The sequence below is a fragment of the Microtus pennsylvanicus genome, chromosome 13 (assembly GCF_037038515.1).
Source record: "Microtus pennsylvanicus isolate mMicPen1 chromosome 13, mMicPen1.hap1, whole genome shotgun sequence".
Taxonomy (NCBI): domain Eukaryota; kingdom Metazoa; phylum Chordata; class Mammalia; order Rodentia; family Cricetidae; genus Microtus; species Microtus pennsylvanicus.
In genome coordinates this window covers 60,671,757-60,742,159 of record NC_134591.1, presented here as the reverse complement: position 1 = coordinate 60,742,159, position 70,403 = coordinate 60,671,757, and the positions used below count along the sequence as shown (strand labels likewise).

General features: G+C 48.9%; 2 protein-coding genes across 7 annotated transcripts in view; one reads left to right on the top strand and one right to left on the bottom strand.

Annotated features, from left to right (window-relative positions):
- Nucleotides 1-720, bottom strand: part of Ak2 (adenylate kinase 2) — a 20,521-nt gene extending 19,801 nt beyond the window's left edge. The window contains exon 1 of one of the 2 annotated variants that reach the window (XM_075944949.1): nucleotides 547-720. In XM_075944949.1, coding sequence (XP_075801064.1) covers nucleotides 547-639 — 93 coding nt within the window. In that variant the 5' untranslated portion in view covers nucleotides 640-720. The remainder of the gene's footprint in view (nucleotides 1-546) is intronic. The other variant, XM_075944950.1, reaches the window with a different exon arrangement.
- Nucleotides 721-28,726: 28,006 nt separating this feature from the next.
- Azin2 (antizyme inhibitor 2) lies at nucleotides 28,727-54,605 on the top strand. Of its 5 annotated transcripts, XM_075945585.1 has the most exons (11): nucleotides 28,727-28,867; nucleotides 28,963-29,083; nucleotides 29,584-29,780; nucleotides 31,127-31,300; nucleotides 39,823-39,995; nucleotides 40,918-41,052; nucleotides 41,704-41,869; nucleotides 43,297-43,459; nucleotides 44,791-44,903; nucleotides 51,154-51,368; nucleotides 54,135-54,605. In XM_075945585.1, the coding sequence occupies exons 3-11, from the start codon at nucleotides 29,676-29,678 to the stop codon at nucleotides 54,268-54,270; spliced, it is 1,380 nt and encodes a 459-aa protein (XP_075801700.1). In that variant the 5' UTR covers nucleotides 28,727-28,867; nucleotides 28,963-29,083; nucleotides 29,584-29,675; the 3' UTR covers nucleotides 54,271-54,605. The 5 variants fall into 5 exon arrangements, with proteins under 5 accessions (XP_075801700.1, XP_075801701.1, XP_075801702.1 ...); XM_075945586.1 differs by lacking the exons at nucleotides 31,127-31,300; nucleotides 39,823-39,995 and having other exon boundaries at nucleotides 54,135-54,578; XM_075945587.1 differs by lacking the exons at nucleotides 29,584-29,780; nucleotides 31,127-31,300; nucleotides 39,823-39,995 and having other exon boundaries at nucleotides 54,135-54,578.
- The last annotated feature ends 15,798 nt before the right edge of the window (nucleotides 54,606-70,403 follow it).

Below are 70,403 nucleotides of genomic sequence, written 5' to 3'. Positions count from 1 at the left end.
GCCTCAATCATGACCCTGCCTCACTCTTGGCTGTACGCCTCGATCAGCACACGCCAGCTCTCACTGTGCTCCACGTGCTGCAGAGACTTTCTTACCCCTAGTTATTAATCATTAAAAAAAAAAGTTCTATCCCCTTGTGTATGGAAGTTATCCCTGACTCAGGATAATCCACTCCCAACTTGGAGGGCGTCTTGGCCACAAAGCTTTCTTCCACTTGGGCCTGGGATCCGGAGCTTCAGTCTGGGGGGGGGGGGGGTCGCCCTACCATTCACGATTTTCAGCTAACAGCTCCTGGATCCCCTAACACGACCCCTTATAGCCTGGGTTCCCCCCAAGAGCCCCAAGCCCACTTCAGCTTCCTCCGACCTCCGACTGAGTCCCTCCCCTAAACACCGCTCCACAGTCTGGGACCCCCGCGAGGGTCTCTGCAGGCCAGAGCTCACCGCCCCGCTCCGGAGCGGGAAACGAGCTTCCGGCTCTCCGACCGCCCTGACCTTGCAGCTCCGCGGGATCCACCGCCGAGCGTGCAGAGGAGCGGACACTCACCTGGGTCCCCTTGCCAGCCCCGGGAGGCCCCAGCAACACGGCCCGGATGCCCTTCCGACTCTCCGGCTCGGGAGCCAGCGCGCTGGGAGCCATGTCTGCCAAAGCCTCACTCCGCCAGCCGCCAGCACACCTCACCGGCGGGGCTAGCGCTTCCAGGCCAGCGCACAGACTACTCCGGACTCGCACTGGCTGCTCGCCACGTCCGTCAGCCCTCTGCGCCCGCCCGCGAGCCTGACGGATGCTTGTGTCTCCCAATCGTACGACTAGTCTGAGAGACTCTGTTTCTGATTGGACAGAGAGTTGAGGAAGAGGCGGACCAGCTTGGGAAGAGTGGGGCTGAGAGCGCGTGCGGCTTTCGGCTGGTGTGTGTAGTGGGCGGGAAATCGAGATGGAAGCCGGTGCTGGAGGGAAGTTCTAGTTTGGCGTTTGACAGTTAATCTCCGGAGGCTCCGTTTGAGCCCTGTGAAATTGCCCGTGGGAGTGTAAGTGAGTAAAAATCACTCCGTGAAAACAAATTGGCAATAACGTATCTCATACCCTTTGCGCCAGTAATTCCACTTTCAGGAATTCAAAGGACCTAACCAAGGAGTATGTAATGATTCTTTAACAAAGACGTTGATCGCCTTATTAAAACATTCCCAAGGCGCAACACACTGAAATAGCTCAAATGCCCAATAATAAGACTGGTTAAATAAATTCCAACAAATTTGTATTTTGGACCCCCCCCCCCCGTTTAATCACAAGGGCAAATGCTCCCCCCGCCCCCCAGAAACTCGCAGCAGTTACAAGAAAGCCCAGTTTTGTTTGACCCTTTCAAGTGCAGACCTCTGGAGTGTGGTTAGGGAAACGTCTCCCTTAAAAGCCCCTGTAAAAAGTTGTACAATGAATCCTACAATAACTTGGAGTGTAGACTTTAGCTAGCTGGGAGGACCACACTGAAAGCTTGCCTAGGTGACTGAATTCAAGTCTAGCCTGGGGAATTTAATGAGACCTGACTCAAACAGAAGAAGGCTGGGGCTATAGTGCAAAGAGGGGTTTCTGGGCTTAATCCCCAGGACTGCAAACAAAATAACACCCACATACCCACACACATACCTACACAATCTCCCTGACTCTTAAGTCAGGAAAAGGAGTTTTTATCCAGAGAGATAAGCCTGTTTTGGACAAGGAAATGATGTCTCCAGCGTTTTGGTGTGTCAAAGTTTTATCCCGGCACAAAGAAGCCTTTCTCAACCTTTAGTGAAAACGCGATTGGGAAACTATTGCTTCCCCCACAGGCACATAGCAACCGTTTTCCACATCCTAGTGGTGAATCTGCTGCCTCTTCAGCCACTTTAACTCATGGATGGCAACAGGCTGGCTAGGTCAGCTGGTAAAGACATTGGCCACCAAAGCCTAAGTATTAGCATTTGAATCCAAAGACCCAAAAAGGGAGCTGGAGAGATGGCTCAGTGGTTAAGAGCTCTGCCTGCTCTTCCAGAGGTCCTGAGTTCAATTCCCAGCAACCACATGGTGGCTCACAACCATCTGTAATGAGGTCTGGTGCCCTCTTCAGGCATGCATGCAGACAGAACATTGTATACATAATAAATAAATTAAAAAAAAACAAAGACCCCCAAAAAATGGAAAGAAAGGACCAGCTCCCATAGGTTGTTCTCTGACCTCCACACATGTGCTGTGGTACACATAAGTTTTCATGTGCACACATACACACAAAAAATAGTAAATTAATAAGTCTAAAGGAAAAAGAGACACTGGGCGGTAGTGATGCATGCCTTTAATCCCAGCACTTGGGAGGCAGAGGCAGGTTTTCTCTGAAAATCTAAGGCCAGCCTGGTCTACCAAGCCAGTTCCAGGACAGCCAGGGCTGTTGCATAGAGAACGGTCTCAAAAAACAAACAGGCAAACAAAACCAAAAAGGAAAAAAAGAGAAGCTACCGTCTATTTCTCTTGCTCACCCTGGTCTTCCATGGGAGCCTGCTCGATCTTGTTAGTTTCTCTTAGTGGCCTTGAGGGAAGCACCAGTTATTGAGTCATTTTTAAGAAAGGAAACTGAGGGACTGGAGAGATGGCTCAGCGATTGAGAGCACTGACCTGGGTTAATTTCCAGCACCCACATGGCGACTCACAACTGTCTGTAACTCCAGTTCTAGGGGAACCAACACCCTCACATAGACATATATGCAGGCAAAAACCAAAAAAGGCACATAAAAATTTTAAAAATATTTTTAAAAAAGAAAGGAAGCTGAATTTTAGAGACATGTAATGTTGACTCAAAGTTACATACTCACAGGACTATAAGTAAGACTGTAAGATGGGGGATAGGGCAATAGCTCAGTCAATGGCGTCTACCACTCAACACGAGGACCCGAGTTCAGATCTCCAGCACTTGTCTGTAATTCCAGCACTGAGAAGGTAGAAATAGGCAGACTCTCGGAGCTCATGGATCAGAAAGTCTAGTCTAATCAGTGAGCTCCAGATCCAGTGGCAGACCTTGTCTCGGAAGATAAGGTGGAGGGGGGCTGGAGAGATGACTCAGGGGTTACCCACAATGGTAACTCACAACTATCTGTACCTCCAGTTCCAAGGATCTGATATGCTTTTCTGACTTCCAAAGTTACCAGGCACACACATAGTGCACACACATACGTACATGCAGGTGAAACACATAGTGCACATACATATGTCCATGTAGACAAACACATAGTTCGCACACATACATGCAGAAAAAACACATATGTACACGCAGACAAAATGCTCACATGTATAGAGTAAAATAAATAAATCTAAAACCAAAAGGTGGAAAGAAATAGAGGAAGAGAGCTGATGCCAATCTCTGGTCTCCCCACCAATGTACATACACATGCATAGCTACACTCATGGGCAGACACACCCACACACACATAGTCAGGTGGCAGGAGACTGGAAGCCAGGTTAGTAGAGATGCAGACCTGTGGTTCTAGTGTTTGGGAAGTGGAGGCAGAAATTCAAGGCCATGTTGAGCAACAACAAAACAAGCAAGCAAACAAACAAAAGACTGGGGGTAACCAGACGGCAACCCAGGAGGCACAGAGCTTGTGGGAGCAAGCACATTTTCTCTGGGAGAAGCCTCTGTGTAGCCGACATTCCTTTCCACCATTCCCTTTCACTGGTGATGACGAATCCCTGTTATAATTCTGACGAGGCATGGACTCCTCTAACCCCAGCAGGGAAAGCAACTAAGACTACATATAAATAAGACAAAATGTAAGGTTTGTTTGTTTAGGCTTTTTGAGGCAGGGTTTTTCTGTTTAGCCCTGGCTTTCCTGGAATTTGTTTTATAGACCAGACTGATCTTGAAGTCATAGATCTGCCTCCCTCTGACTCCTAAGTGCTAGAATTAAGGAATGTGCCACCATGCCTGGCTTTGTTTGTTTATTTAGAGACAGGGTCTCCTGTATCCCAGGCTGGCTTTTGACTGGTTATGTAGCTGAGGTTGACCTTGCACCCCTGATTCTCCCACCTTTACCTCTAGAATGCTGGGGTTACTGCCTTGTACTGATATGTCTAGTTTTATGCAGCTCTGGGGGTTGAACCCAGGGTTTCAGGCAAGCTAACAAAGAAACATTCTACCAATTGAATAACATCTCCAGTTCTATTATAAAATATTCTAGGCTTTGAGGCATAATAAGAACCATAATAAAAAGCACAAGAGAAGAAAAAAGTGTCTTATTCCTGTAGTTACCTGTTAATTTTTAACAATAATTGCTATTACTATGAGCCAATCAGTAGGGTAGGCTATTTTCGCGTATTTGCTCATTCAGTTCTCGCCGTCACCTGTGCAGGCAGTAGTTGCTCTATTATCAGCATGTTTTAGATGGAGCAAACTAAGGCACAGAGAAGTTAAGTACTGTACCTCGCCCGAGGTCACATGACTAACCTGTGGCTGAGCAGAGAGTTGAGCTAAGGTCTGTCTGTTTGGTGCCAGGTAACAGACGTGGCGCTCACAGTCCAGCCGGTTCCAGCTGGAGTGATAATGGAGGTCTCTTGTGAAACAGAAGGACCTTGAAGAATGGAGAAGATTTGGCTTTGGGACAGGAGACGTTTCAGACTGCAAGAAGACTGGGAGGAAAGCCCCAGAAGCAGGAGAGAGAGACTTTTATTCAGTGAGCTTTGGAGAATTGGGCTTTTGAAGGGCAGTAATGATCAGGTTCCCGTTAAAGATCGCTTAGAGGACAGGCTAGAGTGGAGAGAGCGTAGGCAGGAGCAATAGCCTTAATGCTCGTTAGCTTTTGTCAATGTGATACAAACTAGAGTTATCTTGCAGCAGGGCCCAGACCTTAGTACAACTGACTCCATGATGGAAATACCACACAGGTCATAAAACTCAGCACATAGCATCACCAGTCAAAATGAAAACAAAGACCTAATCCATCAAAGTCCATAGTTCTGGGAAAGTCTAGAAATACACTAACCTTGCTTTTTTTGGCCTCTGTAGTCTGTCTATGGCTAACTGTTCTTGTGAACTGAAGTATGTCAACCCAGGACATGGTTTTTGTGCTTAAAAGCTCACCCTGAGAAAGGCTTGGGGTACACTGGGATCTTGAGCACTCAGTGTAATCACCAGCCAGCTAATAAAGACTTCCTATGGGCTTAAACCCATGTCTGAGCAGTCCTCTCTGGTGGGATACCCCCCACAACATTTCAGGAAGAGAAACCCTCAGGTGAGGAATTTCTTTCCCCTTATTGGCTTGTGGCCATGTCTATGGGGGTATTTCCTTGATTGCTAATTGCTATAGAAAGACCCAATCCACTGTGGGCAGTACTACCTTGAGCAGATGGGCCTGGGATGTATAAGAAAGGTAGCTGATTAAACCCAGAGGAACAAGCCAGGAAGCAATCCCCAGGCCTCTGAGGTCTCTAATTCAGTTCTTGCCTCTAGGTTCCTGTCTTGAGCTCTTACCCTGCCTTTCCTCTGGCACTGCAAGCTGTGCCATGAAGCAAACCCTTTCTCCTCAGCTTGCTTTTGGTCAGTATTTCTATCACAGCATCAAAGAGGCAAAGCAGAGCAGCTTCTCAAAGCAGGCCACACGCCAATACCCAGCACCCTGGGTCAGGCTTGACTTTTGCTTTGTAATACCCTTTGGATTTCAGACCTTCAAAACTGTAACACAAGGGGCTGGGCTGTACCCCCAGCACCACATAAACAGTCTAGTGAGGCATGTCTCGATCCCAGAACTGGGGAGGTAAAGAAAAGAAAAATAAACCAAAACTAAAGGAACACACACACACACACTGAGAGAAAGAGAGTGCCTATAACATAATAAATCTGTGTTATTCTACAAGCCACTCTATTTATGACAATTGTTACAGCAACAATAGGAAGTGCACACAGCTTTTGTGGGTGTGAGCCGTAGAAACAGATTCTGGGGACACTGTGCCCAAAAGGAATTCATTGGGAAGATACAATCATACAACCACAGGGCCCCGGAACAACTAGAGTAACCCAGATAGGAGGAATGAGTGAACAAAGCTGAGGGGAACTTTTGTTCGCTGCCCCAGCTTTTTCCACAGGGAGGGACCTCCTTTAGAGTGACACTCTTCCATCTTCCTTCCATCTTTCTGTTCCTCCTGGAGGAGGAGGAATGACATACAATGTCTGACTAGTGTATTTACAGAGAATCAGCTGAACCCCGGGATAACAGGTGTGTGCCCACCCACCAAGCCTAAAACCTTTTTCTTGGTAAGAGGTGAGGTCTTGTTATGTTGCCCAGGCTGGCCTTGAATGTGAGGCTCAAGTGATCCTCCTGCTTCCACCTTCTCAGTAGCTGGTTGGGACATAGAGCCTGGCTAAAAGTATTATCTAGCATTATCTGGGTCTGAGCGGAGAAGTACAATTTTGGTACCGAGTGTTAGTCACTCCGCTTGTCTACCAGGAAAGATGCATCTCAAACAGCTTTTTGGGGTATAAAAACACTATTCTGAACTCCTTTTCCTCAATTCTATGGCTGTCCATCCCTTATAAGCTTGGATGAGGACACTCCAAATCCAACAATTTTTTATAGCTCATTCCACGTTTTCTGTCATTGCAAATTTCTGTCTTGTCTTGGACCTCATTTTTGTCTCTTGGTGAAAATAGAAAAGGTTTTGATTGACAGTTTCCTCAAGACTGCAGGGGATAGAAAGAGTGGGAGCTCAGCCGGGCGATGGTGGTGCACGCCTTTAATCCCAGCACTCGGGAGGCAGAGGCAGACGGATCTCTGTGAGTTCAAGACCAGCCTGGTCTACAGAGCTAGGTTCCAGGACAGGCTCCAAAGCCACAGAGAAACCCTATCTCGAAAAAAACAAAAAAAGAAAAAAGAAAGAGTGGGAGCTCAAAAGTTCATGTGGTAGTTTCCCAAATAAGAGGGAAGAGTTATCAGGCAGACACACAGAGCAGATGTCCAGGAGAAAGATAATGAGGGGCCTACTCTAGGGAGGTAGGATTAATGAGATTTGACTCCAGACCAGAGGAGGGTAAGTCTTTAACAGCCCTGGCTGTCCTGGAACTCTTTGTAGATTAGGCTGGCCTGGGACTCACAGAGATCCACCTGCCTCTGCTTCCCTAGTGCTGGGATTAAAGGTGTGCGCCACCATGCCTGGCTTAGAGTAAGTCTAAATATAGGAGTATAGTGACATGGGTAGTACCATTAATATTCATTTTAATGTTGCTGGTATATAGGTCAATTGTAGATAATTCATATAGTGTGTGTAAGGTCCTTGATTGAATATCCGGTGTGGAAAATAATCATTATCGCTGTCCATTGATTGATTCATTTTATAAGATATTTTCAAACCAATTAGTTGAAAATATTATATTAGATTTCTTTATTTATTTTGTGTGTATGAGTGCTTTGCCTGGTGCCCACAGAGATCCCCTGAAATTGGAGTTGTAGAAGGTTCTGAATGGTGTGGGTGCTGGAAACTGAACCTGGCTCTCCCACCAAAACAACAAGTATTCTTTTGGTTTTGTTTTGTTTTTCAAGACAGGGTTTCTCTGTGTAACAGTCCTGGCTGTCCTGGAACTCTCTTTGTAGATCAGGCTGGCATTGAACTCACAGAGATTCGCCTGCCTCTGTCTCCCAACTGCTGGGATGAAAGGTGTATGCTACCACTGCCTAGCACAGCAAGCACTCCTAACTACTGAGGTAGATATCTCTCTGGCCACCACTGAATCATTTAAAAATATTTAAAATACATTTAACAGTGGGCTGTCAATATGGCTCAGTTGGTATAATGCTTGCCTAATACACAGAAGGCACTGGATTTGGTCCCTAGCGCCACAGAAACTGGCTCATGCCTATAATCTCAGCACTGGGGAGGAGGGCAGGCAAGAATATCTATCAGAAGTTCAAAGTTATTCTAAGCTAGCTAGAGCATTATGTACCAGCGCTGGGACTTGGAACCAGAGCTCCCTGCATGCTAATAGGCCTCATCTTCAGTTCTGTCTTGTTTTTTGTTTGTCTGTTTGTTTGTGTTTTGATTTTGGGTGTTTTTTTGACATTTTTAAACAATACACTGTCATGATTATTAAGGTTACAGCAAACAAGCAAACAATACAGGCAACCACGATTCTAACACTGTTACGGATAGGACTGGGGAGGTGGCTCAGAAAGTAAAAGTGCTTGCTCTGAGTTAGATCCCTGGAACCTACAAAGGCATGACGGTCACACACACACACACACACACACACAGAGAGAGAGAGAGAGAGAGAGAGAGAGAGAGAGAGAGAGAGAGAGAATAAAAATCTATTTATTTATTTATTTATTTATTTGTACATTGCTGTTTTGCCTGCGTATGTGCCTGATCCCTGACACTGGAGTTACTCTACGTGTAAGCTGCCACGTAGGTGTTGGGAACTGAACCTAGGTCCTCTGGAAGAGCAGCCCGAGCTCTTGGCTACCTCTTTAGCCTAAAATAAAAAAAAAATTAAAATAAAAGGAGGCCAAACAGTGGTGGTGCAACCTTTAGTTCCAGCACTCAGGAGGCAGAGGCAGGAAGATCTCTGATTTCTAGGCCAGTCTGGACTACAGAGTGAGTTCCAGGACAGCCAGGGCTACACAGAGAAACCCTGTCTTGAAAACCAAATTAATTAACTAATAAAAAATAAAAATTAGCTAGGCATGATGGTCCCTAGCTTTGGTGCCAGCTCTTGAGGGGGGGCGCAGAGGCGGTACAGCTCTGTGAGTTCACTTCTAGGCCAACCAGGCTACACAGTGAGACCCTATCTCAAAAACTAAAAGTAAAGTTATGGAAGTACAGATGACTGTATGGAAATGTGTGCAATTTTATCTTTTAAAAAGAAGCTTTATATTAGTGACTAAAAGATGTAAAAAGCCAGACAGTTTAGTGCATGCCCCTAATCTTAGGACATCAGAAGCAGACACAGGCCTAGCAGGAGTTCATGGTCATCCCTAGCTGCATAAGGAGTTAAAATCCAGCCGGGCATCCTAGGTTCTGACTCAAAACCAAACAACAAAGACGACAAGGAATGAAGCTATGCTGGGCGAAGTGCAGGCTTGTTAGAGAATACAGCACAGGGACCGCTAGCCCAGATCTCAGGTGAGGTTTCATCTACGTGCCAGGAAGCTAAGGAAGATTTGCACAGCGAAAGAAGCTTATTCCAAAGGAAACAGTGTTCAGAATTCTAAAGGCACGAGAGATGCTGGCGAGAAAATGCCCCCCACAGGCCTGACCATCCAAGTTCTAGGAGCCCGTAGAAAGGTGGCAGGAGAGAACCAACTACACACAAGCACCGTGGCCGGTGCCCCACAAAAATAATAAACAACAGGGCCAGCGAGATTGTTCAATGGATAAATGTGCACATTTGTGCAAACCTGGCGATTGTGTTCGCTTCCCAGAGCCCACTTGAAGGTGGAAGGAGAGAACCAGTTCCACCAAGTTGTCCTTTGGCCTCCACACATGCATATGGGTGCTCATATTATACACTATAAATAAAATAATAATAATAAGATAATAATAAAAGACAAAAGAGACTGTGGAAAGTTAAGAGGAAACCTGGTCCCCAGGAGAGGTGCCTCTTCCTGTTGTGGGACTCCTCCATCACTAGATACTCGGTAGAAAACAAAGTGACTTTCCCTCTGCTGATGTGGTAAGGGCAGTAGTTATGTGTGGTGGAGCGCACTTGTAATCCTAGCACTTCCAGGGGCACGGCTGAGGCTGGAGGATGGCAGCGAGTCTGAGGTCAGTCAGGGCTCCATGCAAAACAAAACAAAACAAACAAAAACAAGTGGATAAGAAAGAATTTTGCAAGAGGAGAGTGAGCACAGGCCCTGGTCGCCACCAGGATGTTTCTGCCCATGACTTTGACCCTTGAAAGAGAGCCATACAGGGGTTGTGCCTACGTGGAGGAGGTGAAAGTTCAGTAATAGCCAGTAGCCAGTGGCCTATGTAAGCACTTTGACTACATTTTTGCTTTCAGTTCCTACTTGGGCTTGTAGTTCATGAGAACCCCACATCGTTGAGAATTCTCTACTGTTTAGGTTCGTCACCAAGCTCCCTGACTGGTGCAAAGCCAAGAAATCAGTCTGACTAGAGTTACATCCTGAGAGGATAAGGAAAGAAAAACATGATTGGCTGGGTCCTTGGGGAATTTCTTCCAAGGGATAATGGGGAAAGGCTTTGCTTTACAGTAAGAGAGAGAGAGAGAGAGAGAGAGAGGTGCTGGTGCATGTGTTTAATCCCAGAACTCAGGTGGATCTCTGAGTTCGAGGCCAGCCTGCTCTACAGAGCATGTTCCAGGACAGCCAAGGCTACAATGACAAACCCTTTCTTGGGGTGGGGGTGGGGAGAGAGAGAGAGAGAGAGAGAGAGAGAGATTCTGAGAGAGAGAGGTGCTGAGGAGAAAATGTCTGTCTTTGGATGGGGTGTGTGTGTGTGTGTGTGTGTGTGTGCGTGCGCGCACACACGCGCGCGCATGCAACAGCAGTCTTGTGACCACAAGGGAGAGTCAAAAGACTCAAAGAGAAGCCCTGTGCAAGGTCTGATAAATTAGATAGTCCAGTATCCCCTTCATCTGGACTTCTTGTTATGGAAAATAAACCCTAACACTCAAGCAACCTTTACTTTTGAATTCAGGCACCTGTGGCTAGAAGCACACTGGGCAACTGTCTCAGGTAGGGTCACTACTGCTGTGATGAAACACCATGACCAAAAGCAAGTTGGGGAGGAAAGGGTTTATTTGGCTTACACTTCCACATCACAGTTCATCATCAAAGAACACCAGGGTAGGAACTTGGAGGTAGGAACTGATGCATAGGCCATGGAGGGGTGCTGCTTACTGGCTTGCTCCCCGTGGCTTGCTCCCCACGGCTTGCTCAGTCTGTTTTCGTATAGGACCCAGGACTACCAGCCCAGGGATGGGACTACCAGCCCAGGGATGGGACCACCAGCCCAGGGATGGAACCACCAGCCCAGGGATGGCACCACCCACAATGGACTGAGCCCTCCCCCATCAATCACTAATTAAGAAAATGCATTGCAGGCCTGCCTACAGCCTGATCTTTTGGAGGCACTTTCTTAATTGAGGTTCCCTCTTCTCAGATGACTTTAGCTTGTGTCAAGTTGAGATAAAACTAGCCAGCACAGAAGTTCTGTAAGGCATCTCATCTTTCTGGACCTGTTTCTTTTTGCAGAGTGGAGTTGATGTAGGGACTGCTGAATTTAAAAAAAATACATGTACAAAGAGTAGGTACCCTGCTTATGCTTAGAGTGCAGTAAATATGCCACCTTTACCAAAGCTGGCACGTGGAAGGCTGAGACCAGAGAGTCTTGAATTCCAGGCCAGCTACATAGTACTACATAGTATATTGCTGGCCAGTCTGAGTTACATAGTAAAGTCTTATATCAAAGCAACAGCAAATGAACAAACACAAAAGGTTATTTATTTATTTACTTATTTTTGAGACAGAGTTTCTCTGTGTAGCTCTGGCTGTCCTGGAACTCCCCCACCTCAGGTAGACCAGACTGGCCTTGAACTCACAGAGATCCGCCTGCCTCTGCCTCCTGGGTGCTGGGATTAAAGGCGTGCTCCACTATGCCCAGCTCAACATTTTTTTAAAAGTAAAAGAGGACTGAGGACATAGCTCAGTGGTAGAGGGATTGTCCTGCATGTGTGAGGTCCTGGGTTCAATTTCTGCCAACTAACTAACTAACTAACTAACTAACTAACAGGACAAATAAAGCTAGGTATGGTAACACATGCCTGTAATTCCAGTACTAGGGAGGCTGCGGCAGAAGAATTGTCATGAATTCAAGGCCAACCTGGACTAGAGTGAGGGTCTATCTTAAAAGAACAAAACAAAACAACGAACCAAGGTGGATGGGCGAATACAATAAAAACACATTATATATTTGTATGAAAAGTCATGATTTCTTTATAATGTCTGTATATATGATTCTGTGACTTTAAATTGGATTGCTCAAAGGATGTAGCTTATAATAAAGTTTAGAGATTAAGCAAAATTTAAAAATTAAGGAAAATTGGGGCCCGAAAGATGTCTCCGCGGTTAAGAGCGCTTGATGTTCTTGTAGACCCATGTGGCAACTCATTCCCACTTGTAACTCCGGTCCCTGGGGAGCAGACACCCTCTTCTTGACTTCCTGTCAAAAAGAGATGTCTGAGCATAGGGTTCCAGGGATGATCACAGAGGAAAGCCTGACTTTTTACTCCATCCACTGTTCCCTTTTCCGTCTAGAAAATTCCTATTCATCCTTTAAAGCTTGCTTGACTCCTTGATTGATTACTTTTTAAAATTTTTCTGTGTGTGTGTGTGTGTTTATGCCATGGCATGCCCGTGGAGCTCAGGGGACACCCTGTGGGTTGGTCCTTACTAACAGGTCTCTTGTTTCTTTCAGTTCCCAACACCAACCTGGGTGACCCTGTAAGCTTCCAAGAATTCCCATCTTCCATAGGGACTGCTGGGAATTACAGGTGTAAATACTGTGTCTGGCTTTCCATGGGTTTTGCAGGTTCAAACTCAGGTGCTCACCCTTGTGTGGCAAGCGTTTTTACCCACAGAGCTATCTCCCCCGATGCACATAGAGACATTGTTTATCACGTGTTTCGTTTTCATTTTTAGATAGGGCCTCACTGGAACTCCTTGTAGACCAGACAAATCTCAAACTCGCAGCAGTCCCCCTGCCTCTGCTTCCTGAGTGCTGGGATTATAGGCAGGCACCACTCTGTTCAATATGAAGTCTGACTTTGGCTTTTCTCTGAGGCTTTCCAGGCTCTTGACGCACAGCCTTGTGTTCCGAGTTAGTTGTCCTGATGCTCCGACTCCCAGAGCTCACCCTTTCTTCCTTTGCACTCACCGTGGCTTATTATGCCCTTCTGCTCATAGGTGTTTGCTACCTCAGATTATGAATAACCTCCCGAAAGCACAGCTGTCTCGACCGGATCTTCTGCCTCTAATTTATTAGTTCATTCTGATCAAGATCAATAGACTATTGCTTGATGCCAAGCAAGCCAGATAGATATTCATCTATCTAGATCGCAACGATGAAGGAGTGTTACCAAAGCCGGAAAAAGAGAGACAGCTAAAGCAGTGGTCCACAGGGTACCTTTGTCAACTGCAGGGACAGCCCCTGAAGATCAGAGAGGGTTAAGTGTACACTGTGATTAGTTATGGTTCCATCGTGTGTCAGGAATTCAGACTGAGGGAACAGCTTCTGGAACGGTGCTGATGGGGGGGGGGGGGGTCCACTCCTGAAGAAGCTGGCTCTCATTCCTGATCGGTCCCTGACTGAAGGGATCACTCACCCTCACTCCTGGTCACTGCTCCATACGTTTCTTCTCAGTGCCCTGCTGCTGATGTTTTATTGGCGGCTTAAATGAGCCATGCCGAGAGCATCTGCGCTCTGGACTTTGGCAGATCTTCCACTTCCCGCACCGCACTGGAAAAGGACAAAGCTGAGGTTTTATGCCGGCCCACAGAGCTCTGGCTGGAAGTGGCACGGGTCACATGCTGTCACGGTTGACTAGTCAAAGCAGGGCTTGCTGCCGAGCTGCTGTCAGCGGAGCCGCCGAGGTGGCGTTTCTTCCCACTGAGGGGGACTTCATGGGAGCAGCAGCGAGTACTCAGGCTACCGTGCGTCTTCCCAGCGGTCAGAGGTCGCTATGAGAGCCCCCTTGGAATGAGAAGCCGGTGACCTTTAACAATGGACCCCTGTCAGCTTAAGAAGTTGTCAGGGCTTTCGTATGGCAAAGTTCAGCAGAGTTTAATTTTCTAAAGTTATTCTTTTACTGGGTGTTTGTAGCGACCTCGGCCCACCGCACCTGGTGTCACTGAGTCACCTGTGGTTTCAGCACTAGTGTCCTAGTTCCAGGCCCTGTTGCTGCGCGAAAATACCCTGACAAAGCAAAGGAGGAGGGAACCGGTTTGTCCTGGCTGGCTCACACTTCTGGGTTCCAGTCCATTCCAGCAGGAAAGTTAAGGCAACAGGAACTCAAAGCACCCAGATGTGTCACAGTCAAGAGCAGAGAGAACAGGACTGCAGTTATGCCTACTGCTCAGCTCACTCACTCCTTCCACCCTTTCTCAGTTCAGGACCCAACATTGGGGAGATGGCGCCACCCACAGGGGTCTGGGTCCTCCCATACCAATGAGTGCAATCAAGACAGGCCCCATTGAGAGCCCTCGTTGAGAGTCTCTTCCTAGGTGGTTGTAGATTGTGTCCCATTTGACTAGGAGACCTAACCTTCACAACTAGTTACCTTTTATGCACTGGGACACTGAGGCTCAGCGTGGACAAGTGGCTTGTTTAAAAGTTACATAGCAAGTGAAACCTGCAGTCACGTGTTTGTTTTTTTGGGGTAGCCAGTTCCATTTTTCACAAATATTTGCTGTCTGTCATGATGGGACAATCGTGTGTTCCCTTCCTGCTGAACTTTGGTGAGGGTCTACAGCTTCCTTCGGCCAATGCAACAGGAGCAGAGGCTTAGTGTGACTTCAGATTAGAATCCCAGGGGAGGATTCCTGTGTCTTCTTTACCCTCCCCCAGCAGTCACAGAAGCCCCGTGAACTGAAGTCCCTGCGAGACCTTGGTGAGCAGAGGCTCTTTGTCAAAGAACACGGCCATAAAGCACAGCAGGGATTTTAGTTTGTTGGTGTTGTTGACACAGGATCCTGTGTAGCCCAATGTGGCCCAGAACTTGCTGGCTAAGAATGACCTTGAACTCCTGACCTTCTTCTCTCCACCTCTCCAAAGCTGGGACCTCTGGTGTGCACCGTCACACCCAGTTCTGTCCATTACTATAGCGAAATTCAGTCTTCTGTCCTAACGGATCTCTCTCTGATTGAGGTTGGAACAAACAAGCTGTCAGGATGCTCTTGCCCAGTGGCCAAGATCTACTTATCTTGGTCACTGGAGTGTAGACATGGGATCCTAGAGATTTGTAGACTTTGGGCTCCAGCTGCCACCACAGGCCAACTTGTTCTCACATGGCAGGGAGTATGCCTCCTTTTGTGCCCACCTGACCTGGTGGGTCTTTCCAATTTGTGGAGTATACTTCCTGTCCTGTTGTCACCCAAACCGCAGCAATGAGATGTGGTTTTCTCAAGAACTGACTAAGCTTAGGCATCTTGAACAATTGAAGCCATTCACTACCGTTTTGAGGTCACTGTGGCCAAACTTGGAGTTCTATAAAAGCTGTCAGCCCCACCCACTCCTACCAGCATGCACACATGTGCAATCAAAATAAAACTAAAGCACCCTCATAGCATGGGCAGCAACTGTTAAACAAAGGCTTATTCAATAGCATTTGGCAAAGCCAACTTTGTCCGGGACCTCTGTGATAGGTAAAGGGACCATCGTGGTGGAATGCTGCAAGTGGGGAGGTGGGGGGTGGGGTGGGGTGGTGTATGGAGCAGAGATCAGGCTCAATTCCCAACAGAGCAGAGAAGCGAATGCACTTCTACCAGGAGCAAGGTGGGGCTGGTAGATGGAAAATTACCAAGAGGAAACCTCAGAGGAAAGAGGGACTCCTTCACAACTGACCTAACAGGATTCTTGCTGAGACACACAGCTGCAGGATCAGACAGCAGGGTGCTGGAGGAAGAGGAACTGATCAAGGACACGCAGATCTTGGCGATGAGGAAGTTCTTAGTGACTTAGGGTTCTTTCCTGAAACTGGGTTTTCCAGGGAAGTTCACATTTGAGACTAGTAGAAGTTATAGGAACTTGACTGCAGCTGAGCTAAGCAACGGGTCCTGTCAGAACAGGAGTCTGTACCCTGCAGGGGGACAGTCCACTCGTGGAACCCAGCTGTGAGGAAACCCCTGTGGAATGCACCCAAAGTTCTCCTCAAAGAGGACAAGACAGCTTGGGACAGTGGACGGGAGGAGCTCTGACTGGGAGGTCACAATGCTGTGGTTCCTGAGGCAGGGGATTTGTTTGAAGGTGAAGGCGAGCCACTGAGCAGAGGGCCCTTAGACCTTGTGGTTAACAAAGTTTCAGTTCATTCCTTTCATTTATTCAATTGCTTGATGGCTGCTTATTTTATTGCTACAGGGTCTCATTATGTAACTCAGGTTGGCCTAGAACTCACTAAGCAAATCTCAGACTTGCAGCGTTCCTGAGTTCTGGGATTACAGAAGTGCACCATCTCTTCCAGGGTTCCTCTGTATAACAGCCCTAGCTGTCCTGGAACTAGTAGCTCTGTAGACCAGGTTGGCCTTGAACTCACAGAGATCCTCCTGCCTCTGCCTCCTGAGTGCTGGGATTAAAGGCGAGCTCCACCACCACCCAGCTTCTCAAACAGGTTCTTTCACTTTCTTTCTTAAAAAATTTTTTTTAAAGGTTTATTTTTATTTATATGTATGCATGCAATTGTATGCCACTTGAATGCAAGCACCCTCAGAGGCCAGAAGAGGGCGCTGAAACCTTCAGGGCAGGAGTTACAGGTGGTTGTGGGTCACCCTATATCTGTTGGTGCTGGGAACCAAACCAGGTGCTCTAGAAGAGCAACAAGGGCACTTAACTGCTGAGCCGGCTCTCCACCTCCTTTCTATTATGTTACTACTTTTAAATCTTCATTTGTATGTATTTATTTGTGTGTGTGTGCAGTTTTGGGTGTACAAGCATGTACCTGGTGTGCAGGCGGAGGACAGCTTGCAGGAGCTGGTTCTATCTTTCAACCGTATGGGCTCTGGGCTCGAACTCAGGCTATCAAACTTTGAGGAAAGTGCCTCCTTTGCCATCTCAACCATCTCCCTGGCTCTCAAATAGTTATTTTCTTTAAAATATTTTCACAATAATCTGTCATCTCTCCTTTGTTGATGGGCATTTGGCCCCCTCAAGACTTCCAGACGGTTCTAAACTTCTCAGTGGCTTCTAGTGGCATAGCCTGTGCAATGTCTTGTTGAATGGATCAACGTGGGCTTTACATTTTCAAAGGTCAGTCTCTAGTTGGATTCAAAGTCCAGGAGGCCGAAGGGGAAGTGGGTGTGGTCCGCTCTGTCAATGACCCCTGCCCTCTGGCAAGTAAGACCAAAAGAAAGGATAGGTTTCCCTGGGTTCCCTTCTCCCCATCTTGTCCTTCTCCCTTCGCAGCTTGCTAGGTGACTCTGTTGCTGTCTTCTTTTTTCTTTTGCTTGTTTTGTTTTTGAGACAGGTCACCCAGGCTGGCCTCAAACTATGTAGACAAGAATAACCTTAAACTTCGGATCCTCCTGCCTCCACTTCCTTCTAGGGCTCAAACCTAGGGATCTGTGCATGCCAGGTAAGCAGTCCACCAACTGAGTCATATCCCTACCCTTGTGTTGTTGAGAGTGTTTGTGTGTGTGGTGTATGTGTGCACGTATGTATGAGTGTGTGAATGTGTATGAGTATATGTATGTGTGTATATGTGTGTGTGCGTGTATGTATGTGTGTGGATATGTGCGTTAGTGTGTATATGTGTGAATGTATGTGTGTGTGGTGTGTGTGTATGTGCATGTATGTATTGTATGTGTCTGAGTACAAGTATGTGAATGTGTATGTGTGCATGTGTGTGTGTGAATGTGTGTGTGTGAATGTGTGTGTATGTGTGTGAATGTGTGTGTATGTGTGTGTGTATGTGTGCGTATGTGTGCATGTATGTGTGTGAATGTGTGTATGTGTGTGAATGTGTGTGTGTATGTGTGTGAATGTGTGTGTGTGAATATGTGTGTGTATGTGTGTGAATGTGTGTATGTGTGTGAATGTGTGTGTGTAGTGTGTGAATGTGTGCATGTATGTGTGTGAACGTGTGTGTGTGTATGTGTGTGAATGTGTGTGAATGTGTGTGTGTGTGTGTGAATGTGTGTGTATGTGTGTGTGTGTGTATGTGTGTGAATGTGTGTGTGTATGTGTGTGTGTGTGTATGTGTGTGAATGTGTGTGTGTGTGTGAATGTGTGTGGAGATGGGAGTAGGACCATCTCAAAGGCCAAGCTGATCAGGGTTGGGTACTAAACACCCTCCCTTTGCTCATGGCCTCTCTCTGGTTCTCACCTTACTTCCCTCCCGGTGGTCCAGCTGCTTCCATCACATCTCCTCTGTAGCCCCCAACTCAGGGCAAAATCCAGCTTTCTGCCTTCCCTTGCCCACTTGCCGGCTTGTCACAGGCCTGACCTTCCTGTCTCATGCCTTTCCTCTGTCCTAGTAGCACCAGGGCTGTGGTCAAGTGAAGCTTGTCACTCAACAGACATCATCAAGGTGACATGAGATGCCCTCTGGTGACAGGCACCTCAAACCGGATGGATAACACAATTGGCTTCCTTCCAGCAATCTAGACCCCTGGAAACTTTGTCCCACAATACCACCCTATTTTATCATGCTGGTGGGGTTCACCGAGGGAAGCAGAGGAGAGATTCCTGGTCTCTGCTTGCAGGCCTTCAAGACAGCACCCAGTGACTTCTGCCTCCTGACATCCTCTCCCTTGGGAAGTTACATCCTGCACTGTATCGGCTGATGTGGCCGGTGGAATATGAGAGAAGCAATAGGTTGTGCTGTGGTTTGGGTGTGGCTTCAGTGTGCCTGCCCTCCAGAGGCTTGAGTACTGGAAGCTTGGTCCCCACTGTGGATGTTGAGGAGGTGGAAACTTTAAGTGGTGAGGTCCAGAGAAAGCAACTATGACATAGGGCCTCCCCCCTCAGAAGGGACTCTGGCTGCTCTTGTGGAAAGGGTTCTCCCAAGAAGAAACTAGAAGGAGAACAGACCCAGCCCTGAATCCCTCCAGCTTCCTGACTTGCCATGTGATCCCTTCTGCCAGCGTTCTGATATTGCCATGCCCTTGGCCATGAGCTCCTTGACAAGGCCAAGTACAGGGACTGCCTGATCTAGACTCTCAGTTTCAAAACTGGGACCTGAACATCAATACTTCCTTCTTTCTTTCCTTCCTCACTTCTTCCTTCATCTCTCCTTTTCTCTTTTCTTTCCTCCTTCCCTCCCTTCCTTTTCTTCCTTCTTCTTTCTCTTTCCCCCTTTGTCTTGGTTACAATGTCCAGTTGTTAAAGCTGATCAAACAAACCATAACCCGTCGTCTGTGAATTTCACCATATGTAAATGGTTCCCATGGTGAATAGCATTCAGAATGGCCCCTGATGACTTTTGCCTCCCAGTGTGAGTGCCCCTGTGCAATTCCCACACACACTTTATCAGGTTTGCCTTTCAGGCCCATAAAATACAGGAGAAGTGATTATGTAATAAAGGTCTCTCTCTTTCTTTCTTTCTCTCCCTCCCTCCCTCCCTCCCTCCCTTATTCTGGAGGAAGCTGTATGTTGGAATATGGACAGATGTGAGCCTAGCTAGATGTGGATCCTTCAGTTCCATTCCAGGCCCCGACTGATGTAATAAATAATAGTGTAATAATTTCAATAGATCACATATATAGGGGAAAATATTTGAAGAACTCCTGGCCCAGAGAGTGAGCCCAGGGACTCTAGAGTACTTTCTGTGACTCAGACTTCTGGGATCAGCCTCTGAGATGGAGGGAGGGATAGGCTACTGGGATTTCTGTCTGGACACTAATAGCCAGTGTTTCCAAAGTATCCCCAGACCATACCTACTGAACACAAGAGCTGCACCCAGACTCAAACGAGCATCTGTTGGGCACAGAGAACTCCAGACCGGATCCAGCCCATAATGCAGCAGAAATCCACCCAGGGCTCAAAGTTAGCAACATCTGATACGATTGGAACATGTTTTATGTAGTGAGCAATAGTCAAAGTTTTATGTAGTGAGCAATATCCATCTTCTTACTTACTCTCTGCATGTATTCAGCTGGACATGACTCTTAAATCATATCCACCATGATTACCCTAGGGTAGCCCTAGCTGGTTTTACCTGCAAAGTTGTCCAATAAATGATAAATAGGCAAAACCATTAAAGTGGTATGTGGTACTTTACAAACAAACCCTGGCTCCAGGCATGTATCTGACTCGGATGCTAGCTTGAGCTAATCCGAGGACATTCCAGTCAGCAAGAAGTTACTTCCATCCTAACCCATAAATATGCCTCTCTTTTTGACCCAAATTGTGAGACTCCAACTTAGTCTTGTTGCTTTGCAGGGCCACGTCTCGGTGAGCCTCCACCAAATTGTACTCTGTGCACTCCGCCATCTGTCTGCCTCTTTTCCTTTGGCCTTGCAGCACCTGGGGCTAGTCCTCAGGTGACAGCACTTGGTTGTTCTAGAGCATTCTTCTCAACACCCCTCTGAAGACCTATTTTATAGTGGAGAAAGCAGCAACTCGGAAAGCTGAGGCTTCAGGTTATATAGTTTCCAGGGTGTGGAATTCACCTGGTTCCCGAACCGAGAAGTAGAGAAGCAACAACTGCAGGCCTGATAACACCCTCCTCATCCGAAGTCTGTGATTCCTTTCACAGTGCGACATCAGGGATACTGGGCTGTCCCAGAAAAGCTACAGTCTCACTCCAGAGCCCCCAAGGCAGCGGTTCTCAACCTCCCTAAGGCTGCGACCCTCTAACACAGCTCCTCATATTGTGGTGACTCTAACCATAAAATTATTTTTGTTGCTACTTCATAAATGTAATTCTGCTACTGTTATGAATTATAATGCAAAAATCTGATGTGCAGAATGCATTTTCACTCTCACCAACTGGCCTGTAGGGGTCACAATCCACAGGTTGAGGACCACTGCCCTAAGGTGATGTGGAGAGAGACTAGCGGAGAGTACCAGAGCTCTGAGAGTTTCCAAGATGACCAGCGTCAGAGAGAAGGGGACGGAGTGTCGTGGAATATTCCTTTACACTGTGTGAGAATGTGTCACTATGACCAGCTTCATAAAGAGCTGAATGGCTCTTAGCCAGGCAGGAAGAGGTTAGGTGGCATTTATACGGACAGGGAGCTCTGGGAAGAAGAAAGGCGAGTCTCCAGCCAGACGCTGAGGAAGCAGAAAGGGCAAACAGAGAGTAAAGGTAGCCACGCCAAGTAAAAGAAAGTAGATGAAAAGATATGGGTTAATTAATTTATATTATAAGAGTTAATGGGACAAGCCTAAGATAAGGCCAAGCTTTTATAATTAATAATAAGTCTCCACATCCCCCCCCCCCAAACTGGCAGCCCAAAGAAAAATCCGTTTACAATGCAACTGTGGAAAGGGAAGTGATTTTTCAAGGACTCCCTGTCTAGTGCTCAGGTCAACAAGGACAGATCATAAGGAACAAAAACCCACTCAAGCCAGTGCAAATAGACGGCAGTAATGGCAACTCTGGGAGTAAAGCCCGCCCAACATCTTGATCATTTTACACAGCATCTTACTCAGTTTGGATTGCCATAACGAGTACTCCAGTCTAGATCATCTATAACAAGCTTATTGTTCATGGCTCGAGGGGCTTGGATGTTCACGATCAAGGTAGCAGTAGACTTCATGTCTGGTGGAGGCTACTTTTGCTTTAGAGATGGTGCCTTTGGCCATTCTTATACTGGCTGCTGTCTGGAAGGCAGTGGCACATGAAATCCCTTATCTTGAGTGCCCAGAGCACCAAGGAAGGTCAGATGGCATTTCTTTGAAACCATCAATTCCTCAAGATTCCAAATCATGACCTCATGTTTTGAGACAGTTGCTCTTCTAGCTCTGGGTGATGCTTGTCCCTAAAGCAATAGAAGCTGAGATGCAATCAGGTCCCCTGCCCCCATATGAGGTTTTTGACATTACACACAATGGTGCCTGCTGGATATGGTGAAACTTAGTTGTAGATTAAGCAGCTTCCAAGCCCCTCAAGCACAGAGCTATCTAGCTACTGCTGTGGGCTTAGGTACTCTCCCAGGGCTGGCATGCGCTCTTCTCAAACGCATCGCATCTGTTAGATCAATAAACTTCCTAAGTCCGTTTCACTCTGAGGTTTCCTGAGTTCTTTCTTATAGTGGACATCAAGAACCAGGTGTCCCCAGAGCCTGGGCCTTGCGAGAGGGGTGGTCTCAGCCTGCATAGCCAGCAAGGTTGGATTTCTGGCTGCTGGCAACAGCCTTACATTCTGAGTCATTTCTCACTTAGTAGTAACAAACTTGGTGTAGGATGTACTTCTGTTTTTGTGTTGCTTTCATTGGTTAATAAAGAAACTGCTTTGGGCCTGGTGATAGTGCAAAACTTAGGCAGGGAGATAGAACTGAATTCTGGGAGAAAGAAAGCAGAATCAGAGGGAGAGCCGCCATGGAGCTGCCAGGTCAGACATGCTGAATCTTTCCCGGTAAGCCACGACCTCATGGTGACATACAGATTATTAAAAATGGGTTGAATCAAGATGTGAGAGTTAGCCAATAAGAGGCTAGAACTAAACGGGCCAGGCAGTGTTTAAATAAATACAGTTTCGGGGCTGAAGAGATGGCTCAGTGGTTAAGAGCATTGCTTGTTATTCCAAAGGTCCTGAGTTCAATTCCCAGAAACCACATGGTGGCTCACAACCGTCTGTAATGAGGTCTGGTGCCTCTGCCTCCTGTGCAGTGTTCTTCAGCTCAGGTCTCCACACCCCCTTGCACAGGGCTCTCAGCCGAGCACAGGGGTCACTATCTCCATAAGAGCATCTGTGAGTGCTGGTGTAATTCTTCCCTACGTGTGCATGGCCTCATGGTCTCAGGAGGTGTTAAAGTCTATGGCGTGTGGAAGACAGGCCGAAGTGGGAAATTCCATCTATGTGGCTATGGGGAAGTCGTATCTATATGCTGGGGCAAGTCTTTTAGGGGGTGTGGCTGCTTTTGGGTCACTGCCATCCAAAAGTAACCCCCACACACATGCTCTGTAAGTAAGCAAGCCCTGTAAGCTCATTGGTTCTCCAAATTGGACTTTGGTGGAATGATATTTTGGTTTGTTGGTTAGTTGCTAGAAGTGGGGTTTTGTGGTAGTTTGAAAGAAAATGGCTGGGCTGGAGAGAGGGCTCAGAGGTTAAGAGCACTGACTGCTCTTCCAGGAGTCCTGGGTTCAATTCTCAGCAACCACATAGTGGCTCACAGCCATCTGTAATGAGATCTGGTGCCCTCTTCTGGCCTGCAAGCATACAGACAGATAGAGCACTGTATACATAATAAATAAATAAATCTTAAAAAAAATTGGTCCCCAAAGGGAGTAGCATTATTAGGAGGTGTGACCTTGATGGAGCAGCTCTGACCTTCTTGGAGGAAGTATGTCACTCTGGAGGTGGGCTTTGAGGTCTCCTATGCTCAAGCTATGTCCAGTGTCTCAGTTCACTTCCTGTTGTCTGTGGATCAAGATGTAGAACCCTCAGCATGTTTCTGTCTGCATGTTCTGTCTGCTTGCCATTGTGTCTTGCCATGATGATAATGGACTAAACCTCTGAAATTGTGAGCCATCCAAATTAAATGTTTTCTTTTATAAGAGTTGCTGTGGTCATGGTGTCTTTTGACAGCAATAGAAACCCTAAGACAAATGCCAGGAGAAGAAACAGGTGAATCTCTGCGAGTTCAAGGCCAGCCTGGTCTACAGAGCTCGTCTCAGGACAGCCAGGGCTGTTACACAGAGAAGCCCTGTCTCTAAAAACCAATAAATAAATAAAATTTAAAAAAGAAACCCTAATCCTAAGAAGACAGGTTAGACATTAGTTTATAGCTCCTCTGGGAGAGAGTTTCCACACCACCTCCCTGTGGGAATGCTTCTCTCATGACCCCAGCTATGTCCCTTTGACAAGGCTCTGGATTTTTCTCTTCTGACTCTTGCACCCTGGCTCAGGGAATGAGTAGTAATGGCTTTGGCATGGGATGCATTTGCTAATGCCTGTGTTAGACAGTGGGCAAGAGGTTTCTATATGCTAAGAGGCCCCTTAAACCAATTCTAGCAAGTAAGCACTCTTGATTGGCCTATTTTACAGATGTCCAAAGTGAAGTTGTCAGAAGGTGAGTCACTTTGCCAAGGTTTGCAGGCAGTGAGGGTTGCTCTAGGAGATGGATTCGTGTGTGTGTGTGTGTGTGTGTGTGTGTGTGTGTGTGTGTGTGTGTCTTACTGTCTAGAGACAATGTAGCCATCCAGTTCAGTCTAGTGTTTGCCCTGGCTGCCAGAGAGGGGTTCGGAGGCCAGAGCCTGGTGCCTTCATTAAAAGGTCTGTCTCCCAGGAGTCCTTCAGGTCCCTTTGAGCCTGGGCTTCCAGCCTTAACGCACCAACCAAACCTGGGAACTGCCTAGAGATGTACACGCAGGCCCCCACGAACATTGAGCTGGAATCTCTGGTGTGAGTCCCAGAACTCTGTAGCTTCACAAGTTTCAGATGCCTGCCTAAGATGGAGAACCGCTGGAGAAGACAGAGGAGAGCCTTGGCCCTGACAGGAAGGGAGCTTTTGGCTGAGTGGGCTTTTTGTACGTGGTGGCGTCTGTTTTCTCATCACATTGGTCTGGCGTGAGGGAAAGCGTGTAAATTCATTAATCATCACACTCTATTATTTTTTTTTCACATTTTAGTGTAGCCTAACAGAACAAAAATAAATACAGTGAGATCCAAAAGCATGTGTGTTGGTACCCGGGCATCTCATCTAGCGGAGGGCTAAGGATGTAATCCCCTGTTCAGCCCATGCACTTCAACCTGGCCTTCTTGGTGCTGGCAAAGATGGACCCTCTGTGCACCTGTCTGTGTATTGGGGCACACAGACACCCCACTAATGACTGCAATCCAGAGCTCTCCATGCTGGGGCTCTGGCTCTGCTTCAATACATTTCTCGAAGTAGTACTTCATTAGTACACACCCTGATTTAAGTCTAGGCTCTGTCATGTACCTGCTGTGTGATCTCGGGTTTGTTACTTGGCATCTCTGGACTCCAGCCTCTACTGCTGTAGGTGAGAGCAGCAATTCTTATCTTGTGGGCTGGTATGAAGGGGGAGGGAAATGTCTGTTGTACAGACATTGACCTTGAGTGAGTTAACCTCTCTGGGCTTCCTTCCTACCTTGTAACCAGGAGTTGCTGATAGTGTAGGTAGCTTTTAAGTCTGTGGCAAGGTTAAAGGATTTAAGATTTTTATGCATCACTGTTAAATTTGCATGTAAGTCTATTATTGCACAAGAGCCTGCATTTCAGGAATGTCAGCTATTATGAAGCACATGGCACAGAGCCTGGGAGATATATATATATATATATATATATATCAGTAAACAGTGGCTCTTGCTATTTTGGGTTTCCATCCTTAACTTATAAGCTCTGACCTCAAAACGTCCTCAGGCTGCCCTTCCATTGCTGACTCTGACTTCAGGACCACTCACCGGAGTCCTTGAAGAGCACGTAACTTTTCTGCCAGGTCCGATCTCCTGCTGTTTGTCCTTGGTCCGGTGTGGATACTCTCTGTTCTGGCCTTACACCTCATCCTGGCTTATCTTTGTTATCAATTTGCCTGGAAGTGGAGTCACCTGGGAGACACACCCCTGGGCCCAGCTTCCAGACTTTTCCAGAGAGGTTAGGTCTAACAGAGGAAGAAGACCCACCCTGAATGTTCGTGACACTCTCCCAAGCACTGAGCCCCGGCACTGAGTATGAGGAGAAAAAGAAGCCAGACAAAGGTTGACTTCTCCTTTCTCTACTTTCTGGTCCATGGAGGTGTGAGGAGCACCAGTCAAACCCCACCATTTTGTCTGCCAGGCCTTCCCTGCCACGCTCACCTCTACCCTCTCAAACCTCGAGCCACAATGGAGTCTTCCTCCCTTATTCCACGCCTTCTTCCCAGGGCACCTCTCACTGGCATTAAACCAGACAGTTCAGGGTTAATTTCCTGCGAGGCAGCCGTAGAGAAGATCGACTCTGAATTCCCCATCTGTAAAATGGGGCTAATGACATACTTTTCCTGTAGTGCTGTCTCCAGACGAAGTGCTTCTGTGGGCTTGCAAGCATTTTCCGCACTGCTCAGTGTGTTTATCTGCTCGTGTGTTTACCTCTCCCCCAGGAGTGACTCACTGTGAACAGAACACGCTGATATTTAAATGGCAGAAACAGAGTTGGCAAGATGGCTCAGCAAGCGGAAGACCCTTTTTGCCAAGCCCAACCTCCTGAGTTTGATCCCTAGAAGCCACAGGGGAGAAGGAGAGAATTGACTCCTGCAAATCGACCTTTGACCTCCATATGAGCTGGGGCATGCACGTGCACACACATGCATAAATAAATAAACATAAAAAGATAAATGGGACAAATAATCTGCCCTGCCAGTTGCCAAGCGTTGGACAATCTCCCTTGCTCTCTTGGATTTTAGCATTTTGGGGGATGGAAGGAATGTACCCAACTAAACACTTTTCTCACCCAAAGGGGTGCACCACACACCTGAGCATCCTGGGCAGTGGCGTGAGGTATGTAAGGCCAGCGTGGGTTGGACCGTGGTCCCCACCCCCAAGATACGTTAGCCTCTTGGGCTGGGGAGATGGCTCAGCTTACAAAGTGTTAGCACCCACATAAAAGCTGGGAGTGGACCCCAGTGCTGGCAAAACAGAGACAGGAGGGTCCCTGGGGCTTTCCCGTCAGCCAGCCTAATCCAGTTGGGTAAGATTAGATTTAGGGAGAGTTCCTATCTTAAGAAATAAGATGAAACGTGGCAAAGGAAGACACCGTGCCTTGACTTCTGGCTTCCACATGTGCATGAACATGTGTACACATACAAAAGTATGTTAAAGTTCTGTCAGTACTGTGTTCTTGCTGGGAGAAAAGCACTTGGCAGAGGTCAACAGTTAAATGGAACTCATTACGGCAAGACCTAATCCAAAGTAAGCAAGGGACGATTCTCTCTCTTCTACAGAGCTGTCAGAGAGAGCCCAGCCCGCCAACTCCTCCAGAAACAGGAGTGGTCCATTTCTGTTGTTCCAGAGTACCAGCGCTGGGGCTTTGTTCCCACAGCCCTAGGAAATGAATGCAGCCACAATTTTCCAAGTTCAAACAGATAAACATTTTGCCAGCTCTCTAGCTCTCAGCCGTCAGAATGGCCTGACAATTCAGGAAGGAGAGCCAGGCAGAGAGGAGCCCTCAGGCTTGGTGCGAGCAGGAGGACCTGTCCAGAATTCACAGTCATCGCAAATCATTCAAACAGAAAAGTTAAAAGTTGAGGGCGAGAGGCTGTGCAGAAGTTTCAGTGGATAAAGTGCTGACTTTGCAACACGGGGACCCAGACTAGAACCCCAGAACCCATGTAGAGAGCCAGGCATAGCATGTGCTTCTAATGCCAGCGCTGGGGAGGAGGAGGCAGGTAGATGTTTGGTATTTGCTGGACAGCCAGACTAGCCATCTTGGTGAGGTATAGACCAGGGAACTGAACCTGGGTCCTTTACAAACCAACATGTGCTCTTCACCTCTTGAGTTATCTCTCCCACCCTACCAAATTTCTTAAAATTTGTAAATTCTTTGTTATTGTTTGCTTCTCAAAACAGAGTTTCTCTGTGTAACAGTGTGGCTATCTTGGAACTTTCTCAGTAGACCAGGCTGGTCTCGAACTCAGAGATTCCCCTGCGATTGAGGGCATGTGCCATCACACCTGGTTTAACCCTTGTAAATTCGAGACAGGGTTTCTCCAAGCTTTGGAGCCTGTCCTGGAACTAGCTCTTATAGACCAGGCTAGCCTCGAACTCACAGAGATCCGCCTACCTCTGCCTCCCAAGTGCTGGGATTAAAGGCGTGCACCACCACCGCCCGGCTAACACTTGTAAATTCTTAATGTAATGTACATAAAGTACATACAGGTCACTAATCTTATGTGGATAACTCAGAGGAACACACACACACACACACACACACACACACACACACACACACACACTGTAACCATCCCCCAAGCACCCTGAAAAGTTCCGTTATGTTCCTTCCCAATCACAGAGTTCTGACTACTCTCTAGTGAACTCTTGAACTAACTTCTGAGCAGCACCTTGTGCATGCTAAGCACTCCGAGGAGCTCTGCTCTCAGTCCCCGGTCCTCGGCTGAGAAGTTTCACCAGACAAAGAAGTGGCAAGTGGGGGCAGGAATCTCCGCAACCGGTACTAAGGGTCAAAGGAGGGAGGAGTCAGAGATAAAAACTGTCTTTGGGGTCAGGGAAACCTCGGCAGAGAAAGACATTACACTGGATTTCTGAAGGATGAACAGGAATTTATCTATAGAAGAGGAAATGCGCTTTGAGTGGAAGCCCCATTTCACGGGAGTCTGACTGATTCCGGAGTACAGGGAGGCATCGTTCTGTCTGTACTCCCGAAGCCACAAAAAAAAAAAAAAAGCCTCTCTGAACACATCTGAGCTGGCTTTTGAGTCGGGAGCCTAAGAAACCTGGAAAAGGTGATTAGGTAAAAAGTGTCGTATTACGAAATAGGACAGGGAGAGGATATTTGACTTGGGCTTCAAGGGAGGAGCCAGAACTTCACCAGGCGAGGAGCCGGGAGCCAACGACTTCAGGCGGGGGCAGAAAAGTTTCCCAGAGCCACTCTTTGAGACCCAGGACGCAGGACCTGCAGTTCCGACCGCGTGGAAGCCTGGGATTCGAAGGATTTCCACGCGTTGACCTGCGCTGACACCGGTCAGGTAGCCGCCTAGCTGCGCAGCTCTGCGGAGTAGCCCCGCAAAGCTGAAGGCTTTATGTCCGAATCGACCAATGAGCTGGCGGCACCCAGTTGCCGGGCTACGGGATGGTCAGGGGCGGGGCAGGGGCACTTGACGGGGGCGGGGCTCGGACGGGGCTTATATAAGCGAGCGGCGGGCGCAAGGCGGGGCGTGGGGTCGGTGGCTGCTGGGCGCGCGGGGCGCAGGCCGCGGGGCCGGAGCCGGGGGGAGCGAGCGAGCGGAGGCACCGAGGATCCGATTCACTCGCTAGGGAGACCTATGGGCCGAAGCCGTGTAAATGCGTTTTAAGGCGAGTGCAGGGAACGGCTGGGGGGAGCCTTGGGGAGCGGGTGCCCTCGGCTTTGGGCGCTGACCTGCTCCCCGGATCCCCTTGCCTCTTCTCAGCAGGGGCCTCGGCTCCGCAACTGCCACTCCTCCTCGGGGTGTTGCACAAGTTTCGAGGTCACCGGCGACCCCCCCTAGCAGCGCGCCTGGCTCTGGCCCCCGCGAAGGAGGACGGGGCTTGGTAAGGAGGTCTGGGGCTGGGGTGCGGGTTCCTCGCCCTGCACTCGTGAGAGGGTTCCCGCGGACAGAACCCGCCAGTGGCACTTACAGCATTCGTAGCGTGTCAGAACCAACCACTTATAAATGAGGGAAACGGACCCAAGGTCATGCAGCAGAGAACAGAGTCGAACTCTTTAGGTAGGCGTGGTCGGGACTGGAGGCATCCTCGAAACTTCTTCACCTAGGTTTCTCAGTTCTGTTCCCACGCTCTTTCTTTTTCTTCCAAACTCAAGTTTCAGAACTGGAAAGGAACTCCAAAGCAATGCCACTTAACAGATGGGGGTAATTGAGGCTCTAGTAGACACAACACCACCGTTCCCAGCGAACTTCTGCTTCTCAGGCCTGTGTTGGGGCGGGGGGGGGGGGGCAGAGCGTGACTGGATAGGGAATCCAGGCCTGGGGAGGTGAGGGCTACAGCAGAGCCTGTCCCCAGCGGTCCCCTCCATCTCCCTCTCTCTACAGTGTGTTGCATACTTTCTAAAGTGGTGGCCAAGGCAGCCAGCGGCGCTCCAAGGCAGCGGCTTCATCCAGCCCCTGGGCTCCTCCCGCTCAGCATGGCTGGCTACCTGAGTGAATCGGACTTTGTGATGGTGGAGGAGGGCTTCAGCACCCGGGATCTGCTGGAGGAACTCACTCTGGGGGCCTCACAGGCCACCACGGTGAGGGTGAAGGGATGGGAATGGGGTGTGGCTGGGTTCCCTGTCCTCTCCTCTGGTAGGAATCTTCTCACTTGGGTACTTGATATTGATGAGACTGGCTCCTTTTATCCCCAGTTCTAGGTCCTTACCTCAACATCTGCCCTCCCTGTGTTTCCTGCCTTGAGAAAAGAACACCATTGCCACATGCGTGGTCTCCCCAGCGCTGCAGTTGGGAACCTGCGAGTTCCAATCTCATGCTCTCTCCCCTCCTACATCCAGACATCCCCCAGCTCCGTGAAGTCCACCATCTTAGGGCTCTAGGAACTTAGTGAGAGCACCCCGTTTTAATTAGTCTTAATCTTACTGAAGCCCCCATGGCCTCCCATTTTCCCCACCTCCTGCAACTCTCCAACAGAGTGGAATCCTACAGCAGTTTGCTGCCACAGGAGCCGGTCTGCCTCCACGGCCACGATCTGGCTGTAGAGTGGAGTTGCTGTGTACATGATGTGCTGCCTTATTCTACCTTCGCTGGGATTTGCTCTCCCCGGCAGGCGGGCGTCTACCATGTACTCATCTCTAGTGTTTTCCACTGTTGCCTTTTTCCTAATTCACTTCTGGCAGGCTTTGTATGTTCTATCTCCATGGCCACTAACCTATTTTGTAGAAAGTCCCATCTAGCATGTATTGAAGGGACTTGTAATTACTTCCAGAATCAAGTCCTTTCAAGGTCTTTGACCTTCTCTGTCCCTTAATTATTATGTTGGACACCAAGTGGGTACCTGTTTTAAACAAAGAAGTTACATGAAAAGGAAAACAAGTTCGGGGCTGGGGGAGGGGGGTCACCACAGACTCATCCATGCAGTGAGGGAGAGCCAGTCTTCTGCAGGCATGGCTTGCAGTGGACTGAGAACCCGTGTGTCAGTGGCATTGGGCAGTAAGCCACAGCCTCTGCCTTTTGTGGAGCAGACAGCTCAATATACAGTTCTGCTGCTTTGAAAGAACACACAGAATGCAGCCAGAGCATTAAATGTTATGGATTAAAATTATATATAGATATATGGGGGATGGGTAGCATTTAGGCTGAAGTGATAGACTGGGAATTTTCCAGACTCAACAGAGGGCATGGTGGGAACACAGACTTGGAGGTGGGAGGGACTTTATATAGTTGACTTTAGCTGGACCGAGGGGAGGGACTGGAGCTGGTCACACAGCCTTGAATGTCAGCCTGAGGTTGCCTTCCATTCTGGAGGATGTGGGAGCCTTGGAAAGGTTCATCAGGTTATTGGTGGCCACTCTTTGGAAGGACTGTGGACAGCATGCACAGGGAGGGAGCCGGGCCTCACATCCATTCGCCTCTTGCTGTGCAGGGCAAGGTGGCTGCCCTCTTTGTGGCCGACCTGGGTGCTGTCGTGAGGAAGCACTTCTGCTTCCTGAAGTACCTGCCTCGAGTCCGGCCCTTTTACGCTGTCAAGTGCAACAGCAGCCTGGGCGTGCTGAAGGTCCTAGCTGAGTTGGGACTGGGCTTCAGCTGTGCCAGCAAGGTGAGCCCCTCTGCCCCTCCCATGGCCCTGCTGCTCTAGGTAATTCCAGGGGACAGGAGTGACCTGTAATTGACCATGGCCTTCTGGGAAGGTCGCCTACCTAAGAGGAGGCTCCAGGGAGGAGGGAGGAAGAAATGAGCTTGGAACTTGTCAGCTCTGAAGTTCCAAACAGGAACCCGAGATGTCTCTGGGCATAAGGGTCATCTTTGAAATGGTTTTGTATTTATCTTTGTTTCATTTATTTATTTATACATTTTTTAAAGATAGGGATGCATGTAGTCCATGCTGCCCTCAAACTCACTTTGTTGCTGAGGCTGGCCTTGAACTCCTAATTCTCCTAACTTCCACCCTCCCACATGCTGGGATGTATCACTACACTGGGTTATTTTTCTTCTTTTTAAAAAATACTCGCATTTTAATTTTTCTATCGAGGAAAAAGTTTTTAAACTAAATGACAGTTTTTCAATGTCTTGACTTAGAGCAGTAGGTGCTAATCTTGTAATTAAAACAAAACCAAGCCACTCTTATGCTGTTGGACTTTAATTTTTTTTCCTTTATAAATTCAATGTGTGACTGTGTTTTTCAGACTAATCCTCTTTAAGAGTTTTGCTGCTGTTGCTGCAGGCTGTCTTCCTAATTTGATTTCTGCTCTTAATTCCCTCCTGGTGGCTTTTGATTGGCTTTGCTTAGAGTGGTCATGAGCTATGGTGGAGTAGTGGCTGCCTGGGTGGGGCTCACAGTGTGGCACTGAGCAAGATGGATGCTGCTTCATTGTTTTTACTCCCTCTAAAGCCGTCTTGCTTAGGTCTATCTCATTCATTCACTTAGCAAAATGCTATTCCAGGTGGGAGTTTAACTGTGAATGAAACAAACAAGCAAAAAGGCCCCCTGTTATGGTGCTTTCTAAAAAAATAAAGCAATGAAAACATGTGGTGGAAAGTAGGGAAGTGGGGTAGGAGGATTGTGTTTGGTTTGTTTTGAAGCAGCGTCAGTCCCTGTGGATCATAGGCTAGTCTAGAACTCGCTATTCACCATGGCCTGGCTTTGAACTTCTAGTCCTCCTGTTCCGCCCCTCTAAAAGCTGGGATTCTAGGAAGATTGCCATCACCACCCCTGTTCAAGGAAGGCTTCTCTGAGATTTGAATTCACACTTGAATGAGGCAGGAGATTGAGCCAGGGGGAGAACTAGAGGAAGAACATTCCAGGCCGAGGTTAGGGCCAGTGCTAAGCCCAGCGGTGGAAGCAAGCCTGCTGGACATATATCCTTTGTGATGTCATCACCATCATTTCCTTGATGAGTAGTCATGGCTGTTCTGGAGAGGATCCCTGCTAAGCCCTGGTCAGCAGTGTGACTGGGCCCTGTGAATGGAGTCCGGAAAGAATTCTTGGCGGAGAAAGGAGAGCCAGCCTGTCCAAGAGTATGGGGCTAGAGCGATCCCCAGTGGGGAAAGGAAAATGTGTGCACTGGGGTGGGAGATGGAGGGGGCAGGTTAACCTTTACTTGGAGGTTAGCTACTGTTCACTCTTTGTGGTTGAAGAGTCTCCTCTTGTTCTTCTTTGCATTGCCTTGTTCTAAGTCGGACACGAAGTCCAGTGACGCAGAAGGCTTTGCTGTCCCTGCAGCCTCCCGTAGTGTGGCGGTGCTCTCTATAGAGAAGGGAAAGGGCAGGATCCGTTGGGTCCCTTGAGCTTGGGTTAAAAAATAGGTTGAGCCGGGCGGTGGTGGCGCACGCCTTTAATCCCAGCACTCAGGAGGCAGAGGCAGGCGGATCTCTGTGAGTTCGAGACCAGCCTGGTCTACAAGAGCTAGCTCCAGGACAGGCTCCAAAACCCTGTTTCGAGAAACCCTGTCTCGAAAAACAAAAAACAACAAAAAAATAGGTTGAAAGTCCATTGACTAGGTCCTTCTGCTTCTGGAAACTCGGGTGAGGTTCTTAGTCCTCTGGCTTCAAGGGGTGGCCTCCAGAGGACAGAGCTGTTGTACAGAGGCTTAAAAAACTTTAAAGACAGGTGAAAGTGTGTGCCGAAAGCGTCCACCCTTTGCTGAGTGCTTCTGTTGGGCCCGGCTCTCTGCCAGACGTTTTCTGCTCATGATCTCATTTTATTCTCGAAACAGCTCCATGAGGTCATTCTACTGTGAGGTCATTCTTTTACCGGGATTTTGATAACAGTCCCCGGAATACACATTTAACGCGTAAGGAAGTGAGTCATAGAAGGTGAGCCACTTGGTTAGGATCATGCACTGGGAGATGCCAACTCGAGTCTGGCAATGTGATCTTAGCCTCTACTGGCATTGCCTTTTCCTAGATCCTTGGAGAGAGTTGGCTGTGCTGGCGTGTGGCTGGTGACAGTGTCCTCTCCCGCCGTGGGGTCACACAGATCGCTTGATGCTTTTCCTTGAGTGGTGGTTGCTGGCACTTATAATAACCCAGGCTTATCACGTGCTTTACCACTTTACCACGGTTCCATATCACTAACCATCCCTTCTAGGTGTTTTAAGGGTGGAGGCTGCCCTCTCCTGGTGGGTCACAGTGGGTGACCGTGATCAATGGCGTCGTACGGTACTGGACTTAAACCAAAGGCCTGGCATGAGCAACGGCTGGATGGAGAGACAAGCCGTCAGGCCAGAGGCACAGGGCACAGCTCCCTATGAGCTCCGATTCTCCTAGTTTCTTTCCCCAGGGACTTGTGTTCTTGATCCTGCCTCCAAGCCTCTTTCTCCATCTACATCCTCCAGCCCCTTGCGCCCCCTTGTGGTTGAACTGGGGGATACACCTAAGAATTTCCTCCAACAAGATACCAAGGATCAGCAGGAATACAGTGACCAGTTTATCTAGACAAGATCTTATGCAATTGAGGCTGATCCTCTTACTTCACTTTCTGATTGCTGGGATTCCAGTCGTATACCGCCATGCCCAATTGATTTGATTTGATTTGCTCCTTCCTTCCTTCCTTCCTTTCTTTCCTTAGATAAGGTCTTATTAAGTAGCCCAGGCTGGCCTCAAACTTGCGGCACTCTCTCCTCCTCACCTTCCCTGTGTTGAGATTACAGGTATGGACACCACTCCTAGATTCCACTGACCACCTTGTTTTAAACACAGTCATATAAACCCAGCATGGTGGCCGATGATTGTAATTCCAGCACTCAGAAGGCTAAGGCAGGAGGATTATTGTGGCTATGAGACTGGGCTGGGCTATATATCAAGAACCTATCTCAAAGCAACAAAAATATTTGCAAACAATAACAACCCCATGCCCTGGTACTTGTGATTATTCAAGTAGCTCATTGCTTCATTCACTCAAAGAGAAAATGAGGGTGCTGGTTTTCTGCCTCAGCAGAGGGTCTGCATTCTGGGGTTCGTGGATGTATAGCATTTAGAAACATGCAAGCGGCTGACGCACATTAAGCATCTTGTGGTATAGGAAGAACTCCTGCAGTGTAGGCTGTTCAAGTCCCTTTAGCACAGCAGGCACTGGAAAGCTTTCTGTGCGAATGTATCTGGATCTGGTCTGGGGAACGCATTTCTTTATCATCTCTTAATGTATTCAACCCAGCAAGTATTCTTTTTAAAAAGATCCAATGGTAGTATATATTCCCAGTTTGCAAGACTTCAAAAGTGCACAGAAGAGAGAGAGGGAGAGGGATCTATCTATCTATCTATCTATCTATCTATCTATCTATCTATCTATCTATCTATCTAGAGAGTTGCTCTGGGCTCGCCTCCACCCTCAGAGAACACTTGATGATTTATCCTGTATGTTTTTTTCTCTCCGTTCCCTGTGCAGGTCCAGGTGCTGACTGGCTCCCCTGGTACCTGCTGCTGGGAGTGGCACAGCCCTCTGGACTTGGGCCTAAGCTCTCTTCCACTCCCTCACCAACCTCACTGTTGCCTCCCTCCCTCACTTGAGGGTCACCCCACAGCTGTCTACCCTGTGTTGTCTCACTTCCTCACCCCCCATCCCCACGTCCGTCACCTCACTTGCCATGCTGCCGCCAGAGCACATCTCTGTCCTTTCTAGGGTGGCTTGGTCATTTCTGGCATGGGTCAGTCTCGCCCGGACCCCAGGAAATCGTTCTTCAGGTGGCCATCATAAGTACTCCCTTCCTCAGGATCTGTAGTAGTCCATACGGGCCTTGAACGCCTCCACCTTCACAGTGCCGGTAGTGCGGGTGAGCACGGGCACATCTGGCTGCCGTGTTTCTCCTCGGAACTCCAAAAGCTTCTGTTCTGCACAGGATATCTTCCAAACCCACACACTGCTTCTGGTCCCTTGGCGGCCCACACCCTCTGCCCTTGTCTTCCCCATAGTGCTGAACCCCACGCTGGCCATTCCAGTATCCTCAGCTCTTGGTGGGTCTGTTCCCTCTGCTTTCCCTTCTGAGACCTCAGGCTGTGCTTTGTCCTTCACGCCCAGGGCCCCTCATTCTCTAGCATGCTGTACCTTTTCGTGGTTCCTTGAACCCGTTGGCCATTCTGCCATTGTTCAGCACCCCTTTGTCTATGCCTCTGCCCCACCAGCCTGAAAGTGCCACAGAGTGGGAGACCCCGTCCGCTTCCTTCACTACCTGTTCTCTTCGGCACCTGTCGCAGACTGGCACCTTAACAGATGCTCAAGAGGTGCCTGTCGGTGTAGGCTGAGCTCTGGCAGTTAAGCTATGTGACTTGGAATTAATGACTTACCCTTCCAAACCTCATGACCTCAAAAGCGGACTATGAAGAAATGTATAGAAGACTGGAATGCAGCGCCTGACATGGAGCAAGCCTTCCCTGAATGACACTTATTGTTTAAATATGTATAACCACAAGTATTGAAGTCACCGGTCCTCACAGGGCTGCCATGGCCTCTTTTCACCTTGTGTAGGGAGGGAGGGGACATTTTCATATTCACGCAGACTTGGCATGGTGACAGATCTGCATCTGGAATGTCAGCTGTGACAGCCACATGTCCAGCTCTGGAGCTGGATCTTTGTGTCCCTTGAAGTCACTTATTGGCTGTCACCATCGATGGCTAGACCTCTCTGAGCTCAGCTTTCCCCTCTGAAATATGGAGAGTGGATACTGATATTTGATGGTTATGGGTCTGACAGGACTTAATGCAACTAATGCTGAAGGCTGCTGGGCCAGAATCAGACTCGCCATGGTTACAAACGGCCCTCATTTCTCCTACCATGCTCCCAAGCCTGCTGTCTCTTGACTCCCTTATTCATGGAGAGGCATGTCTGACTCTCAGCTCTGGCTTTGTTACCTGCTTCATAGCTCTTTTATTTTTTTTTTGTGACATGTTTTATTTTATGTGCATGTGTATGTATGGGTATGTGGGTGGACTCATGTGCTAAGACATTGCTGGCCTTTCAGAGTTTCTCCATACCCTCTGCATGGGCTGGAGGGACTGAATGAAACATCGCCTCGGAGGTGAGTCAGAAAACTGGACAGTGAGCCAAATCAAGTCACGGCTACTCTAAGTCATTTCCCAGTTGTCGGTGGCTGCTTTGTACCACAGTGACAGTTAGGCAGTCGAGACAGACTGAATGGCCCAAGAAACCGAAAACAGTGACTCCATAGCAAAAGTTTCCTAGCGCCTGATGGAAAGCATCTCATTTGGGACTTTCCTGTGGCAGATGCTCAGCCGAGCACCACACATGACCATCTGCGTCATTGCTGCTGCAGGTGCACGAGCCGTGGTCAGTAAAGGCAAGGAAGAGCTAGGGGCAAGGCTCTGTGGTGCAGAACCCGCAGCCTGAAATGGCTAAGGATAGCACAGGGGTAGCGTGAATTCCTAGCGTGCTCAGAAGCTCGGGGTTTGGTCCTCAGCTATATAGAAGGTTCAACCCACATGGCGAAAGGAGAGTCTGACTCCTTCGAGCTGTCTTCTGACCTCCACACGTGCTCCATGACCCCCCCCCCCGACACCTATATATCCTGTGCATGCACGATAATAATAAAATCATTTAAAACGTTTTAAAAGTTCATTTCAAGGCCAGCTTGGGCTACATCATACCCTATCTCAAAAACAAAAGTAAGGGTTGGCAAGATGGCTCAGTTGGTAAAGGCCCTTGCTCCAGCCTCCTGAGTTTGACCCCTGGACCCACATGGTGGAAGGAGAGAGCCAACTCCCGAAAGTTGTCCTCTGAACTCTACACACATTCCTCCAAATAAACAAATATAGTGAAATAAAATAAACGGCAGTAACCCAAATGTACAGGGGTGGGGGAGAGAATGCATTCATTGGCACACCAGTACAGCACAGGCCTTTGGACTGGGTGCTGTGTCAGAGAGACCCATGGCTTTGAAGACTTTTCTCATATGTCAGATAATCTATGTACGTGTATAACACCCCCCACCCCCCACACACTCACATACACACATACGCACACTCTCACACACACACTGGAATGGCTAAACCCAAACTAACCCATGCTTTCCCTCATTTTTCGGTGGTAAGAACACCTGCGATCCTATCTCTTGGCAGTGTCTAAGCACACAGCCCATTGCCGTTCACGTAGTCACCCCGATGTCCTGTAAGTCACCTGAGCTTACTCCTTTGACCAACACCTCACGGCTTCTCATCTCCTCAGCCCCTAGAAATGGAACCCTTCTACCATTCTATTCTGCTTTTCTGCCTTTGGCATCTGCGCCGTCTGGGGCGATAGCTCATTTTTTTAAAAAAATTATTTATTGTGTATACAGTATTCTCCTTGCACGCCAGAAGAGGGCACCAGATCTCATTATAGATGGCTGTGAGCTACCATGTGGGTGCTGGGAATTGAACTCTGGGAGAGTAGCCAGTGCTTTTAACGTCCGAGCCATCTCTCCAGTATGAGTGATAGCTCCTTTGACACAGTGCTTGCCATGCAAACATGAAGGGTTTCAATTCAGGCACGAGGACCCGGGTTTGTAAAATGCCAGGTGATGAGCTGATGCTTGTGATTTCAGTACTAGGATGGCAGAAGGCCAGGACATCCAGGACTTGTTCCCTAGACGGTCTAGACTAATCAGTGAGCTCCATGAGGGACCCTGGCTAAAAAAGTGGAGAGGAACTGAGGAAGATACTTGATGTAGACCTGTGGTCTCCACATACGTGTGCAAACAGTGCACCTGCACACACACACACACACACACACACACACTGCATTCTCCCATAGTCTCTATATCCACTCATCTGGGAACAGATGTTTAGGCTGATTTTCTGTCGTGTCTATTGTGATTGATGCTGCCTTGAACAGGGCAGCACGGCCATCTCTTTGACTTCAAGTCCTCAGAATGTTACCTTATGGGATTTCTGTATTGTCTAGTGGGTTTCTTTGTGATATTTATGACACAACTATAAAGTATTTTGATCACATCCTGTCGTCCTCTCTTTCCCCCCTCTCCCTTCCACGGACCCTCTTTCTCTTTCCAACTAGTCCCTCTTCTACTGTCAACTTTTTTTTTTTTGTGATGGGAGGTTCTCACTATGAAGCCCTGACTGGCCTTGAATTCTCTATGACCATGCTGGCCTCAGACCCAGAGATCTGCTGGCTTCTGCTGGGACTAAAGGCTTGAGCCGCCACACCTAGCTTTATGTCATTAACCGCTTCAGGCTGGAGCGGGTGGTGGTCCTAAGATCAGGCTATATTCTGAGCCTCAGTCTTGTAGGTCTCTTGCAGATAATTGCAGTTGCTATGTCATTTTTATTATCCGAGGACTCTCCATACTATTTTCCAAGTAGCATTCATTAAACGTTTCAGTCTGTCCTAAGCCTGTGAGTCTGCATAGTGCCTCGCTGGGAGTTAGAAAATGTGCATGCCTGCCTTTTTAAAAGAATGATTTATTTATTTTTATGCATATGAATGTTTTGCTACAAATATGTATTGCACCATGTGCATGCCTAGTGCTTGCCAAAGCTCCTCTGGAACTAGGGTTATGGGTGGTTGTGAGTTGCCATGTGGGTGCTGGGAACTGAACCCAGGTCCTCTGCAAAAGCAGCTAGTGTGCTTAGCCACTGAGCCATCTCTCCAGCCCAGTGTGCCTCCTTTTAAAGACATTTGATTTTTGGAATAAATACACTGCTTGCTTTAGAATGAGAGATCTTCCCGCAGGCAGGAAGTTAGAAGAAACATGCAGATATGCCGTCTTTGCTATGGACTGGATCCTCCTCCCCAGACGTGTGCAGGGTCCCACTCGTGTCTGTACATGGCAGCGCTGTCATCAGTGAGAAAGCAGTGTGAAGCAATTGTTGTGTATCTGATGTCTTAAAGAGCCGGCCCGCTGGCTGGGCAGTGGTGGTGCACACCTTTAACCACAGCACTTGACAGGCAGAGGCAGCCTGATTTCTGAGTTTGAAGCCATAGCCAGCCTGGTTTACAGAGTGAGTTCTAGGACAGCCATTGAGAAACTCTGTTTTTTTTTCCCCAGAGAGAGAGAAAGAGGACCCACTTGTGTTGATGCCCAGTGTATAGTTATAAGCTTGCCCCTCATCCCTAGGCTCCACAGGCCAGTAGGCCCTGGGGCCTCCTCACCACGACCTTTGGAACTTCACAGGCAGAGATGGAGTTGGTCCAGCATATCGGTGTCCCTGCCAGTAAGATCATCTGTGCCAACCCCTGTAAGCAAATTGCACAGATCAAGTATGCTGCCAAGCATGGGGTGAGGCTGCTGAGCTTCGACAATGAAGTGGAGCTGGCCAAGGTGGTCAAGAGCCACCCCAGTGCCAAGTAAGCTGAGACCCACTTCTGCAGGGAGACTGGGCTGTTGGGTGAGAGTGGAAGGGGAAGGAGTGGGCAGCTGGGCAGAGGTCCCCATCCTGGATGCTCCTTGGATCCCACCACACTTACAGCAGGATGGGTGCCAACTTCTGGTCAGGACCCAGACCCAGGGCAGAATTCTTACAGCCCTAGGTAAAAAAGGTACCAGGTTTTATGGAGGTCTTAGCTGTAGGAAAAATGACATTTGAAGCGAGCCTTGAGGAATGAGTGAAATTTGGGGAGTCAGAAACAGTCAAGGCAAGCAAATATGTCGGTGTTGGGAACAACATGGGATATCTGAGGGAAGTACAGAAGTGGGGTGTTGCTTGAATATACCTCGTGCAATGGGTAAGGGGCACAGTAATATTGGTCATGGGGCAGTGGCCCATTGCGAATGGTTTCTGGGAGGGAGCTCACTGGCTGTGATAGTTAATGGTCCTTGACACTCTGGGGATCCAGAGAAGGGTCTGAGGGAATAGTAAGGGCATCCACGAGCCACTCTGGTCCACCCAAAGCTTCAAGACTCTCCTTAGGAATTTGTTTGACACGTGGTTTCCTCTTGTGTGATATGTCTGAAAACTTATGAAAATTGTCTGGTTATGGAGTTGGGGAGACCTGAGCTGCCTGGGTGAGGGTTGGTGATATCTGGACCCAGCAGGTGACATAGACATCACTTGGCCATGCAGGGTGACCTAGGAAAGCTGTGGGCTCAGTGATTCTCAACACATTAGTGTGGTGTGTTTGTGTGTGGGTGGGTGTCACTCAGCAGGGATGCTGGCCGTGGGGCGGGGCTCACTCAGCAGGGATGCTGGCCGTGGGGTGGGGCTCACTCAGCAGAGATGCTGGCCGTGGGGTGGGGTTCACTCAGCAGAGATGCTGCATTTTCCCACAGGATGGTTCTGTGCATTGCCACCCAGGACTCCCACTCTCTGAGTCACCTGAGCCTGAGGTTCGGAGCGTCGCTGAAATCCTGCAGACATCTGCTTGAAAACGCCAAGAAGAGCCACGTGGAGGTGGTGGGTGTGAGGTGTGTACTGGGAGCCGGCCACCCTGCCCATACCTGACCCAGTACCTGTACCCCAGGAGCTAATCATGGACTGGACCTTGAGTTCTGCCACCGGACAGTGTCCCCTCTTTAGAGAGAAGATTTAACAACATCCCTTCCACAGACCCCAGAAGGCCTTATCCCAGGAGGCTGCTCCCAGGGACTTGACTTTGAGAGAACCCTGAATGCCTATAAGCCAGGGGTGGCAGCCGTGCTTTGGAGCTGTTTCTTTCCATATAAAGATCGGCTATAGTTAGGGCCGCTTCTCCAGCTTTGTCTGTTCAGAACTTCACGTTCCAGGCTGAGCACCCCGGGCTTTATTCCACACCCCTGTACAGTAAGGACTTTTCTCCCCAGTCTGTAGAAGTCAACAGCTAACAAGGAGAGCCTATTAACTTGCCCTGGCCACATGCTCACTGGCTGGTGTGTCCTGATCTGGGTACTTTGGGATCTCAGTTTTCATCCTGGAAGGTTCCTCTCCAAGGGAGCATGATGGGATGCCTCCGGTCCGCCCCCCAGCGTACCACGTGACCCCGTGTATCCCATTTGGTGCTCCAGGCCTTACTTGTTGCATCTGTAACATGGGCACTCCTGGACCTTGCATGTAAGCTGAGGTTCTTCTTCCCTTTCCAGTTTTCACATTGGCAGTGGCTGTCCTGACCCTCAGGCCTACGCCCAGTCCATCGCGGATGCCCGGCTCGTGTTTCAAATGGGTGCTGAGCTGGGCCACACGATGAACATTCTGGACCTTGGCGGCGGCTTTCCTGGCTTAGAGGGAGCCAAAGTGAGATTTGAAGAGGTGTGTGGTCAAGGGTGGCTTGGAGGTCATTTTGCGATGGGGGAGGGGCATCGCAAGCATAGGGAGCCCACTGTACAGTACATCTGGCCTGTGTGTCACACTGGGCTTAGTGCCCTCCTAGCTTTTATTGCTACTTATTAACCCCGTGTTGTGGCACAGCTGGGCTTGTAGAGTTTATGGCATATCCCGAGTCCACAGCAGAGCTGGCTGCGTGCCTCGCTAAGGCCGTGCACTTAGCTAGCTTGTTAAAGGCTCAGTAAAGACATTATTTATATGCCTGAGCTCTCTGATGGTCTGAGTATGCGTGCCTTATTCACCCTCCAATGGGCTGACAAGAAACCTGGGGGGGAAGGGCAGGGAAGCAAAACCAACCTTTGGTCTGCTCCCATTGTATGGGTCCTCTCACCTGTGAGCAAGGGCAACACAAATGTGTCCTAGTGATTCCCACTTTGACCCCTAGGGGTGCCTGCCCCGCCTCCCTCTGGTTTCTTGAGAGCCCTCCTGGAACTTACGTCTTTAGACCAGGCTAGCCTCAAACTCACAGAGATCTGCCTGCCTCTGCCTTCTGAGTGTTGGAATTAAAGGCGTGTGCCACCACAGCCCAGCTGGGACACATCTCTTCAGTAGCACAATACTTATGTAGTCTCTGTCTGCAGGAAGTGACTCTGCCAAGGCTCCAGATGCCCCAGGAATGAGCCTCAAAATGAAGACTTGCAGCCTTGTACATGGCGGAAGTCTGGCGGCCTTCCCAGTGCCAGACTGGCTAGATTATGATGAAAATGTTTATTCACATGGGAGGACAGTTAGAGTCCAAGGAGTGTGGCCGGTTATACATACATGTGCTGGACATGGTAACTGCATGTCTATAATCCAGCAAGGAAGGCAGATGTAGGGAGATCAGAAGTTCAAGGCCAGCCTGGGCTACGTGAGGCTCTAGCTCAAACAGCCAACCCTTCTCCCATAAGGACAAAGCAACAACAGTAGCAAACTCCGAGCCCACATAACCAGGTTATATGTATAATTAAAAATAATGTCTGTGGAAGAATAAAAGGAGCCGCTCTGAAAGCCCACAGTGATGTGGCTCACCCATCCCGGACGGCAGAGCCAGCTCGGCACGTTTGTTTTTTTTCTGGAGCCTCACCTACTATTTAACAAGCTGGTCATTTATGAAGGAAGGATCCATGCCAGAGAATCTGGGACCTGAGCACCAAGCGTTATAGGAGAGAATATCCCTCTCTACGTGGGATCATTTGGGCGAGTGAGCTGTGCAGCCAGGAGGTCTTCACTCCAGTGTTTCACCCCCCCCAACCCCCACTTACCCCAGCCATGTGCCTTGCTGGCTAACTGTGCCCAAGTACCAGATGGGACCTTAGCAACCGCCAAGTCCTCCCTGAAATCACATGGTCCTGCACCTACCTCTCTCCCAGATTGCCTCTGTGATCAACTCGGCCTTGGACCTGTACTTCCCCGAGGGCTGCGGTGTGGACATTCTTGCTAAGCTGGGCCGTTACTATGTGTCTTCTGCCTTCACTGTGGCTGTCAGCATTGTTGCCAAGAAGGAGGTTCTTCCGGAACAGCCCAGCAGGGAGGGTAGGTGCCAGGTGGGCGGTAGAGCCCAGTTCTTCCCTGAAGCTGAGACAGTGGCTGACTAAGCAGGGGTGGGGCCTTCTGGAGAATGGGTGTTTGCTGTAGGGAAAGTTGCAGTTTCCCTCACCCCAAAGACAATTTTATTTCTCTATTCTAGCGGTTCTCAACTTTTCTATTGCTTCACCCCTTCAATACAATTCCTCATGCTGGGGTGACCCCCAAACATAAATCATTTTCATTGCCACTTCATGTAACTTTGCTACTGTTATGTATTGTAGTGTAAATATCTGATATTTCTTATGGTTTTATGAGACCCCCTGTGAAAGGGTGGTTTGGCCCCCAGGTTGAGAACCCTTGCTTTATTCCCTAATATGTTTGTATTTTATTCATGGAGCACAAAGCAACCTCAGGGTGAGTAGGTATTTAATTGGCCCCGTTTTATGGATGAGAAGTGGAGTTAAAGAGAATATAAGTGAATTGCTGAACAGTTGGCAAGAGGTCGGGCTGCCTCTTCTTCAGAGTTCAGGCTCTTACTCATCTTTCCTATAACTTCATGACAGCGCAATTGTGCGCGTCCCCTTTCCAGAGGACAGAGCACAGGCAGGGAGCGTTAAGTCATCTGTTCGGGGTCACAGGATTGCTAACGGCCAGTACTGGATTTCGAGTTCAGCTTGGGATGACTCGGAACTCCTGTGCCCACGCCACCAGCATCAGTGCCTGCCTTTGCCCTTTACGATAAATCAGGCTTCCCGTAGGGATCTCTCAGGCCCCGCGAGTGACAAGTGTCAGTGAATCTGATTTCGGGCTTTGCCCTGTGCTCCTTCACACTGGGGAGTGGCATAGCGGTGCGCTCTTCCTCAGAGAGAGCTGTTGGCAGCGCGGGGCTCCAGGAAGCATGGTCAGTGTGTGTGCATGTATGTGCAGCCATGCATTCTCCTGGGCTCTTAGAGACGTAGGGGAGAGTCTGTCTAGTGTAGCCAGCCCACCTGGTTTCTTACTCTGACATACCTCCTCCCTGTCATGTGCATCTGAATTTGGGCTAGCTGCTCCTCTACTTTTACTGGGGCCTTTAGGAACTCCTGAGCAAGCAGGGAAATATGTTCTGGCACTGTGGTGGTGGCAGTGGTGGGATCTGCCCAACACGGAAGTGAATCCATGCCACCGGAAAGATGGTTTTTAGTGACTTCCATTGCAGGGTCTACCCCATACCTGAAGAAGGGGCAACCCGTTAGCCCACAGCTTTGTCCTTACTAAGCCCACTGTAATGTCAGCTTCTGACTCCCAGGCCCCTCACATTCTGCTTATGTGGCCCCTCTTTTCTCCCTTCCTCACAGACGAAACCAGTTTGGCCCCTAAGACCATCGTGTACCACCTTGACGAGGGCGTTTACGGGATCTTCAACTCAGTCCTGTTTAACAACACCTGCCCCACCCCCACCCTGCAGAAGGTGAGCCCACCCCCCGTGACTGTGCCTTCATCCTGTGCCTGTGTTTTTATCTAATTCTTATTTATTTAGTTGGTCTTTGTGGTGCCTGCCGGGCTCAGACCCAAGGCCTCAGATGTCTGAGCCGAGCTCTGTCACTGAACTGAGTTCTCAGTGGGAAGTGTAGCTCAGTGATGGGAGAATTTGCCTAGCATGCAGGAGGCCCTGGCTTCAACACACACTAAAAATTGTTTAAAGAAAGTAGATAAAAGATCTAGGCATGGTGTGCACTTGGAATCTCAGCCTTCTAGGGATGCTGAGGCAGAAGGATCATGAGTTCAAGGTCAGACTAAGCTACGTAGAACCTGTCTGAAAAAAGAAAAAAGAAAGCAAGGGTAAAGGGTAAAGATATTGCTCACAGTCTCACCATGCAGAATGTTTTATTTCTTTTTATTCTTTTAGAAAACACAAAGTACTCATTTTCCTAGCACTGGGGTCGTGTTGTTCCCTAATCTTTCTTTTCATTTATATGGGGCATAGCTATTGCTGTGCCACCAACTCATCTTACAATATGGGTTTTTTTTTGTTTGTTTGTTTGTTTTTGTGGCTATAAAGTACTCCAACCAATGCAGCCCTAGCTGTTCGACTCCGTCTCCAGCACTGAGTGTCTTGACAGACACCTGTGGTCCCTGCTCTGGAGTTAGTCCCTAGAAGTAAAGTTTGTGTATAATGGTTTTCATATGAACATGGGAGCAAGAGCAACAAAGCTCACCCCGGCCTCCAGCAGCTTTAGTAGCCCTGCAAACGCCACGCTAGTGCACCACACACACACACACACACACGAAAGAAAGGAAGAAAGAGAAAGAAAGAAGAAAGAAAAAAGTTCAATGGCACCAAAGGGAAATAGAGGAAGTCTACACATCAGAAAATTCCAGAATGTAGGAAATGCTACAAGTGAAAAAACAAAAACAGTTTTATTAACAAATTACCAATACTTCTTTTTAAAGAGGGTATTGGGAAATTACTACATTAAAAGATAAGGCAACCTTTTTAGACTGGGTCTCTCTCACTGATCCCAGCTGCATAGTGGGGTACAGCCCTGCACAATGAATGATTTGTCTGCTGAGCCCGGTCCTCCAGCTCCCCTCCCCCACTTCCCATGTCTTCTGGAGTCTCTCAAGCACCTCAGGCTAAACTTGCTCAGATCTGAACCCCAAGGCTCTTCTCCCAGCGATCAGCACTGCCGAAGCTGGAGGACTGGACAGGATGGGTTTGTGCCTTCTCTGTCTTTCTGGGTGGAGGACACCTGCATCTCTTGAGCCTCGATCCCAAACTGGTTTTGAGTTCATCTCCTCCTCTCCTGCTGTTATCTGAAGTGGCCACCAGCGCTGCTCTGGCCCCTCCTCTGCTTGCTCGCCACTCATTGGCCACCATGCAGGCCGATTCATTCCTTTTCTCTCCTTTACTTCCTTCCTCTCTCCCTCACTTCCTCTCTCCCTACTTTTTTAAAAGATAGGGTCTTGCTGTGTTGCCAAGGGGGGCCTCCTGTGTATTGCTGGTATTAAACAGACTTTGGAAACTTGTGTAGGCAACTTAAAGTTCAAAGGAAGTTTTCAGACAGGGGAGCAAAGCCTCTCTGTGCTAAAGACTTCTGCCCTAATGACCTCTGCCCTAATGACCTCTGCCCTAATGACCTCCGCTCATCATCCTGGCTCCTCCTGCATCTGAGCTCCTCTTCCACTATGTGCGCTCAGCACTTCATTGCTCCAGTGCCACTTACGTACTGGGGACAGTTGACATCATGTACGTATAGCAGTTCGGTCTGTGTGAGCATTTCCCATGTCATTCTTCTCTTAATTTTCTAAGAGTACTTAAGGAACATGCTGTCGATCTCATTTCATAATGGGAAAACTGGCCTTGGAGGGGCGAAGTGTCGTACGGTGGAATGCTTATTCTCTGCAGACTGTGAGCCCTTGCAGGTAGGGGTCATGCTTTATTCATCTGCCTCATGTCAGGTACAAAGCTCTAATCACAATCACTTTCTCGCCCGCCACTCAGGCCCTGTGGAGTTTTTGTGATTCTTATTCCTGCTTCCATGTGTATCCTCTCTGTGAGAATGATCTCTGCACGACTGGCTCATTTGACATTGTTAAGATGGAAATGCTTTTAAGAATGATATTCTGATGATGAGTCCCCCAAATCTTACCAGGCTGAGAGACAGGAGCCCTTTTAGGCTCCTTGCTTACATTCCTCCAGGTTTCTTCCCCACTGTCTCACAGGCTGTTACCACGGGTGCCCTTTTCACAGCAAGCGTAGCGGCCTTCTCATCGGATACGACACACTTTATTGTTGCTCTCATATACATATTTGGAATGTGTTTGTTGTTCTATCTCCTTTGATACCAATGCTTTTACAAAGATCTATTTAAGCAACTGCCAAAAGCATGCAGAATAAATCCTATCATTTAACATTAGGTACGTTCATGGATTTTTCTTAAAGCCAGAGAATACAGAACCTAGAAAGGAAAGGAAGGGATGGGCTTAGCCACGTGGGGAGTTTGAAGAGACTGGAAAGTTTACATCCTTTTTGTTTATTTTTTATTTTGGGGGGTTTTCAAGACAGGGTTTTTCTGTGTAACTGTAGACCAGGCTAGCCTCAAACTCACAGAAATCCGCCTACCTCTGCCTCCCGAGTGCTGGGATTAAAGGCCTGCGCCACCACTGCGTGGCTGAATTTGTTTGAATAGTTGTTCTTTGGCAGAGTCTTCTGCAGATCTCACAGACTGGCAGCCAGGCCAGTCTCCATCGCATGCCCCTCTTGCCTCAGCCTCTGGAGCTCTGAGATCACATGAGGCAGCCGCTGGTTTGAAACTCTGTGTCTTTAGCTGGCAGGCACACACATGGATATTCTTTTTCTGTTATCCTTTGTATTTTATACGTGATATGAGGCAGCTTTGTGTGAATTAACTAATCACAGTGTCATTTTCTTATCGATAGTCTTTGGTAAGCTCACAATTATTTTATATGCTTTCTAGTCCTAAGGGAAATACCGGGGTAATTCCTGAGTAATTTATTTAGGCTGTTTTAAATTAGGGAGGAGTTTCCTTTTGGTTTGTCAAAGTTTTCTGGCTAGGAGAGGGTACAGCTCATGTATTTCTTCCTCCATTAGGTTCTTATTACTTTCCCTGAGTATTAGTGTGGCCCAAATATATCCAATAATTTTATAACCTAATGCTCCCATGACCTTTGTGAATGGAAACTTCTGTTGTCTTTGAGCAGAGACACTGCCTGGCATGCAGAGACTTCCTGACTTCTTCTAATCACCCCCTGGCTCCTTTGAGTTTTCTTAAATGTTTTATACTTATACCAGGCGGTGGTGGCGCATGCCTTTAATCCCAGCATTTGGGAAGCAGAGGCAGGTGGATCTCTGTAAGTTCGAGGCCAGCCTGGTCTACAAGAGCTAGTTCCAGGACAGGAACCAGCACGACCCCAGCATCACGCACGACCCCAGCATCACGCACGACCCCAGCATCACGCAAGACCCCAGCATCACGCACGACCCCAGCATCACAGCATCACGCACGACCCCAGCATCACAGCATCACACGTGACCCCAGCGACCCCAGCATCACACGTGACCCCAACTGTTTCTGGCCTGTTTTTAAGCTTGTACTACTAATTAGCAAGAGGATGCTAACTTGCTCTCCAGATGGTGTCTTTTCTTCTCGAGTACAGGACCTCAAGAGGCTGTCTTCACTAAGGCTCTGTGGATGTGTTCACAGAGCACCTGCCCCTTAGAGCATAGCTTAATGTTTTCTAGAGCCTGGGGCTGCTGGGAAGAGTTCACAGCAGCCAAGGCTACATTTTATTATTACAAAAGCGTGTAAATAAGAATATGAAGCTAAGCCAGGTGGTGGTGGCGCACGCCTTTAGTCCCAGCACTTGGGAGGCAGAGGCAGGCGGATCTCTGTGAGTTCGAGGCCAACCTATTCTACAAAGTGAGTTCCAGGACAGCCAGCACTGTTACACAGAGAAACCCTGTCTTGAAAAACCAAACCAAACAAAACCTAAAAATCAAAACAAAAACAAAACAAAACCCATTTATGTAGAAAAAGCTAAACAGACAAGGATATTAATCTCCCCCTTTAATTCCATTTTTTTGTACTCATTCCTGCTGACTTCTGTTCATAGCTCCTAGATCAGATCCTGGTATATAGTAGATGCTCAATAAATGCTCAGTGAATGAAGGAACTCATGAATACAGATGGCTTTCCTCCTGGACCTTGACAGTGTGTGCATGCTTTTCTTCATTGATAGGACTAATTGCTTGTTAATTTTTTTGTTATTTATTATATATACAATATTCTGTCTGTGTATATGCCTGCAGGCCAGAAGAGGGCACCAGACCTCATTACAGATGGTTGTGAGCCACCATGTGGTTGCTGGGAATTGAACTTAGGACCTTTGGAAGAGATGGCAATGCTCTTAACCTCTGAGCCATCTCTCCAGCCCCCTCACTTGTTAATTTTTGTCACCTATGTGAACCTTATTCCTGCATGGAAATGGTGCCTCCTCATTCTCTCTTTCCGATCACTCCTGCTGCCGACTGAGGCACTGGCAGGCCTTTCTTCTTCTGTGGGCCCTCACTGCCTCCTCTCAGGCCTTTGGGTGATTTCTATTGAGGTCACCTGCTTTCTCTTCCCCCTAAATGCCACCCACGCAAGGCGTTCATTAGTCTACAGATATTCACTCTGTGGGGAAGACAGGCTCAAGCATGTCTGGAGTATTTCCTTACCATTAGCAAGGGCTGTAAAGGTGGAGCTCTGGGAGTGTGGAGCTTTGGGGGCTTAGGGTATCTTGTTTAGACTTGAAGGGAAGATCTGGGGTAAAAGCAGGGTGTGGGGGAGGGGAGGCAGGGTAACCGAGGAGCAGAAGGAGCTGGTATGGGGCCAGTGCTGCAGCAGGCCAAGCAAGGAGTCAGGGAGTCCATCCAGAAGACCCACACATGTTTTTCCTTGGCTATGACCCGTATTTCAGGACCTGCCCAACAGGAGCCCTAAATTGTGACAAAATTGCTCTCTTTGGTTGTCCAGAGATGGACTGTTGTAAACAGAGACTGCACTTCCATTCCTGGCTGCCCAGACATGAATAATCACACAGAGGCTTATATTAATTATAAATTGTTTGGCCTATTCCTTAGGCTTATGATTAACTAGCTTTTACAACTTAAATTGACCCATAATTCTTGTCTGTTTAGCCATGTGGCTTGGTACCTTTTCTCAGTGAGGCATTCTCATCTTGCTTCCTCTGTGTCTGGCTGGCGACTACTTCTCTGCCTTTCCTCTTCTCAGAATTTTCTTAGTCAGGTTGCCCCACCTATACTTCCTGCCTGGCTACTGGCCAGTCAACGTTTTATTAAACCAATACGAAATGACAAATCTTTATAGGGTACAGGAGCATTATCCCACAGCAGACTGTTACAGATTTCCTTTCCCTTTGGAAATCATTTAAGAAAGAAGGCTGCCTTTGCCAGGTGATGATGGCACATGCCTTTAACCCCAGTACTCAGGAGGCAGAGGTCGGGGATCTCTGTGAGTCTGAGGCCAGCCTGGTCTATAAAGTGAGTTCCAGGACAGCAGAACTGTTGCACAGAGAATCCCTGTCTTGGGGCTTGGGGGAAGGAAGAAGCTTGCCTTTGAGCAAATCCTCAGCCTTCAGAACCTCAGTTCCCTGAAGTGGGAGGCATGTGTTTGACCCACAGGTCCTCTGTGGTCTCTGCCAGGCCATCAGGTGATGGTCTGTTGGATTAGGGACCTGAGTCAGTGGTGCGGGAGAATTGTCTATATTTTGTCAATCATGTTTTAAATAAATGCTGATTGGCCAAGCAGGAAGTATAGGTGGGTCAACCAGACAGGAAGTAGAGGCGGGGTGATGAAAACAGGAGAATTTTGGGAAGCAGGAAGCTCCCGTGGTAGTCCTCCTCAGATCACTGAAGAAGCAGGATGTGACCTGCCCTGCTGAAAAAGGCACCAAGCCATGTGGCTAACAAAGATAAGAATAATGGGTTAATATAAGTGTTAAGAGCTAATAAGAAGCCTGAGCTAATGGACCAGTCAGTTTTATAACTTATGGAGATCTCGGTGTGATTTTTCTCTGGGACTAAACGGCTGGGGAACCAGGCAGGACAGAAACCCCAACAAGCCTGGCCCTCATGTTACAGAATGGCACCCAGGTGGATAACTGCATCCACAGAAAGCCTGTCCTATGTCTTACAGAAACCATCTGCAGATCAACCGCTGTACAGCAGCAGCCTGTGGGGGCCAGCAGTTGATGGCTGTGACCGTGTGGCTGAGGGCCTGTGGCTGCCGAAACTACACGTAGGGGATTGGCTGGTCTTTGACAACATGGGTGCCTACACCATGAATACAAAGTCCCTCCTCGGGGGGACCCAGGCCTACAGAATCACTTATGCCATGTCCCGCCTAGCCTGGTAAGGGGGTCCCGCTGTGAAGTGGGTTGAAGGGAGCCAAGTTGGGCAGAAGCAGTAGCGAGACAGAGCTGAGAAGCTGCTGTTCTGGAATCCAGTTTGACAAGAAGCTCCTGGCCGCCTAGGTGCTGGGCACCTGGCTCTGGTCAAAGGTGAGGCTGCGCTCTGTAGGGGGCACACAGTTCTGTGACTGGTGCCGTACTGGAGAGGGGCTCCAGCCCTGTCGAAGGCCCAGGCCTGCTCCCTGAGGAGGTGAGGGGCAGCAGGCAGGTGGGGGAAGCAATGGGGTGTATCCCTCATTGGAGGTTGCTTGTGACTGGATAGGGAGGCAGGGCCAGATTTGGCTTCACTCTGCTTTGGAGGCGGAGTGAAGGTTGTAGAAAGCAAGGGCAGGTTTGAAGTGTGGTCTGGTCCGGTCTGGTCAGTGTTTTTGAAGACCATTCTGGCTGTGGGTGCGGGAAGGAGGCTGAGAACAGATGTGGGCTGGAGGTGGCAGCTCTGTGACCAGGGAATGACTTGTTGAGTCAGAGACCTCAGTCTTTCTCTCTAGGAAGGGGCAGTAATGCCAATCTTGTCTGTCTCCTGCGAGGTGAAAGGCGTGTGAGGTGGAGGTCGCCAAGGCCCGTGGAGCCCCCATGCCAGCCCTGTGCTGGGCACTTCACCTCTTCCCTTTTACCCCACACAACTCTGAGGGTCAGCGCCATTTCCAGAGAGGCCACACAGTGGGTGTCAGGCTATGGCAGGACTCGGAGGGTGGGACAGCTGTGAGGGACTTTTATGCAGGCCCCCCCAGAACTAAGTGGTGTCTATATCCGAGAGCCCCCAGGACCGTCACCAAATGCCAGGTCTGATGGGACACCAGGAAAGTCATGTTCCGTTCATCTGTTTAATGCAGCTGTTGTTTCTACCCTGTGTGGGGTACAGGGCAGGCCCATAAAGCCATTTTGCCATTGGGTGTATCTTGACAAAGCCAAAAATCAAAATCAAAACAACATGTAGGCTTCTTTGTGAGTCCCCAACTGTCTCCAACAAGTACAGGTGGTTGAGGTGGCAGAGAGTCACCTGCATTCGTTACTGGGAGCAAAAATGCTGACACGGAGAAGTGGGCATGTCAGAAACTCACCCCATGGCAAAGGGCCCCTAACACGTTTTGCTTTGAGGCCTCTTTTTTGTCAGTCCCCAAGGAATGTCTAATGTCGAGTAAGCTAAGGTGCGGATCTGTACCCAAAGAACCTGGCACAGAGTGGGAAGGACCATGGGGAGGGAGGGCTGTGGGTTGAGAAGGGGTGTTCATGGAAGTGTCTAGAAGCCATCTAAGCCTTGGAAACTTGGGTGCCCAGGACAGCCAAGAGGGTGGCTACAGAGGAGGAGGCCTGAGAGGGCCTAGTTCTGTTACAGAGTTGCCCATAGCTCTGTCTCTCAAGCAATGGCATTCAGGGAAGAGTGAGTCGAGAACCCCGGAGGCCTAGCCTAGACTTGTTCTTGAAGGGGACCACTGAAGGGTTTTAAGAAACTGGGCCAACCTACATTTGCAGACAAGGAGCCGAAGGTGCAGAACCTCCCATCTACCTCTGACTGTATGAAGCACCCAAGAGAGATATGTGGGGGACTGGAATGTGCTGGAAGTCCGGAAAATGAATGGGGTGGGGAACTGGGTAGGAGAGGGAGGGTAGACCCCAGAGGGAAAGGGTAAGCTAGCATGGTCCTTGTGTGTTTCCCCACCCAGTGTCCCCTCAGCATCAACTCCATCTGCCCAGCGAGCCACTGTCAGGTGCTAGCCTCCTGCAGCGTGAGGGATTCAGCCATACCCCCTGCCCTGCTGTCGGTGAAGGGATGTCAGGAAGGCAGGCATTGAACCCTTGCTCTCAAGGAGAGGTGCTCTATGAGTAGACCCCCGCCGTGTCTGTAGGGCTCTGAACCTGGGTGCTGAGGAGGAATTAGTCAGCGAGGGCAGATGGCATGCTCAGGACAGCACAGCACTGGGAAGGGATGTGTGCCACAGTGAACACTGGGGATGCATAGGGGCCAGTGTCGTGGACTGAGTATGGCAGGAGGTGCTGGGGATGCGAGAGGAGAGTCTGCCTTTTGGGAAAATGAGTGTATCTGTGCTGAGTCTGTGTGGAGAAGCAGGAGCAGGTCAGGGACAATGGTGGATCCTAGAGAGAGGCAGAGATGCGGGAGTGGGTTGCCTGGGAGCTGGGCTTGGCAGGGCTGGCCTGGGTGTGGGCTGGAGCAGCTGGTCAGATAGTGGGACTTCTCATCCACCCAGGATGGAGGATAAGAACCAGTTTGTGGGATTGGGGCGAGGCAGGCAATGGGTTATTTTTTAAGCCCTAAACCTGGAGTGTGGAGAGCTGGGCTTATTCCTAGTCTCCCCACCTGTTAGGGAGGAGTCTTAAGCAGGCTGCTTCTTTCTGAGTCTGTTTCCTCTTTGGGAAAATGGAGATGGTTTGGTTTTCCTGCAGTGCTTTTGGAAGAAAGGACTTAGGTAACTGGGTGGTGGGGTGGGTGGTGAAGAGACTGCTGCTGTGTCTGATGCACGGACAATTTCAGTAAACATGAAGCCTTTCCTTTATTGGGTGGTGTGAACCCCAGGGGATAGACAGTGGGGACAAGGACCACAGGCCTCCCTTGTTCTTGTCTGGGCTTAGGGATCAGGTGAGAATCCTGTGTGTAAGGAGGCCAGGGCTATAGAAGCAGGGGCCACAGGAAGCCCTGGGCCTCTGTCCCCATGCTGGCTGCCCTTCACCTTTTGTCTCTTGCTCTCAGGGAAGCGCTTCGAAGGCAGCTGCTGCCTGGAGAAGACCAGGACACCGAGGATGTGTGCAAACCTCTGTCCTGTGGCTGGGAAATCACAGACACCTTGTGTGTGGGCCCTGTCTTCACCCCAGCAAGCATCATGTGAGCAGGCCTGTTTTCCCAGAGAAGCCCAGCGGGCCAAGGAGATGCCTCGGGAGAGGTGGGCAAGGTGGCAAGCTGGTACCCTCTAGCCAGGACTCTGGTGCTTGCTCTGCCACCCCCACGCTCCACCTGTAGTGTTTCTGCCCTGTAAATAGGACCAGGCTTACACTCGCTGTAGTTCAAAAGTATGCAACATAAATCCTGTCCCTTCCAGCCGTGTCTGCCTCTGCAGCGTGAGGGGCCTGGCCAGCCAGGCATGGGGGAGGGAGTGCTTGGGGTCTCACTTAGTCTCCTCCCCACCTTTGTAAATATGAAGCAAATAAATATTTAGGTTTTTTTAAAAAAAAGTATTCAGTGGAATCATTCACGAAGCAGCATAGGCAAGGCTGAGAGAGAGCCTGGCTCACCCGGCATGTAGAAACCTGTTCCTCATCTCAGCCCTGTCTGTTCTCCTGAGCCCTAGAATCACCTGCTGGTATTTGCTTCTCTGACTCATCCCTATTTTCCTCACAGGCCTCCAGGCCTGGTGTCATGAGGCAGGGTGAGTTGCCTGGTTTAGGTAAGGGTCAGAGCTGTGACCTTTCCTAAACTTATGACTGGTTGTGGTCTCTGTGTGACGCACCATGAAGGTGAAGGCCAGGCCCAGAGAAGCTCCAGAAAGAGAGCAAAGGAATGGGGGGGGGGTGTTGTTTTGTTTTGCTCTACTAGGGGCTCGAACCCAGGGCCTTGGGCATGTCAGGCCAAGGCTCAACTACTGAGCTACAGTCTTGGTTCCACTTCCCTGCCCGCAGGAGGCTTTGCATAGACTCTGCCTTACTCTCCTTCTAAGCTGGCAAGGCAGAGTAACCCTTACGCTTGGCTTTGCTCAGCAGCAACTGTTAGAACAAGGCTGGCGCAGAGCATTGTGCTGTCCAGCACCACGGGTCCCAGTGTCTCCTCAGACTGCCAGTTCTCAGGACACAGGCCTCTTTGTACTTTCATGGTTCTTAAGCTGTGGCGTGTGTGCCGAGTGAAGTTGTTCAAATTTAGACTTCTCCCAGCTCCTGTGGGCTTCCCAGAGCCTCTTCTTCCTGAGTTTAGGGAAACTGAGACAAAGACAAATGCCACAGGTCTACACTGACTTTTTTGAAAAAATTATTCATTTGATTTTTTGAAAAATTATTAATTTACTTTTTTGAAAAATTATTTATTGTGTGATGTGTACAGGCACACATGAGCCATGGTGTGTGTGTGTGTGTGTTTGTGTGTGTGTATGAGAGAGAGAGAGAGAGAGAGAGAGAGAGGGAGGAGAGAGGGGGGGAAAGAGTCAGAGGACAACTTTTGGGAGGTGTTTTGTTCCTTTTCTTCCACCATGTGAGTCCTGGGGACTGAACTCAGGTCGTCAGCTTGGCAGAAAGCTCCTTTAGCTGCTGAGCCATCTCACTGGCTCAAGTTCATTCACCCTTTAAAATGTAAGGGTGAATACTCCCAGTGTAGTCCTAACAGTGAGCCCACACCCCTCTTCCCCCAACCCTGGCAGCATGACTCTTACCATCTCTGTGCCTTCTTGCCCATCTGGGCCATTTCACTATGACGTTTGCCTGTTTGGGAGCATTTCGTGGGCTAAGCCTGGCTGCTTGGCTTTAGAGTTTGTCACTCTGGGGCTTTTACATGACTTGGGGTCACCTAATGAGTCGGTGTGCCATGCATTCTTCAAAATCAAGGGAGTCTTCCTCTCTAAGACTGGGTCTAGTCTTTGCATTTGAAAACGAACAGGTTGAAAGCTTAGGACATCAACTCAGGAACGTCGCTAGGAGCTCTTCCCTCGGCCCCGCCAGCCACCCAGAGCCATGCTTTACAGAGACTCTCACGTCGGCCTCAGCATCGGTGAGGCCATTCCTGAAGTGACCACATCAGCTGTCTGAGCAGATCTGGACCCACTCATGCTTCGTTTCTGAGTGGATCTGGAGGGACACACAGGTCAATTTCCTTCTGGAACAGGCACCTGTTCTCAAAGGTGGAGAGTCCCCGTGAGCCACGACTTTCTGGGCTGCAGTTTGGGGCTGGTGCCTCACTGGAGGGCCTTAGTGGCTTTTGAAGTGACTTCCAGCTTGGCATGGAGCGTGACTAGCTCTCTCCTTCACCGACATCTTTTGTATGTTTATGTAATATTTCTTTTTCCGAGGACAGACCTTGATGGGAGTTACTTGAGAATACTAATACTCATTTCTTCTTGAAAAAAGATTTATTATTTTTATTTAGTATTGATGGAGGAGGGTCATCTGTCTATCTGTTGCTTTCATTGGTTAATTAATAAAGAAACTGCTTGGCCTGATAGGTCAGAACATAGCTAGGCGGAGAAGACAGAACAGAATGCTGGGAAGAAGGGAAGTGAGGCAGATGCCATAATTCTTCGACCCAAGACAGATGTAGGCTAGAATCTTTCCCAGTAAGCCACCACCTCGTGGTGGTACACAGATTATTAGAAATGGGTTAATCAAGATGTGAGAGTTAGCCAATAAGAGGCTACAGATAACGGGCCAGGCAGCATTTAAAAGAATACAGTTTCTGTGTAATTATTTCGGGTATAAAGATAGCCGTGCGGGAGCCGGGCGGGAACGCAGCCCGCTGTTCCTTCTACATGGTATGTGTGAATGTTTTGCCTAAATGACTGTACACGCACCACATGCATACAGTGCCCACAGGGCCTAAAGAGGATGGCAGAGTCCTCAGAACAGTGGTTAGAAAGCTGCCATGTGGGCACTGAGAACTGAACCCTGGTCCTCTGCAAGAACAGCCAGTGCTCTTAACCACTGAACCATCTCTCCAATCCCAGGGATCATTTCTTTTCAATCATTTCTTACCTCCTTTTCCAAAGAGAAAGAAGAAAAAAAAAGAATTAAATGTCACGAATGGTAAGGGGCTTTGGGTCACTGTTGAGAAAACTGACCACAGACATTGAATTCCTCGAGTCTTGGCCACATGGGCATTTGTCGTCCCCTTAGAGCACCGTCCTAAGTAGTCACTGCCAGTGGCCCTTACAGACATATTCTATTCTAGGACCTCACTGAGGGACACCTTCCCTCCATCACTCTCCACACCTGCCTTGCCTTCTCCTTCATGTGCTCCTGGGAAGTCAGTCGACCTGCTGCTGCCCAAAGCAGACACCTACGCTCTCCCTCTAAAGGCTGGTGTCTTCCCTTTTCTCCTACACAGTCCACCCTCACTCAGAAGCCAGATCCTGTCACTCTCGTGACTTCATTTCCCTGAGCACGACCCCGAAAGCCTTCACCAGCTACCTCTGGCTCCTATACTATGCTCCCTCTCGCTAGTCCCAGCCACACCAGCCTCCTCTCTAACACCCACAGCCGAGTCGGTATCTACTGCCCCCTCTCCCCAGAACAATCTCCCTGAAGCTCACCCACTTCATTCAGGATCTTGTGCTCGAATGTTCTCCTTGGGTGGAGACTTCCAAGACCAGCCTCTGAGAAACAGCACTTCCCAGGATGTCCTTCTATTCTTCAGAGCAGTCATCACTGGTCCGGACACCAGGCAGCATGCTTTTCTGTGCATCACCTCTCAAGCTGCCCAGAAGGGGAGACCCCTGACAGCGGGACCTCCTTTGTTCACTGTGTTCTCATCACCCAGATCGGAGCAAATGAGCAGATGGCTATCAAGTCCCCAGCCCAAGGCTTAGTGCTTACATTGACAGCGATTCCTTCAGCATTTATTCAACACTTAATGTGCCCGTGACCTGTTGTAGAGATTGGCAGTGTAGAGCCAAGGCCCTGTGTGTCCTCTAGTGGCGTACAGTGCAATAGGGAACGACAGAGTCGAGAGTCCTACACACTTCTGAAACACGCATGTGACAGGACCTTGGGGAGATGATGTTTAAAGAGAGCAGCGGGAGAAGACCTGGTGGGCACTTTCCCCTCCTTTCTTTCTTCCTCCAGCCTGGGAGAAGCAGGTCCAGCCAGGGAGCCTCATCAAGTCCCAGGGAGATACGTTGTCCTGAGAGCCCTACCCCAATCCCAGGAAACCCACCTGTCCGAGCTGGTCTACTTCCTGCAGTTAAAGGGACCACGGGGAGGCAACAGTATAGGGAAATAACCTCAGGATTACACCTGCGTAGAACCGAACTAGAAACACTTAGCATTAGATACTATGAGAGGCTTGTAGGCATATAGAAAGCCTTAGATACGGCTTCCTAAGTGGCTTTAAAGATAGGGCTGCCTGGTAAAATATAGGACACCAGTTAAGTTTGAATGCATATAAATATTTTTTTGCGAGTGTATGTCCATCCGTGCAGTAGCTGAGGTATTTTTAGGCCAAGACATTACTCCTTTAGCTGCAATTCAGGTTTAACAGGGCGTCCTGAGTTTTATTTGTTAACTTGGGCAACTCTAACCCAGCAAACCATTCCTTTGACACTGGAAGTCCCTCCCTCCATAAGTCTTTATGGTTTTGAGACCCCTTGCCAGGTCCTCCTTAGGCCAAGCACCGCCCTCTTTTCCAGGTTCTTATGCTCGGAGTGGCTGCGGGGGAAGCACTGAATAAATATGAGAGGTCCCTTTATCCAGGACACTGACTTTTCTCATCTGAAAACAGACATCAGATTGTCAGAGCAGGAAAGCACGCTTAAGTACCTCCTCGCAGAACCAAAAGTGCGAGGGAGGCAAGCGTTGAGGAAACTTTTCAACGTTGCTCCCAAGCGCCGCAGTTCCGTTTTCGTCACGTCACTTCCGCACCCAAACTCCTCGGATTCGCACCATGTGCTCGTGCGCCCTCTGTCTGTCGGGAGGAGGAATTGACTTTCCCGGCCTGAAAAACTGCGGGAACCATAGGTTGAGAGCAAGAGCTGCCTCTCTACCCCCCACACCCGCAACTTGCACTAGTGGAAACCCGAGCCTCCGCTGAGTGCGGGGCTCCCACGGGAAACCTGTCAACCCGGGATGGGAGCGGCGTAGGGCACGGTCGACCTGGTCAGAGATGTCTGGAACCCAGGCCCTGCTGGAAGCGGCCTTCTGGTCCATCAGCTACCATTAAGTAGGAGCCGTCCATAGTCGAGAACCTCACATCAGTGCGGATGTCTCTGTTGCGTTCCTGCAGAAAACCGGAGGCTTTGAACGAACTCTCCGATTCCAGGCCAAGATACTTAAAAATAAGAATGCCTACTGTCAGCCCTGCCTTGCCTTGTCCTTGCCTCAATTCGCATTATTTTATTACACTTCACTACACAACCCCGTGAAGTGAATTTTCCTACAGATTCTCACCCTCACTGCCCATGTCACGTAATCTCGGTTTTACCGTTTCTTAGCATCTTGCGACGTAAGTTACTCTGTGCCACGATTTCTGTGTCTGTAAAATGAGGTTATAGTACCTGTTTTATATATTGCCTAATTAACATATTTAAAACATACAGAACAGTTCCTGGTATATGGTAACCATTAGTGACTATCTAAGAATGAGGAAACAGAAGCTTAAATATGAAGGAACTTGTCTAAGAATAGACAGGAACTGGAGGAGCAGGTTAGGGAGCATCCTTGCCTAGCCCTAGAGAGTTCTCTATGCTTGCCCAGTTTCTTCCTGTGTGTGTAGGCAGCTGGTGGTGAGGACAACTGTCTTTATCATTAGCATGTATAGTGACTTATTAGCACCCCATCACAAATGAATGTTCTCTAGACATCTTAACAACACCAATGGAGTTGGTGAGGATCTTGTATGCCAAGACCACGTGCCAGGCTTCTGTAAGAAATGGGAATGGATGGCTCCAAGATGCAACGCCAGCTAAATCCTAGGGAAGAAATAAATGGGTTCCTGAACATGCTAAATCTGTGATTTCCCCCGTCCCCCGTCTTGAAAAAGAAAAATAAATAAATAAATTGTGATCCCATGGCATATTCAACTGGAGAAAGCTGTAATTTCGTGTGCTGCAGGCTGCTTGAGAGAAAAGGAAGCCCTCCAGAGAATGTCTGACACCTGTGCAGCCCGGAGCTGACTTCCTGAGAAGCAGTGACATTTCCAGGGAATAGCATGTGCCAGGAATAGTGGCCTGATGACTCAAAGTCCTTGGGAGCTCAAGCACAGAACGGAAGGCGTGAATGGGCGGGAGGTGGGGGGCATATTATGAAAGAGTGTGTTCTGGGTGTTCAGGTGAGTCATCAGGAATTCGCAGCAGGGAGAGAAGGTGACAGATTTACACTTTAGATGAGGAGGTCGGAGGCTTGAAAAGACTGTGGCAGGCAGTCTCTAAGATTGTCACCAATGGTCCCACACCCCTGGATCCGTACCCTGCTTCCATTCTCTCTCCTGGAGTGGGGGCAGAGTTTAATGATCCCATCTTAAAGGACAGCGGATGTTAGAAGTGATGACATCATGACTGAGTCTAGATATCCTCTTAGGTGCCTACTCTTCTCAGGGGCAAGACATCAGCCATGTTATTATGAGCTGTGCTGCGGGCAGGTCTGTATGTCTAGGAACTGATGCCTTTGACCAGTAGCTGGATTTGCTGTCTTCTAACAGTCATGTGCATGAACATGGAAGTGGACTTGCCACCAGGCTGGGTTTGGGATCATGGCAGCGTAGACTAACAGCTGACTGCAGCCCTGTGATAGGCCTGAATCAATGGAACCTGGCTAAGCCGTATCTAGGCTCACAGAAACTGGGATTTTAAGTTTTGCCTAATTTCAAGGTAAAAATGTCACACAATAAATTCTTCTACAGAGATTAGATGCACAGAGTATGCAGGAAGGTTAAGGACCCAAGCAGAGATGATAAAGCTTGAACTGGGCAATGGCTGTGTGGGACAAAAGGAGAAGACAGGAGAGATTGACGCTCATGTTTAGTAGCACACGGGATGGGATCTGAGGCGTCCCCAGCATCTGGGTCACTGGGGATGAGTTTTAAAAGGCATTCCTTGCGATCTCCTGCAACAAGAAGATAAAGCAACAGTAGAGACTCGGGAATGGGCAAAGAGAAAACAACCACTGTGGTCCAGAGTAGATAGAGTGCAGAAAAATAGAACAGAGACGGTCAGTGCCAGGGGGAACTCTTTCCCTGGTGAGATTTACTTTCCCAAGTGTGTGGTGTAGTGCGCTCTGCTTCCATCAGGTCCCATATCCAGCATGTAGGGACCAAGTGTCTTCTGTAACAGTGCTGTTTCAGGTACTGGGGACACAAAAGTGGACACGGAACCCCTTGCCTTTATTGCATCCATCACTTGGTCTCAGATGGAAACAATAAGACTGTTAGTTTGTGGGTGCCACTCCAAGGCTGTGTAACAGTTTTAAACTTTTGAGGATTTTGGTATGAGCCTTCCAATGCCGTCCTCCCCATTTCTAGTCCTTTTTTGAAGATCTTGCCCTCTCTCCATTTCTGCCTCTCACTACAGTGGCATGTGCTAGACAGTGCCATAAATCTAATTCTCTGAGCAGCATTTTCTGTATTTCCAGTCATTCTCTCTTGTAATCTGTTTCCACCTCATCAACACCAGGTGCTGCAATGAGTCCTACATTTTGTGTTAGCTCTCACCATGTCGATATATTTTCTTCTAATTTTATAAGTCAGGATAGGCTAGGTGGTGCTGCGGTAAGAAACAGTTCCAACATTTCAGTGGTTCAGATGGAAAGTTTTTTTTTAAAGGGCATTTATTTCTTGTTTATACTACTTAAACACTATGGGCATCTGAGTCCTTTAGAGACTCTCGTGATGGAGGAACCAGCACTTCAAATGCTGGCTACTATGTCAGAACTAGTGAACTTGGGAGTGTCTTGTTGGCGATTGCTCCACTTAGGACTTAGCACCAACAAATTGAGCCAAATCAGGCACATGGCACAGCCAACCTTAAGTGGGCAGAAGAGTGATTTTCTACTCATTGTTTAGAAGTAGGGGAAGGAGGTGAGATGGGAGAGCTGGATTAGTTATAAACAGCATGGCGAGGTTCTTATGCCAGCTTCGATTTCACAGGTGGTCTTTGTAGCCACTCCGTTTCATTCACCCTCCTCTCCCTCCCCTCCCTTTCAATCTGTCGAGCTTTCTTAGCCAAACCCCAACCCAGTTAGATACAACCCTGCCCACGTCCATGCAACTGAAAAGACTTCCGACTTCAGCCCTTACACTCCATCCTAGATATTTTTGGGGGAGAATCCTTCCAGGTTCTTACATTTCTGGGTCGGGGAGCGGGTGTGGGATGGAGCACTCAGGTGTGGCCACGGCATTGAGACAACTGAACAAGGGAGGAAAGAAGTATTTGTTATCTCCTGTCGTGAACCGCTCTATGTGCCTGTCTACCAAGGAGACTGGGAAGGACTTGCTGTTTCCATTTCCGGAGAGCATAAGGGAAGATAATTAGGGTGACGAAGAGGAGAGGGGTATGACAGTGGACAGGTCAGAGCCAGCTGTAGTATGTGATGGCCTGATCACAACGAGGTCTGCTGCCCCAGCTCCCCTAGTCAGTTCCTGAAAATTTCTCCCCACTGTCAAGTCCCAGACAGCATCACCTCATCATCAGCCGCCTTGTGACCTGTCTCCCAAGCTCAGCTCTCCTCCAGTCTGGCCTTTAAGTAGAAGTCAGATTGAATATGTGAATTCTTGGCTTGAGTTTCCTTAGGGGATACCGTTGCTTCAGAGAGAAAGACTTAAGCCAGTCGCACCCAGTCCTGGGGGTCAAAATCTGTATCATCCATCATGCCAATCACAGGTCTGTGTCATTGTTCCAGTCACAGGTCTGTGGCAGTGGGCATTTGAGAGGTGTTTAGTCGGAGGTGAGAGGTGTAAGTGTAAAATCATAGCAATTTCAAAGAAACAGTTTAAAAGGAGATACAAAATCTAATATAATTGTATGTATATATTGGGTTAAATATATTGCTAAAATAATTTTACTTACAAAACTTTTCAATGTGGAAATTTAGGAAGTCCTCAGTTATATGTGTGTGTCATATGTCTGTGCTATGCTGACAAAAACTATGCTCACCAGCTTCATTTCTCTCCTTTAATTTTAACTAATAAACTTTTTTTTTTCCAGCTTGGTCTGCTGGTATAGGCCTGTAGTCCTAGATGCATAGGCTGCTGAGGCAAAGGGATCACAAACTGCAAAAGCTATAGCATGAGCTCAAGGTCAGCCTGTACAATTTGGTCTTAGGAATACAAAAGGCTGGATACACACACACACACACACACACACACACACACACACACATATGTATGTATATATGTATGTATCAGTGGTACAGTGCTTGCCTAGCTCACCAAAGCCTAAAGTTGAATCCCAAATATCCCTAGTACGTGTGTGTGTGTGTGTGTGTGTGTGTGTGTGTGTGTGTATGCGTGTGTTCATTCTTCTTTAAAAGTACAAAAACTAGGGCCGGAGAGATGGCTCAGCAGGTAAAGTGCTTGCTGCACAAATCTAATGACCTGAGCCACAGAACTCACAGAAAGGTGGCGAGAGAGCTGTTAGCAGACAGGCTGATCCAAGGCTTTTCCCAAGGTCCTGATGTATGGAGAAGGAACGTAGCTACTTGTCTAAAGCCAGGAACATGCTTGGCAAGGCCCGTAATGTCCTGGGACCAGGGCCCTGGGGGAGCTGTGACTTCGTCCTGCGAACTCAGTTGTCCCACCCTAAGCTATGGTTCTCAGTCCCAAGGCAGCTATGAGTTCCTGTGACACATTTGAGTCATCTTCTGTCCCCTTTGTGCACATTGCTTGATTAGCTTCCCACTGACTCTGCCCCATTTCCCCTGAAGATTGTATATAGGATGCTGTATTTTTCCCCGAGACAGGGTTTCTCTGTATCCCTGATTGTCCTAGAACTCACTCTGTAGATCATGCTGGCCTCAAACTCACAGAGATCTGCTTGCCTCTGCCTCCTGAGTGCTGGAATTAAAGGCATGCACCACCACTGCCTGGCGATGCTATACTTCTTAATAAAGTTGCTTGGCATGGGACAGCTTGTATCAGACCAACTTTTTTATCTTCTTTTGTTTTCTGACCCCCTGGTCCTTCCTTTCAGGGACCTGTTGTTGAAGAACGACCTGCTGGTCCAGATCAGAGAACCAGTCCCACAAAGTTTTCCTCACATGTGTGCAGTGGAGTGTGGGCCCACACTCACATCTCCCTCTTCCTCCCCCTTCTCTGTCTGTCTGTCTGTCACACACACAGACACACATACGTTCAAGGGCTACAGGGAGGCAGCATATGGCTCCCAGTCCTCAGGGCCACAGTAACAAGGGTGACTGTATGAACTCCTCTTGACCTAAGAGGATGCTGAGGAATGTCCAGCAGAACCTAGGCAGGGCAGGGGATCTAAGAGGCAGGTACCCTAGTTATGACTCCAGGCAGTGGAGCGCATCATCACTTGTTACCTTGAAAAGGCAAGGTGAATTTCTTCTCTTTATGTCACACCTAAGTGTCACAGGTGTGCAGACATAGCACGGCTTTTATTGGATATTTTCCACGATGAAACGAAATAAAAGAGAAATGGGTCCCCCCTTTTCCAGACGGGCTCTTTTTATGTATCCCAGGCTGGCTTTGAACTCACCATCCTCCTCTTTCCTCCTCCCAAATGCTGGGATCATCTGTATGCATCATCATGCTCACCATGGTCCTGGAGTCACTTACCTGGGTCCTTCACGGGGATGGTGGGCTGGGACAGGTGAGTTGGGACCGCCGTCGGCACGTCTTCCATAAGATGCAGCTGACGACCAGTAGCGTGGACAAAGAATTCAGTGCTGGAATGATGATCACCGCAGCCTGCAGGCCGCCCTTATCTGGACAAAGGGATAGGGCATCAGGTGGATTGCTCTCCCAGGGCAGGCTGTGCCCCTGACCTCTGCAGCCGTGTCTCACATGACATTAGACTCCCATGTCATGGAGGAGGCTTGGTACAGGGCAGCATAGGCAAAGACCAGAGGCAAAGACTGTGAGACCCTGGGGTGAATGTTTAGGCACCTGGCAGGTACTTGGTAGAGGCAGTGGACTGAATTGGGGAGACATGACAGCGACACCCCATGCTTCTGTGCCTTGTCTTTCTCAGCCCAGCGAGTCACCTCTACTAGCACCATTCGCCAGCTGGGTAAGCTGCAGGGCAGAGGAGGGACCCCACCTCATACCCTCACGCTTCCATGCCTTCATGGTCTCCATGTGCGCTTCCCCAAGCATCTTCTCAACACTGACATGAGCCAAGCATGTGGCCCAGACCAGTAAGAATTCACTGGCTCCCAGGAGCTCCCCCCACCAGAAAACTCTAGCTATCACTAACTATTATTATTATATAGATAGGCTGCACGGAAACCCCACAGAAGTAGACATTAAAAAAGTTATTGGCTGGGTGTGGTGGTGCACACCTTAATCTCAGCATGCCAGAGGCAGAGGCAGGCAAATCTCTGTGAGTTCAAGGCCAGCCTGGTCTACAGAGTTCTAGGACAGCCAAGATTCTACACAAGAGACCCCGTCTCAAAAAACAATAAAGCAAAAATAATATTAGATTTGTGTGTGTGTGTGTGTGTGTGTGTGTGTGCACATCAGAAGACAACTTCTAGGAGCTTATTCTTCCTGCTCTAGGCCCCCAGTATTGAACTCTGGTCATCATCCTGGGCAGCAAGAGCCTTCACCTGCTGAGATCCCTCATGGGCACCAAGGGTAGACAGAAAAACTGAGGCAGGGAAAGTGAAATGTCTTATTCAAGGTCACCCAGCTTCACACTGGCAAGAGGTCAGGTCCCAATAGACTGGCCCCACCTTTCCCAGGTCTGCTCTGCCTCGGATTACTCCATAGAACACCTAGAGGGAGTCCTGGAGAAGGGAACAACCAACAGGCCCATACAAAAGGAGGCTGTGGAAAGGAGGCCAAGCTGATCTGAGGCGCAGAGACAGGCTAGGGTCAGTGGACATCAGTGCAGACTCGTAACTCCTATTCAATAGTGGGCCATAGTCGCGAGCTCCATCATCACACACGCTTACCCAGGGACACTGTATCCAAAAGCTCTGTGGGACCAGGAACATATGTGGGGCTCTGCTGTGCCACAGCAGGGGTCAGGTACCCTACCCGCTGTGCCTGTGAAATGGGACCAAGGATGAGCAATCCAACTTTAAAACAGTCCCAGACTCCTGGAAGAAATCCCTGGCTGCCTGCTTCCTTTATCTCTCGTTCCACCCTGTGCTTCAGTCTCCCGAGCGTTGCTGTCTTCTCTTGGGTCTCCCTGTCTCCAGCTTTGCTGCACCCTGCAAAGTGGGACTACATACTCTCTCCGCGTCAAGCCCTGTCATGGCTCTCTCTTGTCCCCAGGATGGCTCATGGCACGGCACAATGCACGCCTGCTTTCCTCTCCAGCCTCACTGCTCTGCAATGTTGTCCGTTTGATATGACCTAGGGACAAGGGAATCCCAACCGAGGAACTGTCCACATCAGGCTGGCTCATGGCCTTGTCTGTGAGAGATTGTCTTGCTTGGTGATTGATGTGGGAGGGTCCAGCCCACTGTGAGTGACGTCCTACCTGGCCAACCTGGGCTATATAAGAAGCTAGCTAAGCATGAGCGAGACTGAATTGGTAGGCACCGTTCCTTCATTGTTTCTGTTTCAGTTCCTGCCCTGGCTCCCTTCCATGACGGATTGTAGCCTGGAAGTATAAGCCACACAAACCCTTTTGTTGTGGAATATTCCTTTACACTTCGTGAAGATGTGTCATTGTGATTGGTTTAATAAAAAACCAAGCAGTCACTAGGCAGGAGGTACAGATGGGACTTCTGGACAGAGAGAGCTCTGGGAAGAACAGGTGGAGTCACCAGCCAGAGCCGGACTAACCAGTATGGGCATAATGGAAATGAGGTAACGAGCATGTGGAAGAAGGTAGATTAAGATATGTGGGTTAATTTAAGTTATAAGAGCAGTTAGAAACAAGCCTAAACCAAGGCCAAGCTTTCATAATTAATAATAAGTCGCCGTGTCCTCTCCACCCTTTCCCCTCAGTTGCTTCCTGTCAGCGTTAGAGCAACAGAAGAGCGGACACTCTCGCGTTCAGTCCTTGGCATAGAGCTCCTCTCCCACTTCCTGTCCCTGAAGAGGCTGCCATCTTCCAGAAGCAGTTTGCCTACCTAGCTCCTTCTCATCCTCTGGGGCTCAGCTTCCAAGAGGCACCTCTGGTCTGAGTTCCAGTAAGCCTGCCTTCTCCTGGCCCTCAGCAAGTACACTGTGGTGATCTGGTCACCATGCACTCTCTGACAGAGCCCAGGACCCCTTCTGTGGTTGCCCTGCTCAGTGATTGACACATGAGATAGGGATCTGTGGGGTGAGTGACTGAAGTGGGGGGGGGACGACAGACAGACTGTTGAGGGCTGTCAGAGGAAGGTAGGGAAGAAAGGAACTTCCTGGCCCGCCTTTGCCCACCCCACAGGCAATCTGGGGACTTGGCCAAGGTCAACACTTCTCTCTAGTGATCTTGGGCTAAACAAACAACCTTTCTCAGCTAACACCCCCGCACCCCTTCCACTCCTCATTCAGCCCTGGCCATTTGACTCTAGTCCAAGGCTGCTTCCGATATCCCACCACCCCTTTTTGAACACTTAGTTCTGGTCAACAGATGAGGGTGGACTGGGGGTGGGGGGCACATAGCCTGGATTCTCCCCGTTCTGCCATGATCTTGCTGTGTGCTCTGGAGGAGGTCATCTCCCCTTTGGGCCCCCGTTCCATCAACTGCAGCCAGAAAGGAATTTACTCCATATGCTTCACCAGGCGGTCAGCAGCCCAGGGGCATGCATCTGGGCTCTGCACAGCTCTGCTTTAAGATCTGGACACTTCTGTTGAGTTATAAAATCTGAACTCAGTGTTTTCCTCTGTAATGAAGGGATAAAAATGGCACCTCCTGTTTTAGGCTTATTGTGAGAGTTGAATGGGGTGACAGCTAATAATTACCGTGTTAAAAATGTCTCAAGATCGGGTGCGTGACTGGATTAAACCAATCACAAGATATGCCAGGACTCCGAGAAGAAAGAAAACATGGATTTAAACAGAGTCTTGCATTCTCGAGTGGGGGATGTGCCTTAGAATCCACATGGCCCATGGTTCCCATTATATAACTAGGGGGAGATGAGATCGCTGGAGCAGGGAAGAGTTGCCTGTCCCAGATCACAATCAGTTCAACACTGTTGGATCATTGCTTCCTCTGCCCCATGTCTGGTAATCACATGTCCTTCCCTCTGCTCACCGGACTGAGAAACCTGGCCAAGGTACCAAAGCAAGTGACACTTCTCCCCACCTAGCTTGAGTCTAGAGGCCCTCCTGCCTCAGAGTCAGAACCTCTTCCCTGCTGAGTCTTGGGTCGCTGCAGTGACGGCTCAAGGAGCTCCCCCTTCCCCGGAGTCCAGGACGCGGTGGGGGGGGGGGGCTGGCATTTACTTACTGCAGAGGTGGGCAGCGGTGGAGAAGTTGCAGGAGGACCCCACGCCCATCAGGAAGATGGTGGCGCTTCTGCCCAGGAGTGGATGTGGCAGGTACTCAGGATCTTGGAGGGCATGGCATTTCATTCCTGTGAGGGAGTGCGCAGGAAGTGTTGCGCCCTGACCAGCGGGCTTTAGCAGAGCACTCCCTGCTCAGAATGGGAGCCGACAAGTAGATGCGGGACAAACACCATCGTAAACGGATGCTGTAGAAGGATATTTACTAGGATGGATATGCCGTGCACCGTGGCCCCAGTCTGTGCTCTATGCGCTAGAACCCAGTTCAGCAGCAAGCTTCGGGTAAGGGGCTGGAGGCTGAGAATACACACGCAGAGACAGACCAACACACAGACCTTCCAACACTGGTACCGAAAAGCCCTTCCTTAATAGCACCATGGAGGCTTAAATACCCTGCAGTCAATGGCCAACAGGTGAAAATCCCATCCTCTGATCCTCTAGGCTAGTCACAGCTTCTAGTAACTTCAATTAGAAGGCTCTAGCAGGGAAGAGCAGCTGAAGGCCAGGACTTAATTGGTCCCAACATGGATGTGTGCTCACAATCTTTTGTTAAGTGAGGGGAAAGCCAGCCTGTGAAATAGTAAAGTTGTGCGTGTGTGTATGTATACCCACGCTACAGTGTATGTGTGTGTGTGTGTGTGTGTGTAGGTCAGAGGACACCTTGTGAGAACAGGTTCTTTCCTTCTGGCACACAGGCTTCAGGGATCAAATCCAGGTCATCAGGGTTGACAGCAAGTGCCCCTATCCATTGAGCTATCTCATTGGCTCCCCCACCTTAATTTTTGAGACAGTGTCCCATTGATTGTTTAGGTTGGCCAGACAGTGAGCTCCAGGGACCCCCCTGCCTCTGTCCTTCCAGCGCTGGAGTTACAGATGACTTCGTCACACTGGGCTTTTTACAAGGACACCGAGGGTCAGCACTCAGGAACTCCCGTGTGAGCAGCACCACCTTACTAACTGAACCATCTTCCCAGCACCCCGAGTTTTGTAAAATAAATCACTTGGGAAGAAGACTAAACCTTCTCGCCAAAATGCTGTATCAGTGTATGAACAGTGGCCAATAATGGGCGCGTTTCACTTTGGGCATCTTGACTGTGTTTTCCATAATGCATGTAAGAAAAGTATTTACTTAGGAAAGAAATGGGCAAACCCCTTGACCCACCATTCTATTAGAAGGATGTAGAAAGAGGAGCGTAGAGAATGATCGCACTTTTGTAGAAGGAATGACATTTTTGTTCATGTACAGGCAAAGATGCCTGGAGAGTGCAATGAACTATGGGTAGCTGCTGATTCTAAATGCAGGGCGAAGAAAACTGTTCTCTTTGTCTGATTTTTTTAAATTATTTATTATTTGTTTTTATTTATGTTCACTAATGATTTTCCTGCAAGTATGTCTGTGTGAGGGGAAGGTGGATCCCCTGGAAGTGGAGTGACAGACAATTGGGAGCTGCCATATGGGTGTTGCGAATTAAACCTGGGTCCCCTGGAAGAGCAGTCAGTGCTCTTAACCGCTGGGCCACCTCTCCAGCCCCTGATTCTTTTTAAAGTAAGTTACTTTATAATCTGTGAGTTCGAGAAAAAAAAATCTGTTTCAAAAGCAGACAAAGCACTCACCAAATCTTGGCCACTTCTCCCTGACTCTCCTTGAGCAGTCTGGTTGGGGTGACCAGGAGGTTCTTCCTGGCAACCCAGCTTCCATGTAAAGCTCTATTTC

What these genes read in the sequence shown, in the direction of transcription:
- Azin2 (XM_075945585.1), top strand. Translation starts at nt 29,676, where the DNA reads ATGGCTGGCTACCTGAGTGAATCGGACTTTGTGATGGTGGAGGAGGGC. An exon ending in AAGAGCCACCCCAGTGCCAA is followed by an intron (nt 39,996 to 40,917) that starts GTAAGCTGAGAC and finishes ATTTTCCCACAG; the next exon opens with GATGGTTCTGTGCATTGCCA. An exon ending in GCCATGTCCCGCCTAGCCTG is followed by an intron (nt 51,369 to 54,134) that starts GTAAGGGGGTCC and finishes TCTTGCTCTCAG; the next exon opens with GGAAGCGCTTCGAAGGCAGC.